At 38.1% G+C, this 60,948-nt stretch overlaps 2 protein-coding genes and 2 long non-coding RNA genes across 6 annotated transcripts in view; 3 read left to right on the top strand and 1 right to left on the bottom strand.

Moving 5' to 3' along the window:
* The first annotated feature begins 2,483 nt into the window (after positions 1–2,483).
* LOC131682562 (uncharacterized) lies at positions 2,484–3,491 on the top strand. The gene is made up of 3 exons (XR_009304106.1): positions 2,484–2,586; positions 2,658–2,905; positions 3,209–3,491. It is a non-coding gene; the product is annotated as an uncharacterized LOC131682562 (long non-coding RNA).
* Positions 3,492–3,495: 4 nt separating this feature from the next.
* LOC131682563 (uncharacterized) lies at positions 3,496–5,179 on the top strand. Its single transcript, XR_009304107.1, has 3 exons — positions 3,496–4,086; positions 4,149–4,259; positions 4,319–5,179. It is a non-coding gene; the product is annotated as an uncharacterized LOC131682563 (long non-coding RNA).
* A 19,435-nt stretch (positions 5,180–24,614) lies between these two features.
* LOC131679969 (uncharacterized) lies at positions 24,615–25,522 on the top strand. Its single transcript, XM_058960712.1, has 2 exons — positions 24,615–24,722; positions 24,784–25,522. The coding sequence occupies exons 1-2, from the start codon at positions 24,664–24,666 to the stop codon at positions 25,520–25,522; spliced, it is 798 nt and encodes a 265-aa protein (XP_058816695.1). The 5' UTR covers positions 24,615–24,663.
* Positions 25,523–54,701: 29,179 nt separating this feature from the next.
* LOC131682556 (E3 ubiquitin-protein ligase TRIM9) overlaps positions 54,702–60,948 on the bottom strand; it is a 280,613-nt gene continuing 274,366 nt past the window's right edge. For all 3 annotated transcript variants that reach the window (XM_058964125.1, XM_058964126.1, XM_058964127.1), the window contains one exon: positions 54,702–60,948. This exon is cut by the window's right edge. The gene's annotated coding sequence lies outside the window, so the exon portion shown is untranslated.

Raw genomic sequence — 60,948 nt, 5'->3', positions numbered from 1 at the left:
CGCTCGATCATTTGTATTTCAAATTTCAAGTTCATTGAGACTAGGAAACTGTAACTAGCCGGGCCTCTGAGACCCCTTGCCTTTTTGAGGGTTAATAAATTTGCGTTAAATGATGTTATTTTTTATCAAACTTTGTATGGACCTATCTACTCGATTAATAATTACTTTCAAAGTACTCATACATTACTTTAAGCTTTAAGAACTAGTGAAATGATTTTATATAAATCGGAACAGTGAAATAGTTATTACTAAAATTTACACGACATCGAACGCAATAACTACTCGAATAGAAATGTACAGTAACAAAACCATGATTTTCACTGTGACAGTACAGTCATTTTACAATAATTTACAGTACGTTTTAGTGTTATTCTACAATACAAAAACAATAAACTTTAACGTTTTTAGAGTAAATTTCAATGTACAATAGACTTTTACAGTGAAAAAGGGGGTGGTTATGTATCTTAACCAGGCATGGGAAAAATCATTTCACGAAACGATAAATTTGAAATCATCCACCAACATGCTCTTACTGTGAAACCCGATCTCGGCAACCCTTCTCGTGTAGAGTTACGCGTTCATCCAAACGCGAGAAGCAAAACACAAAACAAAGAGAATACATATCATATACTCTAGGATGCACCTTACAATCACGATTGAACTAAATTCTGACGAAAACTCAAATTTCTTTTTTGATAGATGTACAATACTTATCTACTCTAACTCAGGCATAAGTAATGTTTATTTACATTGCACGATTGGTCTGCTCAACAAGGTATTTTTGGCTTCACACTATTCGTCTCTTTCCCTATTCTCTTTGACACAAAACTGAAAAAAGTGACAGCGCACGGCAATGTTAGTGTTCACCCAATGATTCATTCTCCATCACATATATCGACACAGATCTTTCAATAGGGCCAAAGTCGCAATGTACTCAAATGGAGAAAAATCAGTTTCAATATACGGCGATGCTTTTCTAAATGTAGTTTTTATTGTAGGTATAAATTACTTTATGACCATGTTTTTCCGGAAGCATCTTTGGTTAAACCTTATGACAATATAACAAAGAATTTAATTCCTATGTGCTTTTAGTGGGTAGAAACTAAAAAAATGCTTACGCCCAATTTGCATCCCAGTCGTGATTTCGCCCTTCAGCAACCACCATTTGCGGAAGGGCTAAACGGTGTACATAATTTTCAGAAGGGCGCGGTAAAAGGGCTAAACTGACTCTGTCTTGCTGGGTAGGGCTGGGTAAATGGGCGAGCTTGACAGTATACTTTTTAATAGGGCTCAGCAAATGGGCGCATAGAAACCCAATGTAAATGATAGGGCGCGTGCATCTTTTCTTCGAATTTCATGAAAATATCGAAATATTCGAATGTTTATGTGCAACAACTATCGAGTAGACATGATCCTAGTAGATATTGCTTATCATTTATATAATAGAACCGCCGTTTAAAGAATAATTTTGTGAATAATAACCGTACGCCCGGTTCTGTCAAAAAATGTAAGTTTAGCCTTTATATTCCATATGAGAAGAAGGGCCTAAGTCGAAATCTCGAAGAAAATGCATGTTTCGCCGTTTTGTTTTCTTTAATTATAAATCGAACTAAAAACCATTTTAACTAATTTTCACCTCAATCTTGTAGTATTTTTGTCGCATAATGTCATAATAGCGAAAACGCAGTTTGTTTACATTTGCGATTTAAGCCCTAATGAAAGATCTATGTCGATATAGTGTTTTGAATGAAAGCAGAAAGGATCGCAAATGAATGTGTTCTCTCATTCACAAAGATTCATTTAAAAACATTCACTGGATCGTTCTAATAAAAAAAACTTGTCGTTCTTGTTTATACCTATGAAATTGTTTTGATCTCTTATTGTTAAAGCTAAGTATGCACCTCTTGCGAAATGAAATTTCCTATACAAAACCTATGCATAAAAAACGTCGCGAAATGCTCGCGAAAAAAATTTTCATTTCCATTTCGTAAGCGGTACGCAGCTCTCGCGAAAACGATACCGAAATTTCCAATTAGCCGAGACACGGTTCGACAAACGATAAATTTCATATTACTTCCGCGAGATTGCGCTGCTTTCTATGCGCTGTCACTACGGCAAGCTTTTTCCTTGCGAAATAATTAGGTTTTACATACACCGACATAACCCCACAAAATGAACCGGATGAACTTCGTTTGACAATTCTCGGTGGTTTGTTTACATTGAAGTTACGTGAGTTCGAATGAAACAGATGAGTACCCGTTGCACTCGCACTCACGAAACTGACAAAGTAAACAAACCACCGAGAATTGTCAAACATGAATTTTATTCATCATGAGTTCATTTGTGTCGTCATCTTGTAGAACTCAATGATCAGTGGTATTATTCCGCTTGGAGGCTTGCGAAATTTTGACAGAATGCGATAAAAAAATACAAAAAAAAAACAAGATTTGTGATTTTTTTGTATTTTTTCATCACAAGCTGTCAACATGTATAGAATTTGCTTTTGCGATGCAATCGGTCGAAACGATGGCAAGTGCTGCTGATAACTGAGTCAAAAAGGCAGAGGATTAGGAAATTTATGCTCTCGTAAGTGCCTAACCTGTTTTTGGAGCGATCATTGTTTCATAGGATTTGTATTTTTCTTTTCAATACAAAAGGTAGCGATCCGAGTATCACCAAGGATAAGAAACCGGAGCCGGCGGTTGGCAGTCCGGAAAAAGAGGATGCGGAAAAACCTAGTCCATCGGCAGTAGAACCAGCGACGGTTACTCCCGTAGAAACGGCTGAACCTGCAGTTTTGAGTTCGTTAATTATGGAAATTCTGACTGGCTGCTCCTGAAGAAAGACAAGCTGCTAGTGGAAATAGAAAAACAGCTTCCTACACGGAAGATGCAGATGCATTCAAGTAAGTCGAAATCGAGAAATTTTTTATTAGGACATAATTAACATTGAGAGATTATCTTTGTTTACTTTCTCTTTCGTTAATTACGACGTCACTATAACATTGTACAAATTTTCCAGTACATATCGAAAGCCGATGCTTTTTACTAGAATATTATGCAAAGAGTTGAGTACTAAATACTAAAACGACCGAGTAATTAACAGAAAAAGACCCCAAAGAAAATCTCATTGTAGCTTACGTCCTATCCTAAATTTTCTCCAGAAATATCTAGTATCAGCTTTAAAATATCCATGATTCATCTTTTAGCCCGGAGGATGCAAAAAAACTTTCGAAGCTTTGCACATGAAGCCGGAACTGCTTCAGGGAGTCTATGCTATGGATTCCAACGCCCCTTCCAAGATTCAGGAAACGGCTCTACCTACTCTGTTGGCCGATCCGCCCAGCACATGATCGCCCAGTCAGTCAGAAACAAGAAAAACCGCTGCTTTCGCGCGGACAATGCTCAGTCGAGTCGATCCGTTAAAAAAACTATCCGCAGGTGATTTGCCTTTCCCTTACGTATGAACTGGCAAATCAGAAGGGGGTAGCAGTTGCCAAAATTACAAAGTTATGTTCGGAAATCAAATTTAGTTACCTCATCCGCGGCGAGGAGATTGTCAAAGGGGCGAAGCTGATTAATCATATCATCATCGAAACACCTAAGCTGATGGACTGGAATATAAAATTCAGGCGTTCGACCTTGAGAAATTGCCGTTTGTGTACTAAACGAAGCGGGCGTTATGATCGCTGTTCTTGGCCACGTACGAGCGGGAGGTAATGGAGTTCGCCGAGTACATCTTACCCGATCCGATCGTGATTCAGCTAGCGCGGGAGCAAGAATCACTAGATAACATCAAACAGCACTACAATAAGTACCGCAACCAGGACGAGAAATATCAAGCAATTTCGATCATCTTTGGCGTGATTACCATCGGATATGCGATCATTTTCTGTCGTGTGAGTATAGGACAGTTGTGATTGGCATTGTTAATCGATGGAAACAGACACGCAAAACGGCCGATAGGATGGTCATTCGGTAGCGGTACTGTCCGGTGATTTAACGGTGGAGCAATGGTTTGCCGGTCTGAATCGATTCCGAGCCGGACTAAAGAAGGTATTGATTACAACGAACGTTTTGTCTTGGGGTAAGTTCCACCACTTGATTCTGTCTGCAGCACCAGGTTACGGAGAGATTTTTTCGCTCTAGGTATCGATGTCGAACAGGTGACCATTGTAAACTTCATCCTGTCGATGGATCAGTAGAGACGAGCCGATTGCGAAACGTATCTGCATCGAATTGGACGCACCGGTAAATTCTGTAAGTGCGACTCATTCTTGTGATTCTATAGATTGTATTTCTTCCCTCTTCTTTAACAGGCATCGCCATCAACCTGGTGGGCAGTGATCGAAGCATGATGATTTGCAGATCATTCGAAAAACACTTCCAGAAAAAGATTTAGCTGCTAGACGCGGAGAATTCGGACGTTATTGAAAAGATCGGATCGTAGTGTTTTCGACCAGCTACTGGTGAAAGGCGCTGGAGCTTTTTTGGTTCATTATTGTTCCGATTGTGAATCTATAACTTTATTTAGCTCTATCAGTTGATTTCCTTAGGATTTAATTCAAGGATCGGTAACGCGAGGATTGTGAAGTGCATGTTTAATTGTTATAACTTGGAGTTAAGTGAACCACAGATAACAGACGTTTAAGCTCGATTTGAATCGTGTATAAAAGCCCGCTACTGAAATTCCGAATAAATTAGACGTCTGAAACACGTTTGGCAAACGTTTGCAGATAACGCAGTGATCAATACAATGCAGTTAGAGTGCAGCTGTTAAACACGTGTAGCAAACAGTTGCGCAGATGGCAATAGTGAAACACGGATTTCCAACGTTTATCAATTTGAAAGTTTACACAGGTTTTTGAAGAAATTTTGTTCTAGCCTAAACGTCTGTTATCTGTGGGTAAACTCTTGAAGAAAACGATTTTGTTTTTTTATTTTGTCGTTGGACGGCCAGTAGAGTAAAGTGGCAAGAATTTTTCCAAAACACCTTGAAGAAGAAGATGAAAAATATTTTGTTCAATACCATGTAAATAAATATTTCAAGAAGATAGAACAGACAGCTATAAAACAGCAAAAAAATCTAAAAGAAATTATATATGCTTCGAAGCGATTTTCATCGTTGGCGCCGTTTCCGTCGTCGTCATCCTCAGTAAGTTGTTCCTTCTTAACATCGAGTTCCACCAATTGCGATAGATCGTCTTGTGTCATCTCCTTTTGATAGCCCAAGAACGAATCACTCTTATCCTGTTCCTGCTCATGCTCCTTTCCACGATCCTCGAGTGTATCGAAACGACCGGCGATGACAACAAACACTTTACACTTGGTGCACTTCCATGCAATTCGCCCTCGCTGATCAACCGATCCGATGGGTACCGGTAGCAACTGTGCACGACAAACAGCTGACCCCGCTTGCCCGGAATCAGTTTGTAAGCAATCTGTTCGGCTTGCTTTTGCGTCCAACATCTAACCTTCAATGATGGTTTTATTTTCGCAGTCGTCCTGCGTGAAAAAATTCAACCCTAATTATTTTTCTCACGTGTAAAGTTAAAACGACTTACCCCTCAGGCGCATGGTTATGTGCCCATTTGCTATTTATTTAGTTATTCATTTACTAATTTGTATATTTTTACATTTGTTCTTTCATTGTTGTGGGTGAATGGAGAACAGTGAGTCTAGTTATGTAAGGAATGCAAACTAGGCTTGATGGAACCTTGCCAGTCCTGGATATCACACACATTTGGAGCAACATCAGATGTTTTTCAAGCCGTTCTCAACTCCTATACGGCAATTTTCACGCCGCCACCCGCGTAACGGCTTGGTAAGGCGAAACTGGTGTCGAAGGGGGTCAATTAAGCTTATCTGACGTATTCTTGATGGTCACATCATTAGCGTTCCTGCCTTAGAATCGACAGATAGCCTTAGTTGATTATAGGATTAGGGTATATTTATAAATTTATGTTTAACGTCTTTTTTTTGCTTCAGATAGTTGATATTCGAGCTTGTAGAACCATTTGGGCGTACCATATATGAGCTCCGACGGAAATTGAGAATGAAATAGATCTCTTCTATGAGACAGTCGTCCGACGGTGTCGAAATGCCGCAAGAGATGAGCAGCGGTAAACTAGTTATTCAAGATGGGAATGAGACACTTAATTACCACCATTGAAATGAAATCTGTTAGTAGCACTAACAAACATCTAATTTCAGGAATTGCACGAGATGCTGGGCCTGTGACCTTCGACTGGTATGGTCCATTCTCATTGGTTGTCGATTCTTTTGACCTTGGGTATGAGGCTTGTTCAGGGAAGGAGTGCATGAATGGCACCTAAGGGATACTTAATTATTCAGGACTTGTTCTTATGATTATTTAACTCGATCAAGCACACCGGCTCTCAGAAATGATAAGCAGCCCTTTCGGGTCGGTGTGGTCTGTTCGAGTCGAACCAGGTGGATATTCGGTTCGAGCATACTTTATTGGGACTAGTGGACAAATATTTCTTGTCCTTTATGGGCAGAGATTCTTTTTGTGAAACCCTAAAATACCTTATCTCGTCTAGCTACTCAGCATAATGATAATAGAAAAAATTGAGGATTTGCCTGGTCCATAATGTAATGAATACGTATACGTATATTGACTAGAACAGGGATAATCGAATTCTGTTATAAGATAGAGATGAAATAGCACAGTTGTAGGAAAAAATATTCGCGAATAAGGACTAATACTGCTAGTATATTTACCGATTCAAATAATAGTCGATTGATCCGCTTCGGACTTAGGAGACAAAAAGGAGATTAGGAAGAGACAGAATCGGATTCAATGTGAAATTTGCCAATATGACGTAGACCCCAAGGCGATGGTGAGATGATTTTCCATAGGATTACAGAGACTAGATGACGCGACGTTAACCGCTTTCAACTTGTGTCTGTATGAATCTAAGTTTGTATGTATGGATGTGTATAGGAGCAATGTATCCCTGAGCAACATGGAAGGACAGCCTCTGAGCCGCCAAAAGGCTCATGGGACACCGGGTGCGCGGTCATAGGTGTAACCATAAAGCACTGCACACACTGTCAAGTGCAACGGTAGGTGTACGCAGTTAATGCACATAGGTTGCAGAAACTGGTTGTTGAGACAGCCTGTGCAATCGCATCCTGATAAATAATAAATAACAATAACAATTTATTTGTTCCTTCATTATTTTTTTTATTTCTGGGAAAAATTTTCATTATGTCGTAACTAACAATGCTATTCATTTTGTTTCCTTGATGCGAATATGTAATATAATATATTCTGGTTGCAGTTGAAAATCGAAATAGTGAACTTGGATGTTCAGCAAAAACAGAATTTGAAACAAATACGCGAAATCAATAATTCGTGTATATTTTATAGTTAATATTTAATATTCAATATTTCACATTCTTTGTACCATGTTGGAACAGTGTATCAATTCATTTCAACATAGGACTATTTTTAACAGCTACGTGAGGTATTACAAATGTTAAACGAGCCGACAAGTTAATTCTAGAGATAAAGTCGATTGAGCAATGCAATTAGTGTTGTAGCACTTGTAGATTGTTGTAGTTAATCAAAAAGCGAGATAAAATTCATAAAGTAGATTCCTGAATACTTAAACGATATTCAAATAGAATTAAATTATTTTATGTTTCATCCAGTCTGCTATGCCGGAATAAAATAAGGGTAATGAGCAAAAAGAAACCTATTTGATATTGGTATTTTGCACCACAGATAAGCGTCTGCTTGTGTCTGAGTGTATATGGAATCTGAATAAAACTGAAGCATTGCAACCGAATTATTTGGGAGCATTCGGTTGCGCATTCTGCATGACAAAAAGATTCATCTTCTGCAGTCATATTTGCAAAGTCCGACAACGCAACATCAGTGAAATATGCAAGAGCTCCGGCAATGCTTCTGTATTTGGTTGACTATCTATCGGATCTTCCTTCTAATGTCACACGTTAATAAAATTCGTAAACACGTCATTACTCTTCTAGTGATCTTCAAAGCTTATAGGTATAGATATTCCTGAGTTTTTACGAGTTACCAACAGTTACACGGGGGTAATTAACTTGGTCATCAGCGACAAATGAAGAAAAAAGATTCATTTTTTTCTTTTACTTTCGTCACTGTAACGTGACAGGCTAAGGCCAGGGATGGCCCATCTCGCCAAAAGATTCATTCAAAACATTCGGAAATGATAGCAAAAACATGGAGAAGAAATAAACAAACAACAGCTGATAGCGCTTTTCAGCTGTCTAAAGCGACATCTAACGGCAAACGCATAGACTAGTTTTCGCGAGCAAATGTCAAAATTCCGCACGGAAGAAGGAAAAATATTTCGCGACCTCATTTCGCAAGAGGTGCATACTAAGCTTAAGTAAGTAATTTGCAATGTGCTGGCGAAAAAAAACATTTTTTTTAGAATGAAACGACTCTGTACTCAAAAAAAGATCCTGTTGCAAGTTATCCAGGAGGAGGATAGAAAATTCCACTTCAAAGCAGATGAGAATTGCAAATATAAGCAAGCACCGCTGATGCTCGAAAATTTCAAAAATAACATTTTTAAGATGCACCTTGCTGTCCACGCAGTAATGAATTTACCTGCACCGCCAAACGAGAAAACCGAACCGCGAAGCCGTAACATGGATTGTTTGAAAAATACGAAATTGTTAATTGAACAATTTTTATGTGTGCCATGTACAAGCATGTATTTTTTCTACTTCCCAATATTGATTATAGTTTACATTTGCACTATAAAGTTGACCTAACCAACCGGAGAATACAATCTCACATTCATTTGTGAACTAAAAGTTGATTCACTTGTGAATGTTTACAGTATAATCTTCCGATTCAATCCGCCAATAAAGAACACCATCTTCTTCATTCAACATAGTACAGTCGTAATTCGCTGGTTGGACATTTTTTAACTAGTCCGCTTTTTGGTTGGGCCTCCGCTAGTTGGACCATTGTCCAACTAAAAAGCATCTGAATGTCAAAATCTTATGTCAAATTTACTTTGGCAATCTATCTGACAATTATTAGAGATGTGAATAGATGCAATTACACTACTAGCGTCTCCTTTGGAGAGTTTTTGACATGTCAGTCGGTCCAACTAACGAATCAAATTCGTTAGATGGACAGAGGTGTGGCCCAACCAGCGAATCACGACTGTACGTGTCATTCTTTTACCTGACACATCTTCAGAAGTTCATCTCTGCCTACGTTCAGTTGTGTTTATTTGGAGAGTTTTAGTCGGATCGTGAATGAACGACTGGCTGCTGTCAAAGCAATGAACGGATTCGCCAAGAATCATGCGAATAAATGATAATTCCCATACCTGATCTTAACATTAAAAAAATCAATTTTTCTCCATACATTTTTTCTTGAAAACAGTAAAATTTAATGTGAATGCACTGTATCAGTTCTTTGCTGAACAGAGAAATTTATTATTACATGAAATTTTATTGTAAATCTACTGTGAGAACTTGGCATCGAACAATGTTGAAACAGTAATAACTATAATATTTATTGTTTTATGATTGTTTGTAAGATAAATGCTATTGTAAAATTCTATCCGGGCAATGTTGAGGAGACTTGTCAAGATGTTGAGGAGACTTGACCAGGTGACAATAAGCTAAAGTAAGATAAATTTTTGTGATATTTACTATGCTGTGGTACCTACTGTTAATGTTAATTACGTCACAAAAAAATCCTACATCAAACATCAGTCTATAGTAAACAAAATTAGCAATAATATGGCTGATTTCGCGAGTGTAAACATGCAATGAAAGCAGTAGGGGAGCCCGGGGCTAGTTGGCGGTTGGGGTAAGTTGGCGGAATCCCTTTTTCTCTGTTTCTATTAGACATATAGCGTTTTCTCTTCTTGTGTACCTCAAGTTATGTGAAACCCGTTATCCAATGTGGTTTTGTTGCAAAACAATTTGTTTGGTGGAAGTTTTGGGTGATATTGTGTTTTCGAGCATACCAAGTAAATTTTCTAAATTTTAAATACCTTGTTATTTAGCGTGATTTTCAAACTATTTCCTGAATGATTATATTTTTCGATAGCGCGTGAAAAGAGCTTTCAGTATCCGTATAGATATTACAACTATTCACAAACGAAAGTTATTTTTTAAATAGTTTTTAATAAAATATGCGGTTGGGGTAAGTTGGTGGTGCTGCACGCGGGGCAAGTTGGCGGTACTATTTACAGAGCAAAAATGTCATCAAAAAAATTTATTTCTGGAATTCACTCCAAAGTAAGAAAATCTTTTTCTTGTGATCCTCGCAAATGTAGGAGACATTTATTCTGGCCAATTGAATGAAGAATTTCGAAAATTTGCTTTTGAATAGGGGGTATGCGTCAAAGTCAAAATGCTGGGGTATTGAAACTGAAATATAATAGCAAATGTCGGTTAATATACAGTTTTCTCGAAAAGACATTCAGCACGTTCCAAAAGGACCCTTGAAGAAATTGAATTTCCATTTGATTGCTTAGTTTTTGGCGTATCATCACATACCGCCATCTTACCCCGGGCCGGGGTAAGTTGGCAGGTTTTCCGCGTCACATATTTTTGTCTCTAAAAATGGAGACAATGCATCAAACACTTCAAAAAAAATCAGAGATGTAGCCAACAGTCTGCTCTTCCATTCCGCGTGTTCAATTTTGCAAGATCTACCTACATCAAAGCAGTAAAAATTCAAAACTGAAAACACCGCCAACTAGCCCCGGTCTCCCCTACAAGTAATACTCAAAAAGGAAATGCATAAAAATAGTCGAACTTTATGAAATGTAACCCTTTTATATTTTTTACTGCTACCTAATAATCTCAACAATATGAAAAAATGGATTACAGTTTGTTTTATGTCATTATCTCTTGTTCTGATTTTTCGAAATTCTTTTGGTTAAGTCTCCCCAGGCCTTGGTCAAGTCTCCCCGCAGTGCGTTTCGATTTTTGTCCGTTTTTTCCACCCTAATAGCATTGCTGCTATCTGTGATATTAAAAAATACGGTGATTGTGGACCGTTAAACGGGAGAACATTGATCACATTTTTAAAAGTGTTTCGAATAACTTTCTAAAGTCAAGTAGATATAATATTTGCATTTTTAAACAAACAGGGGTACCCATAGATTGAATACGTCCAAATCTTTGGATATTTCATTGCGTAACTAATCCGTCCAACTGTCACAAAAATGTCGCTTCCCTGTCCACATGTGCAGATCGCCTACCAAACAAAGTATTGCGTTTTTGCGCATTATAAAAATTGTCGAACGAGGTTTTATGATTTACATGAGATTTCAAATATACTGCACTGCATTTATTTTAATTCTTTAATGATTTGGGGCTGATTTATTTACCCACACATATAGCAAAAAATACTGCTTATGTCCTTTTACAAAAATGGCGCCTTATCAGCTGATCATTAAATCAGCTCCTAATCATTATTACCCAACCTACTACGGTTAACTTTCATTATCTCGATGTTCTCATTGTGATATTTTTCTATATCTTAATTATTTCGTAAATCCGTTCACACCGAGAAATTAAAATATGCAAGGATTGCATATTTTCTATTTCAGTCTCGTTTATTTTGTTGTGATTTTAAACTTCTCAAAACAAGCTATTTGTTAAAAAGCAGTTTATTGCCAGCTGAAAATAATTTTTTTACGTTTTTAATGAAAAAAGAGAACCGCCAAGGTGTCAATATTTGAACATCTTTAATTTTTAATTAAAAGTCAAAATGAAGGGTGAAAATCTACGTTTTTGACATTTAAAATGCACAAACGTTCACCGAAGTATCAAAATAGTAAAATGTTCAACTTTTTAGGAAAGAATCGTTAGTCAAAAGGCTAGTTAAAGGCAGTTGAAAATCAATAGGTAGTTTTAAATGCAAAAAAGTTGTCGGTCAATGTGTCAAAATGGTAAATGAATTTTTCAGAAAAGTGTTTTTAATTAAGTAAAATGCAATTCATCGTCAAATTTTGAAATTTTATATGCATAAGAGGGTTTTGTGTAAATCAAAAGTTGGCTTATCTTTCCAGAAAGTTCTTTTATTGGAAACGCGTGTTAATGGGCAATAGAAAACGAAGCGCCAAGTAAAATCCCCGAAATTGCCACAAATACCGATATGTATTTTTTAAGAATGTCTTGATGAATCCTTTGGGAAAGACAATTCTTTTGTCGTAGAGAATTTTACCATTTTGTTGAACCACGGTTGAAAATAATTATTTATCGTAATTATCCAGCAAAAATTATATATTCTTAAGATTAACATTATTTTAAGAATGAAAACACTATTTGTGTTTCTGAGCAAACACCTTGTTCTGCGTGATGTCATATCGTCGCTGTTGTGCTACCTTATGAAAAGCGCCATTTAGCATATTTCGAGAATTAACGATTTTTAAAGTTTGAAATTGCAAATCTTGAAACTTTTAAATGATTTAAGCAATTCAAAGTAGGCAATTGATGCTTCCATCTATTCTGTATTAATCTCTCAAATATAACAAAGATCGGTTGACTATATTGCGAGTTTTAACTAAAAATGTAAACAAAAGTCGCACTCACACGTGTCATAGGTGTGTATTAATGACAAAATTTGTATGGCGTGTCATAATCGTGCATGGAAAATTTTCCATACAAATAAAGCATCAATTATTAGCTTATATTCATATCTTTGGCTTAATTTAGTTTATAAAAAATCGGTGAGATGCATTTTGAAGGACATTAGTCAGGGAATCTAGAAAATAGTTAGTTTTGGTTACAGTGTTGCCAAATATGCTATATTTCCAGTTTTAAACTTTAACTGCATTTGTCTTACAATTCGTGCATTTTTATTTTGAAAATGATTATTTCATTGTATTTTTATTTTTACACATATCAACATATAATACATCAAGATAACTGGAACCAATCTCCAGACACAGCCATTTGAAGCAAAAAACTCACAATTTCTCAGCACATTTCTCGCTATATCTCAGTAACCAAGCAAAATGTCAAAATTCTAAAAACGCCACTTTGTGGAGATTTTTTAGACAAATAATGCGGCACATCCTACTCAGTTTACACCAAAAGTGGCGTTTGTCATAAGATAGCACAACAGCGACGATATTGCATTGGCTTGCTAAGCCAAACAAAGTTTCGATTATTAACTTTCATAAGCTTAATAAGAATTCCTTTTCTTGAGGGACATTGCCCAGGACTAGGAATTTGCTCAGAAACACAAAAAGTGCGCATAGTCCTGTCACTAAGTTAGTGTTGGATTCTGATGAGACGAAGTCGAAACGAAAATTCCATAACTCATTTAACTAGGGTGATGAGCCTATTTTCACCATACTAAGCAAGGTGCCTCACTAATTCGGTAATTTCTTGCCTTACAATCAATGGAATGCGTAAAAATTGACATGAACCGCTTTGCTTCGTTGTTAAAAACCAATATAATAACACAAATGCGTTGAAAACAGTAAAATTCTCATGTTTGAGCACAATGAAAACTCGAATCGAGTGCCCCTATTGTTGCGCTACCATTTGACTCAATGCGTTGAACAAAGATGGCAGACACTGCTCTAACCAACGGCTTCAAATGGGTAGGGTGATAATAGAAACATGGTGCAAATAGGCTCATCACCCTATTATGAGAAATAGAAAGAATTTGATCAGTTTATCAAATGCCAGTAAATCGTGTCAGTATGAAATGAGCAGAAGTCAATCGTCTAAAGCAAGGAAGTATCACAAACAAAATCTTTGCTATCTACAGTCTCAATGATAAGGTAAGCAGAAGAAGCACATAGTGTTGCCTACGATCCACGATATATTCTGAAATTCATTAGTTGAAACATTTTACCATTTTGACTATTAATTTTCAATTGACAAAAGGAGTTTTTAATTAAAAAGTTTCCATTCTACATTTAGTATATTGACATGCTGTGCATTCAACTGCTACAACTATATGCCTATTAGTATAACATCTACCTTCAGTCTTATACTACGTTCACACTACGAGTTAAAACGTGTTTTAACGCTATCTTGATGACATTTTTCTTGTTGCTAATTATTATAACATGTTTTAACTCTGTAGTGTGAACATAGTATTATACTACGTTCACACTACGAGTTAAAACGTGTTTTAACGCTATCTTGATGTAATTTTTCTTGTTTCTAATTATTATAACATGTTTTAATTCTGTAGTGTGAACATGGTATAACTTACCATTTCAAACTGTTTTGGATACCACCAAAACGTCTTTAAAAATCAGTTTCGCGGTTTCTCAAAATAACCTTAATTTTTTTGTAAGATTTCTTGAGATATTTCTTGGTTTTTCTGGCACGGTTTTTTATCCCCCGGGCAAATATTGAATTTGGTAATTGGTGTACATATTTACTTATTAAATCACGTATACCTTCTTCTCCGATTCTAGTCTGCTCGGGAGCAACATTCACAATTCACAAATGTGGAAGACACATCTCCATTCAAGTGTAGTTTTCAACCTTGCAATACATGATGCAATGTGCAGACGTGGCTATCTGCAAGGACAAAGTGTCACACGTTGTTCAAAACTTATTACCGCTCTAGTTTTGAGTTTAATTTTTGTCCTGTGAAGAGTAATTTCAAGTTGCATTACATATACCGGACGTGTAGTAAAAGTTTTTCTACCCCGAAGAGCGCCTGGCAAGGAGGAAGGGAACACAGTATCATTTACCGATTTCCCATCGAACTCGGTATTATAGAAAACTTTTCTCCAGCTCCAGCATTCTGTATCCGGTGTCTGTCGAGGGAAAGTGAGTATTGATGACAGAGCAATTTTATGTTGGGTTTCTCGTTCGCCTTTGCGTTAAAAATCAACTTGCAGCAACCTAAAACTCAACTTGACAACTGAAATAGATTAATTTTAAACTTTCGCTCGAGCCAATCCCTATGTGAGAATGCGCCCTGTATGTAAATTGCATTCCTTTATCTGGCCCATCCTTGTCACTCTCGCCCAAAACAATTTCGATTATCTACACTGTACAGCTAACGAAGTAAGTTGTCAAAATGACGTAAGGCACCGATGCGTGAAAACTAACATGTTGTTTTCGATATGCAAATCGAAACTGAAACTGGAGCTAGATATCAATGGTTAAAAATGAAATAAATTGTTTGATAATCTGATTTGAACTTTCAAGCGGATTAAATGAGTTTCCAATATTAAACTTTTCCAACACGAGAAATACTTTTTGTTCCGTCAAATGCACATATTTTTCATGCGACGGTGCCGTTGGTTGAGTGGTAAGCGTTAAATGTTTTCCTATTCTTCGTAGAAATAAACCATTGGAACGTCAAATACACTCACGCGGTTTTTATGGGGTAGGCGAATCGCGGAATTTCCAGTTTGAATTTTAAATAGATTTGTATACTGTTTAAATTTATTAAATATCTACTGTAAAAACGCAAAATAGATAAACCTTCCATCTTTGCTAATTGATTTAGTTGAATTAGTTGTTTTGATCTGGTTAATATTTGGGGCTAATTTTGATTTGCGAGTACTTTTTAGAACCATCGGTAGTAAAACTGCAGCAACTGAATATTGAAAAGAGCTTCTTGTCGTGTGCCATGTAATATAAAATTCAAAACGACCTTTTGAATAGCGTGTTTTTGATTTTTTATATACTATTGCTTACCTGCATTTATGTGGGTGAATGCAAAACAGTGAGCCTAGTTATGAAGTAGTTTTAGTTCTTATACATTTGGAGCAACATCAGATCTTGCTTCAAGCTGTTCTCAGCGCCTATTTAACAGTTTTCACAACACCCCCCGCCATACGGCTCGCGTATTCTTGATGGTTTCCAGCTAAAAATCGGGAGACAGTCTCGATTGATTATTAGAATAGAATATTCATATGTGCGACCGAAAACAAAAGTCGCAAGGACGGAACATGCTTCGTAAAACCTGTTTAAAATATATTAGATTATAAAAACCGGATATAAACTTCAAGTATAAAAATCCACTGGACATATCAGGGCAACTAAAATTAAATGCAACCTACATGGCTAACGACTTTAATTTTATTATTCAATGTATTTACCAAATCATGTAGTTATTTTGACGAATCCAAACTGCCAGAGTCAAGTCAATCGAATGATAAAACAATGTTGTCTACTAACAAAATCTGTATGTAGGAATCTAGGGATGTCAGTTACTTGGATATCCCGAGCAATTTAGAGGCACAATTAAAAAACACACCAATTTTTTTCGTCAATTTGTTGATTATTTCAAACTTTTACCAACAGTTCTGGTTCTGGGGGTCGAATGTTTCACTTCAGAAAACAATGAATTCGCTGACAGTTTGTATCTAACGAAATACAATCTTCTCACTGCTAGGTGCATCTTTCTGCGTTTGCAATTTTGAGCATTGTGTTGTGTAAGAATATCCAAAATGTGTTGTTCCCGTAACCTTTAATATTTGCACTACTTATAATTGCCAATACAGTAGAATTTACAAGGACACCGCAAGAAATTACCAAACTAGGATAAAGTTTTTCCTTTTGTAATCATCCCAACAAAAGTTTAATTGAAAGAGCTTGTTAAATATTATAACCTATAACGAACACGTGCATGATAAAAGTAATCCTTTATTCTTGAGTGCTTCATTGATTCCCACCCTGGCTTTTCCGTTCGAGGAGTTCAGTTTAGCCAAAAGCAACCATGTGTTCGAGGCAGCGAACAAAACCACTTGTCAGCCATTTAAAGAGCTGCTCCCTGGTGCAACGAGGGGAATTTATGGAATGAAAAGATTATAATTTACTGTAGAATGAGAAAGAGATTCACATTTCGCCTAGAGAGATTCCAATCCTATTTATGGCATTAGCTATAGCCTTCTAAAAGAATTAAGGCTCGTCTGGGGACGTTCGTTTTGGAGAAACTTTCCGAGTGCTGGTGATCTTGCAAATCTGCGGATAGAATTTAAAATAATTCATCCAAAAGCGGAAACTCTATTTTCATTCAACTTCACACACAATTGCACCCCTTACAGACTTAATTAACGCTTTATCCTTCTGGTAGGACAAATTAATGGAAACGAAAAATTTATCGCTTCAACTCGGCACTGCACAGGGTAAATCTCTGGAGTCAGTACGGTGCGCTAGAGATTTATGTTTCCACTGCAGACTACGAAACGAGTCGAGCAAAGTAATGAATGTGACAAGATAATATCTCGCATAGATCGCACCAAAGAGTGCAACATGGAATGGGCTCATTTATAAGCCGTTCAAAAATGTTCGGCCACAGTATTTGGCGATGTAGGGCATACACATCCATTAGTGATGAAGATACAAAAATATTGCATCAAGGCTCAGTTTGGAAAAAAATGTTAGTAAGAGAGATAGAGAAGGCTGAAATTTCATCGCTAGCTTTGCAGAACATGCAAGCAAAAGTTAGACACGAGATGTGTTCACAAACCTTCAGCTTTCGTTCTTTCGACCGGTAGCCACAAGCATTTCCACCCTTCTACCAATTCTAGGCGCGTAAGCCACGAGAGAAAACCCCTGTTGATAATTGCTAATGATGTGGTTTTACATCAATTACCCTATCCCAAAACACATTTGTAATATTCAAACTGATTTTGCAAATATCTTTCCAATTTGTTTTCACCGCGAAATGAGAAAAAACAAATATGCCCTCAGATTGGTTTCCGCTCGGAGAATGTGCAAGTAAGTTGTTGTTCATTTTCGAATCTACACATTCGAACTCGCTTAACCCTATTCTCACGTGTTTCCCGTGTCACTACAACAAAACGGTATATGTTATGCTTTAATTACTGTATACCTACCTACTGAACCGAACTGAACTGAGCTGGACCTTTACATTTCGACTAAACTTTTCGCCTCGTTTTTATTTCTTTATTATTTTTCTTAACAATGTTTTCCTTCACCTTTCTTTCGCGTGGTTTCAGAACGCGATTCGTATATCGGTAGCTCCAACCTAGGCGAGGTGGTATTGTTGTTTTCCATTGGAATAGGAGACTGCGCAGTTTTCAGCACATTGTTTCGTTAGGTGTTCGCGGCTACGTTCTTACGGCATGTGCATTACCATTCGATAAATTCCACGGTTAGTAATGTAATATATTCGAATTCTTTTGATTCATGCATTATACCTTTTCGTTTCGTCATGGTCGTCATTTGCCATCATGTTTGTTTACATTCTGTATTCCGTGGGCTTGGTGGTGGACTTCAGACTACATTTTTTATACTGAGAGATTTGCCTTTTTTCAAATTTTGGTTAACCATTTTTTTGTTGTTAATGACCTATTGAGTCAATTTGTCAACTGTTGTTACGGCATTTAATTAGCAAGGGACTGGAAGGTGAAGTATATTTTTCAATATTAAAAGCCATAGTACTCAAGGAATAGCAAGGAGTTGAAGCGAGAAAGTTTTAGAAAAGCGTAGAAAGGGTCATATGAGCAAGAGTTCACCGGCGACTTAACCCTTTTTCTGCTACCGTAGGAGTCAGGATCTTTTGGCATTAGAAATGCGAATCACCTAAGTCTACGGCATGTCCGGACAAGCGTAAAGTAACTTTTTACGTCATGCTGTCGGAACTGAAGTTGAAACTCATTGAAAGAGCGAGTTTTTTTTGGTCCCTCACAGATTCACTTAACTGAAAATTAGAGCCATAGTACTCAAGTGAGAGCAAGGATGTGACGTATACAGATCGGAAAACTAGAAGTGGCTGGGTCAATAAAACAGGCTTAATATCTTACAGGCATAACTTTTGTCTTCTGCTGATGAGGGTCGAGCTTAGGCAGCATAACTACGAATCACTCGAGTTCACCAGCATGTCCCTTGGCATAGACAGACTTGTCCATCTTTACCGTTCGTTGATCTGGATCTGCGAATCGAAGTAATTTGGTTACCATTTCAATAGTTTTTAGCCTATGAGATATTGCTATTATAGCGGTTTATATGGGAAATTCCAATGCGACCTTACTAACTACCCTGCACCTCCGGAACCAAAAGTCAGAATCGAATGAAATGCAGTAGTCAATGGGATTGCTGTATCTTTCATTTGAATTCGCTGGGGAACAGGTGTGATATAAGCTTAGGAACTTGGCGAGTTTTTCGGGGGCATCATGAGCCGTCTTAGGTGGCCAATGTGGTCAAAGTTATTTCGATTGACCATTAGTTATCTAGACCCGCAAATCCAAGTAGTGTTGCACCCATTTTAATATGTATTACATGGGTATCATGGTGGCACCAGTTTATGTGGTAATTTGCTGTGTGACCGCACTCCTCAACCCGTAATTCCGGAACCGGAAGTCGGATCAACTAAAAATTCAACAGCAGCTTATGGGAGCGTTATACCTATCATTTGAAGTGTGTGAAAATCGGCTCATCCATCTCTGAGAAAATTGTGTGAGTTTAAATTACACACACATACACACAAGACTGAAGACTGCGATCCTGGTGTTTCCGGACATGTTCAGGATAGTCCTACAGAAATGCCTGGACGATCGCTACTTCCCGGATAGATGGAAGATCCAGAAGCTGGTGTTTCTGCTAAAACCAGGCAAACCACCAGGAGATCCAGCATCGTATCGGCCTATATGCCTGCTAGATACTCTCGGTAAACTCCTGGAAAAAGTCATCCTCAACAGGTTGACGACCTACGCTGAAAATGAGAACGGACTATCGCAGAGACAGTTCGGGTTCCGGAAAGGGATATCGACGGTGGACGTCATCCGCATCGTCATCGCGAACGCGGAGAAAGCATTGAAGCAAAAGAGAAGGGGTAATCGCTACTGCGCCGTGGTAACGATAGACGTGAAGAACGCGTTCAACAGTGCTAGCTGGGGAGCCATCGCCGTAGCGCTGCATAGAGTGCGGGTTCTGGACTATCTGTGCAAGGTTCTGAAAATTACTTTCAGAACCGAGTACTGGTCTACGAAACGAACACGGGGCAGAGGTCGATTGGGGTAACGGTGGGAGTACCTCAGGGCTCCATACTCGGCCCAACGCTCTGGAATATTATGTACAACGGAGTGTTAACACTAGAAATGCCCAGGGGAGTGGAGATCATCGGTTTTGCAGGTGTTGTTATCCTCACGATAACGGGCGAGACCCTTGAGGAGGTGGAGATGCTGACGGCAGAGACAATAGGCATCGTGGAAACCTGGATGGTTATCGTCAAGTTGCAGCTGGCTCACCACAAGACTGAGGTAGTGCTGGTTAGCAACCGTAAGCAAATCCAGCGTCGCGAGATCAGCGTCGGGGGACAATCCATTCCATCGATGCGCGCGCTGAAGCACCTGGGTGTGATGGTTGACGATCGGTTGAATTACAACTGCCATGTCGACTATGTATGTGAGAAGGCTGCGAGGACAACTAGCGCATTGGCAAGGATCATGCCGAATCACGGAGGGGCAAGAGGCAGCACGCGACGTCTCCTGGCGGGTGTCTCATCCTCAATCCTGAGATATGGCGTACCGGCCTGGGCTGCTTCGCTGAACTCAAAGCGGAACCGGACGAAGTTGACAAGCACTTTTCGCCTAATGGCTGTTCGTGTCGCGAGTGCGTACAGAACGATATCGTCGGAGGCGGTATGCGTAATTGCCGGGATGATTCCCATCTGCATCACTCTGGCTGAGGACGTAGAATGCTACCAGCGGAGAAATGAACGTAATGCAAGGAGACTGGTTCGAGCGGACTCGTTGGCTAAGTGGCAGCAAGAGTGGGATTACGCGGAGAAAGGAAGGTGGACCCACCGACTCATCCCAAATGTGTCTACTTGGGTACATAGGAAGCATGGAGAGGTGAACTTCCATCTGACGCAGTTTTTGTCCGGGCATGGATGCTTCCGGAAATACCTACATCGGTTTGGACACGCTTCGTCACCCCTTTGCCCGGAGTGTGTGAACGTGCAAGAGACACCGGTACACGTGGTCTTCGAATACCCCAGATTCGAAGAAGTCCGAAGGGGTATGCCTGATATAACAGTGGATAATATCGTCGTAGAGATGTGCCGCGACGAACATATCAGGGACGCTGTCAACAGAGTTGTTACGAGTATACTCTCCGAGCTGCAAAGGAAGTGGTGAAGGGACCAACAAAGTAACGACATTGGTTAGAACGCCGCAGTGAAACCAAAAATAGGGTTTCGGGAGAAATTCCGCCGCCGGGAAACTTACCGACGGTGTAGACTGGGTCCACCGCCGGGGACCAGTTGAGTAGTACGCGATGTAGCACCGGGCTCGGGTCGTCGGGACGCCAGCTAACCGGATGTCAGGCTTCACCGGAACCGCCGGACCGACCTCGACACTCTACCGGGTAGCTCGTGAGTAGGCTAGATCCACCGTCAGGGATTAGACCGAGTAGACCGCGTCGAGTAGCCAGAAATGGGTCGTTGGGGCGCCAGTGAACCGGAAGCTACGCTCTACCCGGAATCGCTGGATAGACCTCAGCATCTGTTGGCTGGCCGTTGAGTAGGCTAGGTCCACCGCCGGGGACTAGACCGAGTAGACGCGGCGGGGAGCTTAATGGCTCACAGAAACGTACTTCGGTATCGGGAGCGGGGAATTCACGATAGGGCTGATTCGGCGCCGTGGACTACCCGACAGAATCGTGACGAAAAGGTGAGCTAATTGGCTCACGAAACAAACACCGGTAACGAAAGAAATTCCGTTGTCGGGGAACTCACAATCGAAGTAGAATCAGCGGTAAAGCTGGAAGATTTTAGTAGAGCTAAATGGCTCAAGAAAGCGGGTATCGGTGTCGGGGGAAATTCCTCCGTCGGGGAACTATCGGTCGGAGTAGGATGAGTTCACCGTTGAGCACTATCCAAGCGGATCGTGATAAGGCCGGGAGCTGAATGACTCACGGAAACATGAGCTGAATGGCTCAGGGAATGAGCACCTAAACGGCTCACCACAGGGACAAGAAATAAACGGCGACGTAATGGATGGAGACAAGAAGCAGGAGAGGAATCGAGAGTTAAATCAAAGCTCGTAGGTCGTGCCACCCCATGAACCAAGCGAGGCTCCGAGATAGAGAAGAAAGGCGTAAAAAGTAAGGAATATTTTTAGTGGTTAGGCACGAACGTGAGTCGTGAGTCCCACAGAGTGCCGATACACTACAGGCCAGGCTTTTGAAGCTTTTTTAACCTTACTATAAAAAACATACACACATATACACACATACAAACACACAGACATTTTCTGATCTCGACGAACTGCATCGAATGGTATAGACACTCGGCCCTCCGGGCTTCGGTTAAAAAGTCGATTTTTACAGTGACTGCATAGCCTTTCTTTATATGAGAAAGTCAAAACCAAAATTTTTTGAAATAGTTCAAGTAAAAATTTCAAGAACATCTACAGAATTGCATAAATTGAAAATAGTTGCGGATGTACTACGAACCATAAACCACGAATTCATGAAAAATATTTTATGATCTTTTTTATGAACCAGTTCATCAGCACATGAACGATGTTTTATTATTTTGTGAACTATTTCACGGGCACACATTGTCAAGTGTAGCTATTATACTAGGAATCATAAATCAGTTCACGTTTCCATGAATAAGATTTCATGATTTTGTGTACTATTTCACTTGCACGAATAGTCAGTCGCTAGGAATCATGACTCAGTTAATGTATACATGAATAATATTTTTCGATTTTGTGAACTATTGGGCTAGCTCGAATCTAGTTTACAATTCATGAATAATGTTCCGGGTTTCGTGAAATAGTTTACGAGAAAATATTTTAATATAACTACTTCATAACCACGGAAACCAGACCATGTAAAAGATATCACAAATCATGAATCAGTTCACGTCGCATAGTCGGACTCTGAATAATATTCTAAAAAACCTGTTTTAATCCACCTAGCGGTGCAATTGTGCCTTTCTCATTTCTCTAAACTATGGCACGGAGGCTTTTTATGTTCAACATAATTGTGGAAATGTCCATTACATTCTTAGTACACTTTGCACTTATATACAATGGCATGCCAGCCACGAACTTGATGAGCTACGTGTCGACGGTGAAACACTTGAAACAAAAAAATATCATACTCCATTAGCCTAATCAGCATTAGATCAATGTTATCTGCTTGCTAACTCATTTTGTCATGCGGGGGTGGGTATGTGAGGAGGGCGAAAGTCCCATCAACGAACGACTCCCCAGCTTAAATTGGTATGCTTTGTGATACAGTGGTGGCTTAAAGATGATGGGGTTGAAAGGGAGGGGTATGAAGGCTGGATGGTGTGGTGGTCTGAGGGGTGATTTAAAGAGATTTTTAAAGGAGGGGAGTGAACAGTAGAGGGGGGTGTAACCCCTCTCCGTAAACCATCAACTACGCCCCTGTTAAAATCCAGAAACCTTATGCGAGTCGAAAAAAGAAATTTGGCCCTCCGGCAGGGATTAGGTTGAAGTTTTTCAGAGTGATTGCATAACCTTTCTATATGAGAAAGGCAAAAATATGCCAAAATCCAAAAAAGTGAACCGTCGTCAAATTTTTTTTTCCAGTTTGCATCAAATCTCGACGTTTCATGCACCTTGAACACATTTAGCATCAAAAATAAAAATTCTATTATTAATTTTTTCTATAGTTTATATGAGAAATTTCTGTGTGGCCGTACTCTGAAACCCGTAATTCCAGAACCAGAATTCCGATCGATCCAAAATTCAATAGCAGCCGATGGGAAGGTTGCACCTTTCATTTGAGACTAAATTTGGGCAAATCGGTCCAGCCATCTCTGAGAAAAATGAGTGACATTATTTGACACATACGCACATACACACACACATACACACACATACACACACATACATATACACATACACACATACAGACTTTTTCCGATCTCGACGAACTGAGTCGAATGGGATATGACACTCGGCCCTCTGGGCCGGGATTAGGTTGACGTTTTTCAGAGTGATTGCATAACCTTTCTATATGAGAAATGCAAAAAATCACGATTCAACCTTGGGTTTTGGGAATAATGTTCATAAAGTTGTAAACTATTTCACGTACAGAAAATCGATTTGGTAATGGTATGGCGGAAACCGTGACTGAAGTTAACAAAACAAAAACGAATATCTCCACTTATAAACATGTTATATAGGCGTTACTGAATGGAAATGGAATATAATTATAAAACATAAACATTATTCACAATTTTGGGAACAATTTATTTTCGATGGCAGAGTTTAAAAATATACGTTCGTAGCTCGCATTAAATAACAAATGAATTTAGTATCTGATGATCGCGCTCCAGTCGCGCAGAACACATTCGAACACAAACAGCAATATGAGGGCTCGCTGCTTTTAAATGCGAGAACCAACCACCGACTAGCATGTTTTCATACCAATTTTTAGCCATTATTCGGCATTTTCTCGTACGCTTTGCCGCAGATCAAATATTATGTGGTCTGAATGAGCTATAGATAGCTATCGTGAAGCCACACACATTAGTTGGCGGTCCGAGCGGAGCTAAACGATGCGTTATTCAAGTGCCTCTTCTTCATGGGAACGTATAGTTAAAACAGCTTTACCGATTTGTTCACTGCTTCATTCATACGCGAAAGGGCAGTGATCGAGGATGGTCTGCTAGTTCAGGTTTACAGTCATAATTATAGTATATTAGGAGGTGTGTTGCAAGTGTAAAATGTGGAAAAGCTTGTTCCTTCTGGTGATTGGATGTTTTGTCGCTCTACGAGCTAGAAGGTGACGGATATTATCTCATCTAGAGTGCTTTTGAAAGGCTAAAATGTTCAGTTGATTTCAGTGTGCCGGACGGTTCGTCGGAAATTGCGCCAAAGAAACAATTTTGGAAAAACGGTTACGAGTACTCGACAATACCGCTAAACGAAAATAGCAACCACGGAAGGCGAGTTGGCTGTAAATGTCCATCCAAAGAGCGCTATACCAGAAGACCTAGAATAAGAACTGTAATCAGAAGAAATGATGTCGCACTAGAAGATCCTGAGGAGATTATGGAGAGTATGCTGGAGAGATATTTACTGCGGGTTTTGTTAAAGAAAGGACTTTTATCGCCACCGGCATCTAATAGGCAGGGCAACATCGCCAGGAGCTTCTCTCGCACGCAAAAACAGATACAACAGACGTTGCCTGCATTCCAGCATGAAAGAGCTGTATATTCCGATGAGGAAAATTACAGAATGACTCACAATAGTCGATTTTACAGTCAAGAGCCGATTCCGGGTCAGCTGCTATATCCTCCAATCTCCCCGAAGTTTCATCCGACGGCGCGAGTTTATCCGAGTGGACCAGCGGCCAATTTATCCAAACCGCGTTATGTTTCTTCCATGCTAATTCCACATTTCCTGAACAATACAATTGCTAAACCAAACGAAATAGTGCGAAATATTCTTCGGATGAATACGACAGAAAAGGTGAACAGCACGATTCTCCCGAAAAGAGTTAGATACGGTAAGAATGCAGGATATATAAATATAGAAAATATGTTTGAAAACTTCAACTCTTCAAATATAACTGAAGGGTAAACCTAATTAGTTTACTTATTCGCATGGTGGTGATCACAATAATGGAAAGAAAGAAAACTGGAATGTACAACAAAGTTTTTCTCTCCTCGACTCTAGGATCATGATTACCAGGGAAGATACAAATAATTATTATTAGTTTCAGCTAATAATCTTGAGAATGCAGTTTAAAGTAAGTGAACAATTATAATATACAGAGTCGCTACTACAATATTCATTTAGGATCTCTTAGCAGCATAAAGGTCAATGATTTATACGAATTATAAGTGTGTTATGGAGCTTAAATTCCTGAAAGTCACTAATTCTTTTGTAATAATATTTTCTTGAAAAATGCAGTTTAGGTTTATTCAGGAAAAATATCTGCTGATTATTAGTGTGACTGTATTGAATTTTCTCACTCCAAATGAAGAATTTTTCAAGTACAAGATATTTTCGAGTTTTAAATTCTCCTCGTAGAGATCTTTGATTAGTTCACCATTAATCAACTGGTCGATTATTTTGGAAACTAATCAGTCAATTTTTAATCGATTACTTCACATGACGATTATTTGACAACCGATTGATTAGTCGATTTTTTAAATTGACATCCATTTTGTGTTGATATTTGTATCTTTGAACGAGGATCCTACAAAGTTCCGAAACTCCAAAAAGGTTTAAAAAAGTTCTCCAGCCGGATTGTCATCAATACACAAGAATTCACATTGAAAATTCAGAATTCAGGTGCACTCAAAAATTATGAAGCTACGGTTCCTTTATACTCAAGTGTCCGTGTAAATGATTCAATTAACCTATTATCGGATTGGTTACTTCAACAAAATAGCAACAGTCTACGGAAATGAAAGGTTAGATCTTATATTAAACTTTATGCAAAGGCAGGGTAGAAAATCGTTTTACATTCCGGGTTGCCTATGCAATGCCTAATTTCCATTGCTTTGTCAACTATTTATGGCAAACCTAGAGGATTGGCTAACGTAAAAAGGCGAGTTTTCAGAACGTTGGTGGAGATACGTTGATGATATTTTCTGCATTATCAAAGGAAAAGAAAGGTTATTCCAGATGTTGGAAGCCATTAACAACATCTATAAAAATAGGTTTACACACGAGGAAGAGAAATAGCCCTTTTTAGATGGGCGAGTCCTTGATTTTTGAATTAGATAGAAATCCTAGAAATACCTAATGAATTCAATAAAAATATGGCTTATTCATGTAGGAAAATAATTAAAAAGATTGGTATGAATCTGGTTTTCAGTAATAGAAACTACCATCAATCAATTCTAGGTTCCTCAAAAGATTCGATAGACACACTAAGCAAATCTAAGATATGTAAAATATGTTGTCATTGCGATAAAATTTATATCGGACAAACTAAGAGAACTTTGGAAATTCGGTTTCAGGAGCACATTGCGGAAGTGTGCAAAAGTTTCTAGGGAATCTGATAAAGATTTACTAATTCATTTCAAATCCATGGTAGCTTATTCAGAAAAAAAACACGTAACCTAACTACTGAAGATATTAAAATTAAACGTCAAATCTCCAACCCTAGGAAATTGGATGAAGCTGAAAGCTTGGAAATTTTCAAACATTCCTCACCTACCTTACGAAAGCGAGATCAAGGCAACGGATATTCATGGCTCTTCGAAATACAGTTAACTCTCTCTATGTCGATATTGAAGGGACCATCGACATAGGGAGAGATCGACATATAGAACACAATGATTTTCTTTGAGACAACTTTTCCTTCAGGACATCATAATACATACCGGGAAATGAATATAGATGCTCGTATTGGGGGGAGCAGGGTAGTAGACGACGAGGTAAAGTGCACTCGCACTGTAAAATATCAAGTTTGCTGTTTGAGAAGGAATCCCTTATTTGCTGTTTATCATTCTGCGGCACATGTAGGGGAACCCAAGTAACCATAAGCATTTAGCCATTGCACTATATTGGCTATACATTTGCACTAATGTTGCATTGAAACTCTATTACAGCATTAACAACGCAATAAAGCTCTATATTAGCATCAATAATGCATAACTGCACAGCCGACATATAGCATTATAGCTTGCTCTATATGCGTATATAAAGCTGATATAACGCGTACATGCTTCAAGGATCTTTAAAGCATGTAAGCTTTACAAGTGCATTTAATGCCATTATAGAGCAAATAAGAAGCTGATATAATGCTATTGTAATGCTGTGGGTTTATTTGTTATGCAACTCTTCTTGAAGATTATATTCGGCATATTTCATTTCAATCAAACATATGCAATATAGTCCAGGAAGCAAACGCAGCGCACTTACCGTGAAGGACGAGGCAAGGTACCTCAGTTCGAGACTTACTAAAGGTAATTTTCGTAAACATTCATATCATGTGAGAACGAAAACCCATTAAGGATATTCATTACAATGCATTAGAACAGAGTCAATTACGGTTTTAAACAGAATATTTTATTTTAAAATTCTTCCTTTTTGCTCATCATACCGAAAGGAAACATAAGAAATGGTTTTAAAACCATGGCGGACAATGACAACCAACTGAAGCTTTTTAATAGCATTAGTAGTGCCAATATAAGGCTTTCAAATTTGACATTTGTACGCTTTTGCTATATAATAGCATTAGTACTGCAGAAACGAGCTGTCAATCTCTGCTCAGTAATAGCACTATATTTCGCCTTTTCTGGCATAATATCAGCATTATATAAGTATTTAGGGCTTCACGGCTTTATAGGACAGCTTTATATGTGGATTTAAAGCAGATATTAGGCTACGTTATAATGCTTATTGGTTACTTGGGAACATGGGGAGACTTGACCAGGTTTTCAGATAAACCTGCATAAATCTCTAAAAAAGTTTTCAATCCTTCCAAAGTCATTAAGATATAAAGTATGTATGTATAAAGGTATTATTCGTGTTCATAATTTTTTGCGGAATTATTAACTTTTTCAAAAGTTATAAAAGTTTGTCTGAGATAGTGTTTTTTGTAAAATCTCCCCACTGTGGGGAGACTTGACCAAGAGAATTTTGAAAAATCAGAACAAAAAATAATGACATAAATAATACTGTAATCCTTTTTCCATATTGTCGAGGTCATTAGGTAGCAGTAAAAAATATAAAAGGGTTGCATTTCATAAATTTCGACTGTGTTTATTGCTTTTCCTTTTAAGGATTAACTGTACTGCTTACATTGCATATTAACACGTCACGAAATCAGCCATATTACTACCTACTTTGTTTACTAGTACAAAAACATATAGACTGATGTTTGATATGGGATTTTTTTGTGACGTGATTAACTAACAGTAGGTACGACAGCATAGTAAATATCAGAAAATTTTTCTTTCTTCGGCTTATTGCCGCCACTTGGTCATGTCTCCCCAAAAATCTTGGTCAATTCTCCCCAACATTACAACAATTTCGTTCAATCTCGTGCAAATTTTAGTAATAACTATTTCAATATTCCGATTTATGTAAAATCATTTCACTAGTTCATAAAGTATAAAATAATGTATGAGTACTTTAGAAGTAATTATTAGACGAGTAGTCCATGTCCATACAAAGTTTGATACAAAATTACATCATTTAACGCAAATTTATTAAATACGGAATCTTCTATAAGGAAAGCATTTTTCATTCCAAACTTTTAAAATTAGCTTGACGGCCCGAAACTAGTATAAAAATATTTTTGAAAATTTTTCAAGAACCTAATAGAACACGTCATAGCCAATAATAGAATTCTGCGCTTGGTCAAGTCTCTCCATGTTACCCTAATTTAAAAATTGTTTTGACCACGAAAGAATGATTTCCGTGCTACAGATGGCTGCATTTTGAATATTTTTATAGCACGTTAAAGTTAAAATTTTGAACCTAAAAATGCATAATTAAATTATTATTAAATTATAAATTATTATTATTAAATTATAAATTAAAATTATAAATTATAAATTAAATTATTAAATTCTAGAAAACCTCGATAGTTGCAGATTAAGATGAATTCGTTTTACAAAGTCTCGTAGGAAAACATTGAATATCCACTTCATCCCAAATCATGTCTTTACTGTCCCTACATGCAGAATATTGATATAGGACTTAGCGCCCTGATCGCCAATTTTCATTTCATTATGTATATGTTTTGTGATGTCTTGAGAGAAAAAAAAACACATCGACATAGAGAGAGAATAATGCAGGCAAATATAAAGCTAGGTACATCGAGATAGGGAGATATCGAGATAGAGAAAATATCGACATAGAGGAGTTTGTATACGTGCGATCTGAAGGGACCAGGAGGGTGTCACTCCTGTCATTCGCTATGGAGATATACGGACTTTGACAGTAGTCAACATATGATGGGCCTAGCTGCATCTAGGCCCACGTCGCCCGTGCAATAGCATTGGGTTGTTTTGATTTTAACAAAGGCAGATGTTGGCTAGGACAAAATGGCTGTCTAGCAGGGGGCTGGAAGGGACCTACGAAATAATCGAGATAGAGAAAGATATCGACATAGAGAATATCGACATAGAGAGAGTTAACTGTATTATCAACCGGTCAGCTTCACGCGTCTAGGTACCTACAGACCATACCCTACCCGGTTTCTAGATAAAGAATTGCAGCAATCCCGTAATTTCCTATAGCGATTAGGTCGGGCGGTGGCTTAAAGGCAAGCTCTGAACAAAACCAGAGTGTAATGGCGCTGAAAAGTCCGAACGAACCGGATGGCAAGCGATTGTCGACGGCTAGCGGTATTCGGCTCCCCCCGCGAGTATTGCGAGCACAGTGAAAACCTCAACCAATATGAGTAACGTTGGTGATTTCGGAGGATCCAGTATAGCAGAAATATCAACAGTACCAGGTTCCTTTCTTGGGTTATTTATTGACATTAAAGTAAATGTGGGTACCTGGCAATCTTTATCCCGCGACCCGCGAGATAAGATCGACATTACTACAAAAATTATTATTGATTCCCAATATCTGATATATCAATATATCAATATTGTTCAATTTATCAAAAGCGGCAGATTGGTTGGTATAAATCAAATTTATCACGATATTCCATACTCTCTATTATGTAGGATATTGTAGGATGATAGACACAGAAGGTTAGACTATCGAACCTTGCTTTGAAGCCTTGTACATCGTCATAAAGATATTGCTGATAGTTTTAAGAACCAATCAGATCGAAATATGTACTTGGGGACAGCAATCAATGAAGTTATTTCACGATAGTTATTGGTGTCTCGGCTATTTTCCTTTCTATGGACTAGAAACATGTTCGAGGATGAAATATAAATGGAAATTAGTCACTTACAAGAGATGCTCGAGAGACGAGAATAAGCGCAGGCACCAAAACGTCGATGTGACTTTTCAAAACACGTGGATGAAATCCGCTGAGTCTAGGATTGAAAGACGATTTAAACCAAACCGGTAGTTGGTAATTTTCGTTTCATCTAAAGCGTCCAGAATTTGGTCCATGGTCGGAAACGGCTCGAATTGTTTACGCTAGGACCAGAATGAATCAAACAAAGACTCATCACAATTTTGGATACAAACCAGGATGAATCAAGCATTTTTCACGAAGTCCCAGGACACCAGGACAATCAGTTGAAAACCAGGACATGTCCTGGGAAACCAGGACGTCTGGTCACCCTAGGTTAAGAAGTCAGCCTGCTTCCTATCATACCATATCACTCATACTGGAACGAAAGATGCTTTCTATGGTATGATAATTTCAATGTGACATTTGTAATATTTTAATTTGTTATGAACTTTAAGTGGCAAAATGTGAAAATCATCGCAGGGTAGTCCAAAAAAATGGTAGTGGTCCAAAATATTCTTGTTGCCCTGCTTAAAATTGTTTGACCTTGAACGCAATACATAGGATTTTTCCTCAGTCTTGAAACAAAATTCAAATTGAAAGTCCTTAGTTTTAAGGAATTTATATGTAAAACGAGATTATTGACACATTGAAACTGACGCAACGTCCCATTTCAATTGAACATGATTAACAAAAAAAGTTGTTTAATTTTCTTAAAAAGTTACAATTTCTACTAAATTTGCATTTCAGACCACTGCGCTGGATTAATCCACAATCCGATTAATGCACAATCTGATCAGAATATACGCAATAGCTTTTATTCTACGGATTGTATAGCTAACTCACTAGGCGTGTTTCGAAATTCAACATTGCTCAACAATTGGTCATCGATGACCAAATTGTTGAGTTAAACATGGCTGCCGCGATTTTTTTCGGTGAGCAAAAGAGAAAGTTTTGCTCTGTTGTGATACAAAACTTCGGATGCAACATTGCACGTTGGAGAGCTGCGACACCCATTCCCCTCTCGCTGCTGAGCAGCAAAGAGAAACTAAAATAAGCTGGTACCAGTGATGCCACATTTTATATTATTTACCGGGAATAAAAAAATCGCACTACTTTTTCAGAAAATTTGTACCGAAATTTACAGCAATAAGTTAATGCAAACGTTTTGCTAGTTGAATAATATTTGGTTAATTTGGGTGTTTTATACATCAACCTTTCCAATCTCGCTTTATTTTTCCGTCAATAATAAATAAAAAACACTGAGTTCTTAGTGCAAAAATCATTTGTTCTATTGTTAAGGTTTCAATAATAAGTTCATTCGCCAGCAAATCATTTGTTTGGAGTAGTCAAATTACAAAATATATTTGTATTACACACCAAAGAAAAACAGTTTCCGTAAATTTATATATCCTATATAAACATTCTTAATATTACTAGGTATTAGAAATGTCAAATAAAACTATTGCTTTACCATTTTATCTCCAAAAATATGTACCATGCTGTAGTTTCCTTAGACATCATTTTAATCTGTACCTATACAATTCAAAGAATCTGCAGCTTTATAGAAACATCTGTACTTTTGGTAGCACTGCGCAGTACGCATACAGATCTGTCAATCGCGCTTCTCATTCGTTCTTGAAATGATGGTGGGGGCATGCAGTCGGCCGAAATAAATTCCCATTCTCACAACATGTGGTCGGCACCCAGGATGCTATCTCTTTCGCTTCTTTTACCTGTTGTATAAGCTTCTTTCAAGAATGCGTATACCACCGTCAACGAAGTTTTGTCGTCAGTGTGCTCTTGGGCTCGCATCTGGTAGGATGGTTGTTAATTGATGCGCGCAGTTGTATGATAAATAGAGCATTCAAGTTTTCATTGCGCTCAAATACAGTTTTTCACTATTCTCGAGTTATTTTTGCTATTATCAGTTTCTCGGTGATGGTTTGGCCGATTATCACAAATGCCTCAAATTAAAGGCATGTTTTCCTGCTACAAAATTTCGTACGGATCCGTTGTATGGTTCCGGAAATATAAACTGTTAATCGTCCGGTCACATGAAATTCCCATAGAAGAAGGAACTAAAAAATTCTAAGAAATCGAATTTGAATTTGGGATGACAAATATCTTTAAAATGCATGAAACATCGAGATTTTAACCAAACCATTTTTGGTGTTTAGATCATATGGGCATCCTTCCTATACATTATGCGAACATTATCCTGTTTCTCCTACCAGCTGATCAAGACGACCAAACTCAAACCGCTGATTACTGGTTCAAGTTATCGATTTGATCGGTCTTTTCTTTTACAAAATTTTAGAACTCGAATATTGATTTCTTGTATATAGTTGTCATGTCATGTATAACGAAAATGTATTACACTCAGGGTTTTTTTACGCGGGGGTTACGTACCGCGTTAATTCGAAAATCCTCGTAAAAAACCGCGTTAATTCTTAGAATATTAGAATATATTTAGACTTAGAATATTTTTAAAAGTTTTTTTTTTGCACGGATTTCGCAATTATCTCGTTTTTTACAAAAATATGCCTAGTCCTTTTGAATGCAACAGACTTAGAAGATTTTCGGAAAGATGGAAGAGACGGGTCTGGACTCCTTATGTCCCGCACCTCAACAATATGGGTCTTTTCTGAATGGTCTTGACGAGTAGGTGCCAGAAATTGATTTTTGGTGTCATTTTGAAATCCAAGATGGCGACTTCCGGTTTAGCGAAATTCTCTACAACCCATGCAATATGGGTATTGTCGGAATAGTCTTGACGAATAGGTGCCAGAAATGTGTGTTTGACGGCATTTTGAAATCCAAAATGGCGACTTCCGGTTTGGCGAAATTCGTTATAACCCAATAAATATGTGTATTTTCGGAATGGTCTTGAAGAGTAGGTGCCAGAAATTGATATTTGACGCTATTTTGAAATCCAAGATGGCAACTTCCGGTTTAGCGAAATTCGCTGTAACCCAATCAATATAGGTATTTTCGGAATGGTGTTAACGAGTAGGTGCCAGGAATAAATAAATAAATAAATCAGCTTCTTCAGCCCAAGGTTGTCCATGAAAAATTGATTTTGGAAGCCATTTTGAAATCCAAGATGGTGATTTCCGGCTTAGCGAGATTCTCTACAACTTAACCAATATGAATATTTTCGGAATGGTTTTTGACGAGCAGGAGACAAATGTCGAGTTTGACGACATTTTGAAATTCTAGATGGCGACTTCCGGTTAACCGAAATTCCTGAATGGAAAATCTGGGCGATCATCCAAAACATCCTCGAATAAAAGATCTAATCATAAACCAGCGAAATGTAAAATATTTTTATGTGTGCATCCTGAAGAGTGCGGTGAGAATGGAAATGAGAGAAGAAAGAGATGTATGTAATGTGAGTTGGGGGTTTTAATTGATTCAAATTAAACATATTGCTAAAATTCAAGTAAATTCAACTGCCTAATTAAAGCTATTTGTACATCCCATACTGATTATGTTATAGCGAATTTCGCTAAACCGGAAGTCGCTATCTTAGATTTAAAAATGGCGTCAATATCAATTTCTGGTACCTACTTCAAGACCATTCCGAAAATATCCATATTGTTGAGGTGCGGGCCATAAGGAATCTTCCAGACCCGCGTCTTTCAGGTTTCTGAAAATCTTCTAAGTCTTTTGCATTCAAAAGGACTCAGAATATTTTTTTGAAAAAAACCGTGTTAATTTCGAAATCCACGCAAAAAATAAACTGCTAAAAAAGTTCTTTGCATTTCAAAGGACAGATTTTTTTTTCAGAGAAACATTAAAAAAAGGAAATTTATTCATTTCAACTACCATCAAAGGCATTTTCAACATCATTCTTCATTAGATGCACGATATATGTACCTATGTGAAAAACTGGTGCGAGTATTACGTACTACTATTGCACTGGCGGATCGCATTCATTGCAATTGAGTGAGTTTCAGGCAACCTATATTTTAACTAAAGATTAGGACAAATCAGACTTAAGTCCACGCTGGCACGTAGCCAGAAGGAAGGAGGGGGAGTCTAAAGAGTAACTCTGCTCCCCCACCACATTTTCGGGAATAATGATAAATGATCACAAATAAAAAAAATAATAATTCCAAACAAGCGTGTTTTCAAATTGATGTGAAAATGATATAGAATAAATTTAATAGTAGAATGAGCATTGGTAAAATCAAATTCTTTCATTGGCGATCCTGCCGGTTATTGTAAAAAGAATCCAGTTAGAATCCCCCATGCGGTTAAATCAAGTAAGGAAAGAGTGAAAGCGTGTAAACTGAAAGGCTTCCCAAAACAATATGGCGACTCGAAAGAAAAAGAATTGTGAAAGCGTGTAAACCACGTGCCTTTTCATACTAGCAAAATTGCTGCTTGGTCGCCTGTCATGAAAAATGGCTGCTTTGTAGCCTGCAAAGAAAAAACTCAGCAGCCGCATGCATATATTATATTTCGCAAAAATCGCCTTAAGGGCCATCCATATACCACGTGAACCATTTAGGAAAGGGTAGAGGTCACGAGAAAGTCCATGCTTGTCCATTGGGATGGGGGTATGGGTAATGTCCACGTCGTCATATTTTTGTTTTTTATATAAAAATGAAACAAATTTGTATTGTCATTGGTGTGAGCGGTTATATTCAATTTTTTCAAGATTTTTAAATAGTCCAAGTGCTTATAACAGCATAGTATATGCGTGTGCATCACGTGTGAAAATTGAAAACATCTATGAAGACTATGATCGAAAAAATCATAAGAACTCGCACGAAAAAGAATAAGAATTTTTTAACTAGGGCTCCCTAATTCATCTTAACACCTATATTCATCTCACCCATTTGAACACATTAGTTAGAGCAGTATCTGCTATCTCTATTCAACGCATTAGCTCAAATGGTAGGATGAATAAGGGTACGTTGTGCTCGACTTTTCGCTTCGCTCAAACGCGAGTATTTTACAATTCCCAGGAAAATTTTTTAAACTGTGCTGCTTCTTAGGAACGAAGCGAAGATGATGATACCTATTTAAGCGCAATCCACTAACTCTAAGTCGAGTTATCAACGAAAGAGTGTGATATCCTGACTAATGAGATGAATACGGGCTCCTCTACCTGTAACATGGTCTAATCACATCAATTTTGGATTTCATAGCTAGAGGTTGAAATTACGAACCAATTCAAGAATTCAAAAGTTATTTGTGATGAATCTTTGAAATGTAAATATAAAATATCATAAGTCGTTGAGATTTGAACGATTTTCATAAGGTTTGCTTCATATTAGTCTTCCACATGGGAAAATTTTCTAGATCCCATTTTTATGAAACTACCCATTTTTTTGAAAGTCCACATGGACACCGTAGGGAGGGGTAGGGGTTTATGAATCGTCCACACTTGTCCACGAGGGGGTCAGAAAAGAGGGGTTTTTTGTCCACGTGGTAAATAAACGGCCCCTTACAGTACGCCACATCGCAATTGAATAAAAAAGCTCGCGCATAAATATCAGCAAAAATACCTTGCCGCAATGAAAACTAGGCATGACGGTTCGGGACAACCACATTATATTCAAATCACAAAACAAATAGTTTTCCTTTTGTTCTAACATAATAACATCGCATAATTGCATATAATCAATCGTAAGACTAAAACAAAATGGCCGCCCGCATAAAATATTACCGCTACAAAGCTTGGCATGGCAGATCGGGACGATCGCATTGTATTCAGCTAAATGCCTTGAGCACGATTTTTTTGAGCCATTAATGCATTGCTCGTATACGCACACCAGCGTTAGCAACGACGAGCCAAAGGGCTCATTGATCGCAGCGACCTCGACCGGCCATCTTTTTGCTTACGATCGCCTCACAGGTAAGACATGCTCCTGTTGCTTTCATTTAAGTGTAATACCGTGATGGGATATTTTTAAGCAATGCAATCAAATTCTCAAATTTTGGTCTACGTGGTTTATGAATGGCCCCTTGTCTCTCTGGTCGTGACAATTTGGTGTATACAGTGCTACCCAGCGGTGAAAACACGACCCATGGGCTTTTCCCATGTAAATTATCAAAAACGGTTCACCAGAAGTTGCCATCTTGGTTTTCAGAATTGCGTCCAAAATCGATCTCTGGTATCTACTCGTAAAGCCTGTTCCGAAAATACCCATATTGATTAGGTTAGAGAGAATTAAGCATTTGCCACAAAAATGGGGTAAAATAAATAATAACAATTGTGGCGAATTGGCATTCAATTTTTGAACCACAATATAAAATTAATTCACTTCGTAAATATTCTATGTGCATACTTTTTCGATCGATCTGCTTCTTTCTATAACACTCAGCAAATGATCAAAAAAATTTTAAGCAGGTTTTCACTTGTTCAACAAATATTTTGGTTGTAGTACAGAACCTACGAATCAATTGTCGACAACCGACCAGTGACGGCAACCGACCAGTTTCCCCTACCTACTACGAAACTATATGAAGTGAAACAACGAGAAAAATGTTAGCCATTCGTTAGGTGTAACATTTTTGTAACAAATAATTCAAAATTATTTAAAGCCATATTTAAATGTTTTTGAAACCAAATTGTTTGTTAGAAATTCAGAGTTTGGTAAATAATGTCTTTGATGCGGTTGGCCAACACGAATCGGTGCCGAAATGGATCATGTGTGGCCTCAATAATACTGTACAAAGATAATGTGGTCAATCGATAAAACTGATTCAAAACCTTTATAATAATTTTTAAAGCATGTAGAAAATCTCAACTAAAATAAGATTGAAACTTCATGAATTTCTCATTTCAACTCAGAGTTTTTTTTTCGGAAGCATTTTTAGTAGATTTACTGATATTAATATATACTGGTGACTGAATTAAGGTCCATATAAGTTCTAGAATATGAATTGACCAATTTTACACAAACTCGAATTCAAATTCCAATTAGTTCCAATTAAAGTTAAAAAATTCCTTTCGACAAAAACAACACCGCATTTAATGTAAAATTTGTAAATTTTACATTCATCAAGCAGTGACCGCTGGCTTATTCTTTGTTCTGGAACTCTGTGGACTCTCGAAAGTATTTTCAAAATAGCATTGCAACTATTGCGCTTTTTATCTGTTTTGCCTAAACAATTTCAAGGTACCGAAGAGGGGCAGTAAAACAGTTTTTGCATGTCGCCAAATATTGTATTTAAACACTGAAGTGTGTTTTTAACTACGCAAGAGACCTCAATATATTTGACATTCTCGTGTTCGATGATTTTTTTTAAGACGGATCAGAAAACGTAGAAAAACATCTATGGTCCCTTAAGTGATTGGTATACATCAGCAACATTGAACGTATTATTGTTTGAATTATTTTCCAACAGTAAATATACTGTTTGTTTAGGCTTAGGTGCTTTTCTGATCTAACAGGTAGGGTGATAATAGAAACAAGGAGAAAATCTGCTCATTACCTTATATTTTCATAAAAATATACAGGCATTTTCCAACGTCAACGAAATAAGCAGATTGGAAGCTACACCACTAATTTTGTTCTACCGACTCTCACTTTTTCCGCAACTTTTTACCAAGTTTTATGCAGCCGAGCTAACCAAGATCTCAGTACAAGTGACGTTTGTTTTGCTGAAACTCGGAAAATATATTACTGAAAATCAGTAAATTGAAGCCACGTTGCTGAACTATTAATTGAAAAAATTAACTGACCGTTCAGCTGTGCGGAAAACACTGAACTGAAGATGAGATATTCAAATTTTGAATCTTCAAAAGCGCGAACAATTTTGAAGAAACTACTTACCACCGAATCAAACTTAAATTATAAATGCTAATAACAGTTTTGGTTTCATCTCAATTAATGCCTGAAGCATTGAGACGAGTACATATAGACCTTTTTAGTAGACCCAACACGAAAAACACTCAAATAGCTATATAATTAACTGTAGGAAGCTAAAAAAATGCATTTAAAGAATAGTCCATAAAGGAAAAGTATTCTGATTGCAATTGAAAAGCGAGATAGTGAACTTGTTCTTTGTTTATTGTCTTATTTTCAGAGTGCGCAACTAGTGTTTAGGATAAGCAATTTATTAACTAAAATGTACATAAGATGCGCATAAGTTGCCCAGGCCGAAAATAGGAAAAAACGACAGGCGCAAGTTCAATCAGTTTCTAAACTGCTCACTCGACTGACACGCAGAAGTGAAACTTATTCACCAGCAATTCAATACTAGCGCATGCCAAATAACTGGTGTATTGGTATGTGTACTTTAAAAGTCTCTTTCCTCTCGATGCCGTTTGTTGACCAAATCATCGGCCCTCACCGTACGATGGATTGTTGAGCTGTCTGATGTGATGATCTCTCTCTCGCGCAACATAATCAAGGTTTGTTTATGTTGCACACTGGTGTCACAGCGCGTCGCTTTACTCTCCCGCAACAAAAAGTCATCAAAATACCGATGAGTTGCTGGTGGATTTAAGGACGCGGCTACTCTCTCTCTCTCTCTCTCTCTCTCTCTCTCTCTCTCTCTCTCTCTCTCTCTCTCTCTCTCTCTCTCTCTCTCTCTCTCTCTCTCTTTCTCTATTGAAATGAAAGACAATCCGAGCCTTTTTTGTTTCAATTATAGAGGTTTTAACCTTAAGGTCATTCGCCTCTTCGGGTTAGAAAAATCTCTAATGAAAAATTTTAACCCTATGTGCGGCAATCGATTTACCAACTACGCTATGCCCACCCCCTAATTCGAGCATATTAGTCGCTACTCACACAGTCGATAGCAGAGATAGATACCTACTAAGGATGAAAAGCTGTGCGATAAACTGCTTGTCGTGAGAATGAGCGAATATTTCAACCTCTGGTTGATAGAAATCAGTCAAATGTATCAAATGCGATCCAAAACCAATACCTTCGGTAAAACCAACTTGTTATCCCATTCTTAAACGGGACTAAATATTTCTCCTGCAATTAGGGCCATTAGTATTTTTTTTACTTTCAGCTAAGCTTAAAAATACACAGCGAAGCAATTCTCGTCAATCTCACCCTTGACCAGACAGAACTTACCATGGACCCATTTCCAAACCAACAATAAAAAAGGAAAGCTGATGCGACCAAAGTGGGTGTGATGTTTTTCATTCTCCCGTCGTAACCGCAATCAGGGCATCAAAAAAATAGAAAGCTCTTGATGTCCTCCTGGTGGTCGGGGAAACTAATTACGAAGACAACAAAAAACGAAATGAGGCATCAACCCATTTCAACAAAGGCTTCGATTGTACAGTATGCGCCATAAAAATGTAAAAACACAAGTGATAAAAACAATAATGACTTTGTATTGATAATTAAATTATTTGAACAGTGGAGCCAAAATCTGGAACATATATTTGATTAATTTTGAGAACTGGGTTCAGGTAAATACAAATCACAGAACCGCAGCGTCGATTGGAGTCAATGTGGTATATATAGGTGTAGCAATACACACGGTTTGCTAGTATTGGCAGCTAAAAATATTTAAACAATCCAGAAGCACAACGGGTCGACGTTATAGAGTTTACTCGATTCAATGGGAGCGAAGCGAACGGCATGACGAAAGAAAGTCGATTTATTCTGTGATCACTCACATCACTCATGTAAGATTCATCTTACGAATACAGAAGTGCCATCTTAGCCACACTTGTATATATTACATTGGATTGGAGTGAGGGAATTCACATGCCTTAGCCAAAACGTATGAAGGGTTGTCATGTACAAATATACAATTGAGGATGCGCTTCCAATGGAGCAGTAGGGCGAATGTTCGTTGCCTATCAGTATTTGCAACATATGAATATGTTCAACACAAATGTACCTAATACTCTAAGTATCTTTGCAAAAGATATCTGTTGAGAATATTTATTTGTAGTTAAAATAGGCGACAGGCCTCGGCACTTACCGGTCGGCTCATCGTAGAGGCTAGGTCTACCGCCAAGAACTACAACGTGTAGATCACACGATGCGGGGAGCTAAATAGCCCTTCACTGACGGCGAACATGGACTGGAACGCGTGAGAGAAGCATCCCCATAGCGACCATTCCTGGCGATTCCGTATTGGCCAACGGAACCCGGCTACTGCACGGAGAACGACGACTGGCAAGCTAAAGTGGAAGACGAAAGTCTTCAACAAACACCTCTTTCTTGAGGCATTTCGCCCGGACAGTGGGTTCAAGAATGTTGATGCAGCTAATCTAACATGGATGATTGTGACGGCTTGTGACGATAACTGTAGACAGTATCCAGCTTACTGGGTAAATGAGTTCCTCGGCACGCTACACGCTGCTTGTCTCAGAGCCAGAAGGCGCTCAGAGAGCAAGATCGGTGAGTGAGAGAGGAGCACAAGGCGACGTTTAGGGAAGCTAGAGCCGCTTTAAAACGGGAGATCAAGCTTGGCAAGCCAGTTTACCATAAGGATCTATGCTGAGTAGTAGATCCCAATCCCTGGGGGCACGTACCGAGTCGTGAAGGCGAAGATGGGAGCCTGTCGACGCCAGCTGAAACATGCCCTGGAAAACTAAAAATAATCGTTGAGTGTCTCTACTTGAAGCACGATCCAAAAATCTGGTCATCGACACCGTACGGCTCAGAAGAATGAGCAAACACAGACGAGTGGCAAATGACTAACGACGAGCTAAAAGAAGCGTCGATGCGGCTAAAATCAAAGAAAAACCCCAGCCGGATGGAATACCAAATGTGCCGCTGAAAGCTGCGCTCGTGGCATATCGAGACATGTTCAGGGTGGTGCTGCAGAAGTGTCTATCTTAAGGCAGGTTCCCCGAAATGTAGATGGTACAGAAGCCGGTGTACCAAATACAGGAATATACTTGGAAAACTCCTGCAAACAATTATCCTTAACAGGCTGACGAAATCCACGGAGGGTGAGCGCGGACTGCCCAAGATGCAGTTAGGATTCCGCAAAGAAATATTGACATTGGAGGTAATTCGGACAATGATCGTGAGTACTGGGAAGGCATCAAAACAGAAGCTAAGAGGAGATCGATACTGTGCTGTAGTTACGATAATGTGAAAAATCAGTTGAACAGCGCCAGCTGGGAAGCCATCGCCGCAACGCTGAACAGAATAACCGTGCCAAATCCTGAAGAGCTACTTTCAGAGTAGAGTGCTGCTTAACGAGACGAATGAAGGACAGAAGTCAATGCGAGTCACATCGGGCGTTCCTCAGGGCTCCATTCTCGGTCCAACTTTTTGGAACGGGATTTACGATGGGGTCTTGACACTTCGGTTACCCAGGAAATCGCTGGTATCGCGGACAACGTGTCACTAACGGTGATGGGTGAGACACTAGATGGAGTGAAGGTGTCGGTGACGGAGACAATAAACGTGATCGAGAAGTGGCAGAACGGGGTCAAGCTGCAGATAGCTCACCATAAAACGGAGGTGTTGTTGGTCAGCAACTGCAAAGCGGTTCAGAGGATACAGATCGACGTCGGAGGGCACGTTATTGCATCGAAGTGACCACTGAAGCAATTGAGACAACGCCTGTGAATAGCCGGCGATGACAACGAACGCAATAGCGAGGATTATGCATGATGTCAGCGCTCCGAGAAGCAGCAGCACCAGGGTCTCCCATCTACTGTTTCGTCATCGATACTGCGATATGGGGTTTCCGCCTGGGGCGCAGTAGGCGGAACCGCGAAAAACTGAACAGGACGTTCCGGCTGACGCGAGTGCGTACAGAACAATATCGTCATAGGTAGTATGCGTTATCGCCTGGATGATCGCCATTTGCATCACCCGGCGGAGGATATCGAGTACTACAATCGAAGGAACACCAGAAATGTAAGGAAGATGGTGAGAATCGATTCGATGACGACGTGGCAGCAAGAATGGGACAATACGGAGAAAGGAAGGGAGACCTACCGGCTGATTCCAAACCTGTTGACGTGGGTCAATAGAAAGCATGGAGGTGAACTTTCACCTGATACCTCTACTGTCGGGCCACAGCTGCTTCTGGGAGTATCATCATAGGTTCGAGCACGCAACGTCATCATTGTTCCAGGAGTGTGAGAACGTCTAGGAGACACCGGAGCTTGTAGTCTTCAAATGTCCGACGTTCGAAGCGACGTGCAGAGAGCTTCTCGAAACGCGAGGACCGGATATACAGAATGACAAACGGCATAAACACATAGAACGCGGTCAACAGAGTAGTGATACTGATTATGGTCGCAACGGAAATGGCGTGATGAACAGCGAGTAACGGTTTCGGGAGAACAATCACCGTCGGGAAACTCCGCAGGTTTAGGATAGCTTCACCGTCGAGGATTAGTTGAGTAGACTGCGACAGACCACTGAGTAGGGGTCGTCGGGGCACCACGCTCCATCCGGAATCGCCGCTCGGCACCTAGCTGATTGGCTCAGTTTTGGGAGAACTTTCTCGCCGTGGAAGTCGCCATTCGAGTAGGCCAGGTCCATCGTCGAGGACTAGACTGTTGGACAGTTCTGAGCTGTTTTTGTAATTTTTTTTCTTGCTCAGAGTATTCTCGAACATTTTTTCTGATCTTTAAAAAACATTTATACATATATACATACAAACATATACATATATTGGAAATATATATGCAAAAAAAACATATCCCCTCCCTCCCAAAAATTTTCTTACTACGCCCCTGGCTGGATGGTTTCAATTCTTGGCCCAAGTTGCATGCCAGGGGCACCAAATGCCGTTTACGAATTCCAATTGTGTGCGCACCAGTGGACAATATAACACTTTTAAACATAAAATATCCCGGAATTCGTAGGATACTTTGAATATAAAACTTATGGCATTTTCGTTTTTGACAGTTCACTACACCGGTGTTTTCGGTGCTACACTCATTCAAACTTAGGCGTAATCTTTTTTGCACTATACCGGTGTAGCACCAGGAAAAAACAAAAACGCTATTAGTTAACGATTTGCTTTGTCAAGGATCGCTGAGATGTTATGGCTGTAGGTTGGCCTTTCATATGACTCCCAAATCTCTTACGTGGTCAACGCGTTGCAGCTAAGTTCCAGCAATGTTGTAGCTGAAGGTAAACATGTTCCTCGTACGATGAAAGCTGATAACAAAGCATTTAGCAACACTAAGAACCATCATATTTCTTTCACACCAACTGTAAAACGTCTCAACGTGATACTGTAGCTAATGGTAATCGGCTTCTTTTCTTATATCTAGAAATAATTTCAACCGATCGGCGAAGAACATTTTTCCTTCACGCATTAAGACGAAAACCACATCATTTGCGAACAATGAAAATAGTAGCGGGCCAAGCGTACTATCTTGAACTCCGGAATGGTTGGAAAAGGATTCAGATTTATTGTCCCCAATTTGAACTACGACTTCACGGTGAACAAGGTATGATCGAAACCGACGGCAGAATCGGACAGTACATCCCAGTTCATTAAGCTTCGTTAACAGAATCTCAAGATTAACAATGTCATACGCGGCCTTAAGATCTGTGTAAATCGTGACCACCTGCAGTTGTTGGGACATTTGTTCTGTGCTGAAGGAAAGTTCGTCCCCACCGATCGACCGGCAAGCTGAGAACAGTGCTTCGTTGATGAGCCATTTGAAAACCTTCGACTCAACTCGTAATAAAGTTATTCCGCGATAATTTTCGATGTTGCATTTGTCCCCTTTTTTGTACACCGGAAACATTACCGAACACTTCCAATTATCAGGAAATTTTTGGTGCTGAAGTGACATATTGAAAAGGCGTATCAGTGGTATCGCTAAAATATTGAAACATTTTCTCAGAACAGCTCAGGTCATAACACTTAGTCCTGGAGCAAACGACGATTTAGTTTCCCGAATTTCAGAGAGAGCCGGAATTGTGAAGTGAATAGCTCCATGTCCACAGCATCAACGGGAACACCACGAGCCGCATTTTCGAGATCGATAACAGATGGCACATCAGTCGTGGAAACACTCGAGAAATAACTGACAAACAATGAGCATTTTGCCGCTGTCGTAGTCGCTATTTCTTCATAGTAAACCATCTTAGATGAAAAACCAGTTCCATTTCTTTTCGTGTGAATGAAAGTTCAGAAATTTTTAGGATTTCTTTGTAAGTTTTTTCGGATGCGGTTCACAAATCCTTTATACAGCAGTTTATTGTGACTACGGTACTCATTATTGGCTACTGCAAAGAAGTGCTTGAGTAAAAGGACATTGTCGATTTGTGTACGCACATAGAGCTTGAGTACGGATTGAGCGTACGGGTCTATTAAAACCGCCAATTTCATCAACCATCATTCAGGGGCTTGCGGCTGCGCACACGATTGTCACGAACAGAATACATGAAGAAAATACTGTGGAGACATCCGAATTACCCTACCTTGGGAAAACGTAGAATTTCGCAAATCGTCGCCTATTACTAGAAATGAATTTTTATTTCTCCAAAATATATCTGAGGTTGCAAACTAACAATTAGGAACTTTAACCGATAAATTCTCCCATATTTGCTTACCTAAAAAGGTTTGGGTATTTGAGATTCGCAAATTATGATGATCGAATACCAATACTGAGCATTTCGCGGGTACTTCGGTAACGAAATTGTTTTACTGGGTGCTGTTAAAAACTCAAACAAGTCAAGTAGGGACAAAAGTATTGATCGGGTTGCTATTAGATTTCAGTTTCCAACCAATAAGTACTGTCACAACACACCGGTCATGCCTCAAACATTACCTACCCTTCTTTTTCCGACAAACACCATTGTTTTGTGTATAAAAAATTATCTACTGATTTTATGCAAATGTTAGAGTAGTGGAAATTGTTACAAAAAATTTGGCGCATACTGTAGTAATCAGAGATGATTTTCATAGAAAATTGTGCAATTAACTCGGAAGGGAAAACGTGATAATGTATAGTTAGTTGTTTTCCCCGTATGTACGAGGTTGTGTTAATATTTAAAATATCTTTTAAAACGATTTTGACTTATGGCTACGTGAACAACAAGATTTATACAACTTACCTTTTTAATTAGAACTCGTGCTGTACCAGACCGTATCGAACTTAGAGTAACGAAATGGAATGTGACATTGTTCACTACTATAAATAATAAGATTTGTTTTAAACTATTCTTTTCTTATAATTTGATAGAATGATGGGCTACAAACATCTCTCGCAAGTGTAGTATTTTTTTTCTGTAGGTAATAGTAATAGGTTTCGCTTCAATAAATTATTTATGCCGTATCGATAGTTATCATTATACATATCCACTTATACAGCTGTTAGATTAAGTTCAGGGCAGTTTAAATTTAATCGGACTAATAAATGTCGGAAGCTTAGTATGAACATTTCATTACTACACCTTAAATCGCCGCCTACTGTTTGGTTTCTATGGCGCATAGTTGTGAGGACCTGTTTAAAACCTATAGTATTGGAAATAACCTGTATTTTTCTGAACTACAAATTTGTCATACACTGGAATGCCGAACTCGTCGTGTCATCGGGCTTACTTTAGCCCTAGTACTTTATTTACGTGCTTTCTTTTGTTTGTTATCAAACACACCAGTGCACTGGTTGGTATTGCAATCCAATCGACTACTTCTACGTGACGACTCTTTTGTGCTATATATCTACTATCTTTTAAATATTTTGTGTTTGACGTAGTAAAATTAGTATGTACTAGTTGAGTGTTGCAATAAATTACTTTTAATTTACAAATGTACAGAAACATCTTTGAACAACTAGTTTTATTTCGCAAATCGAATAGGAATTATATTAATGATGATGATGATGATGATGTTCAGGTTAATAGCAATAAAAATTATCGCTTGTAGATGGAAATACTCACGAGCTGGGACACCGCTTTAACTAGTTTGCATTTATGTTTTACCGCTGGGTGGTTTCATGTTGTGGAACTAACGTGGAACAGGCTCCTATTTATGATTGAGAGAATTTGTGGTATTACTTGGTCGTAGCATAAGTGTACAACTTAATGAGGATGATGACGGTATCCAACCACCTCGCATTTAAATTGAATCACTCATTGTACCGAGATGTTTAATAATAAATAATAAATTTTGTGATCAATAGATCCAATAAAAGAACAACTCCCCTGTGTCGGAGTGATTATGAATATTATTGATTCCTCGTTATGCCGTAACCACAAGCCAGATTGTTTTGCATGTCAATACGTAGCGTGATTTAATTGGCTGTCTCCGTCCCATAAGCATCAACAATGTTCATTAATTGTCTGAAAATACAACCACTCAAATGGCGATGAGGTGGGGGACACATTGCTCTGTCTTCTTTATACTGCAATTGCGTGTCATCAAAATATAAAATAAAGTTTAGAGCTCGTTGCTTTTGAATAAACCATTTACTTCAACGCAAAAAGCCGATTATCAGTCAATGCTACATTAAAGTTTTAAAGCCAATTAGTTGATTTGCGCTTTTATGAAATTCTAATCGATTTCAATAATTTATCAATTTTCTTGGACAAACTAACAGAAAATTATTTGTAAAACAAAGCTTTTGCAGATCGATGTTTTTATTTGTATTTATTTTACTTTGACGTATGTTCGCTCGAGTGCCTATGGACAGAGATCACCGGCTTCATTTCCCTTCCGAAGAAAGATATGACCCAGAGGTTATTTACCTTAGAAAGCAAATCTATCGCCCATCTTACTAGATCTTAATAGGATACAGTCTCTAGAATATAGCAAATCGTATTTTCCTAGTAAACGTTTCCGTCGCATTGCCGCTTTACCACAAAAAATGCTAGTAAAATTGAATTGAAACAGCAGTGAAGACCAGTTTTTTGCCCAAAGTGCCCAAGTCGGTATCGTTCACTATGCTCAGTTGGTTCAAACAAGAACTCGACCGGTTGAAACAGTTGCGATGATCACTCAAGTCGACCTTTTGTCGTCGTTGTTTACAAAGTAGTCCTTCAAAATCTGCATACATAGTTCAACGTGCCTCAATCGCATTCTACGAAATCTTTTTTTGATCCTACTTCCGGAAGATATTGTTTTCCAAGCCGAATAACTACAACATGTTCAGCTGTCTTCATCCCTCGAACGATTTTTGCGATACATCTATTGTTCGGCATATTTTACGCATAATACTTAATCAATTTCAAATTATTTTGAAACGGTTATGTAACACCGTGGAACAAATGGGTTTACACTCATCATCGGCAATGAAGAAAATGCCCACATCATCGTTTCGAGCTGCTCAGATATTAATTTAGGAGGCTCTGAATTTATAGAATTGAAATGAAGCACGAATCCACAAAAATTCGATGCGGAAAATCTTATTAAATTGGCGCGATGTAGAAAGAATGACGTGTCAGATCTAATTCTCTATTTCTCTTCAGTTGGATGATTAACTCACCCCTTACAAGCTTGATCCATCGCTATCTAATCGCAAATTGATCTTCTTTGATAATTTAAGCGTTCCAGCAACATATCGTAAACTAATCTGACGAATTCGCACTAAATTATACTCAGAGTTGGCAGCACCCTCTCAGATTTTAATGAAACTTTCTGTACATGAGACCTTTGTCATAAAAAGTCGCTTCGCATACTTTGTTTATCCAAAAATGATCTGGACTGTCTTTTGAAAAGGGTCGAACTTTTTAAACCATTTTTTTTCAAATGGCTATAGTCTAAAAATGACAAATTCTTTAAAAAAAATGTTGTAGGAGTGATTTTCACAAAATTGGTAAAAAATTTTAATAAAAATATTTAAAAAATTCTTCATCGACTCCTACACTCAATAAAATGGATTTTAAAAATTTAAAGTAGATTTACAAAAAAACCATCTTTGATTTGGATGAAACTTTGTTCCAAGATAGGTCAAAAATTCAAATTGGGCACATTTGAGGAAAAAAAAGTTATTTGAAAAAAACTTTTCCTTATCCAAACTTTCACTTTTTTCAGTGTATTTGTATCGAAAACTAAACCAATGAAAGTCATAATCTTCTCAGAATCCAATTTCCAAACTGCTAGTTGCCTGATACATGCAAAAAGTATCAATAACGAATTTGGTATATATTCATAACAAACTTGAATGAAGGCAAAGAAAAGCCATTTGACATCATGATATATGCGAGATTTAACCAGATACCACTTGGCCGTGTATGAAGACGTATCTTGTCTATGAACCCGCCCGGGAAGTAGAGATTGATGGTATAGTCTCCAACGGAGGCTTTAATTGCGAAGTATGGGGTTCGCTCCTTCAAGAAGCCTTTGCTTGGGCCAGTGAAAATTCTGGTTCAAAAGCAATTACGTTCAAGGAGTATATGAAAACTACTTATTTTCCATCAGCCTTATTTCGAACCTTTCGCCGAATCGGCTCTTCCAAGCTTTGATCTTTTGGACGGGGCTAGTCCATCTGCTCGCCTTTTTGTGCCGCGAGGTATGAACTACCGTTGTTGCAAACAATTGGGACTATAGCGACTTATTGTAGAAACAAGGCACGCTGTGGAAAATGCGGAGAGAATCATGAAAAGTTTTCCTACTACCGAGAGACTACTCTCTCGACATATCCCGCATATCAATTATGTGGGGACAAAACGAAATATTCTTTTAAGGAACGCTCCGATAATGCAAAAGAGCACATTGCCTTAGTTTGAATTCCTTCGCAGTGCTCCATTCCGGGTAATGAGAAGGTGGACATTTAGGTATTAGAAGATGATATTTATGAAAGATCGCGTAGCTTTAACGAGTTTTTAACCCTTTCATGCCCAACTTTTTCCTAGTGCATGCAGGGTTTTATAAGCTATACAAAAACAATCAAAATATGATTCAACCATAGGATCTGATGATTAAACTATATAGTTATATTTTGGTTGTTTTTGTAAAACTTTCAAATGGTTTACAATTTCGCCTTGATGTCAAAGGGAAAGTTATAGAAAATGTTATGGGCCTTACGAAAAACTAATTGTTGTTGATGGAGAAACGCGAATAACTTCTGAAAAGGTCGTAATAAAATAAAATAATTGTGTTGTTAAAACAAAATTTAAAATATCTCGAGAACTACTACATTTCAGAAATTTTTTGTTATAAGCAGTTTGACGTTTTGGCGTTTAGAAACATATTCAAAAATAAAATTCTACTTTTGACTGCAAATAGAATGCATTATAAAAATTTGTCAAAAGTTGTTGTTAGGAAAACTTTTTTATTAAAAGCTTCTCCATGATCCAAATACACTGAAAAAGCTTCTTTTATGTCTTTAAAACGATAAATATTAGACTTTTTGACAATTTATGATGGGGTAACGCGAATAACTTTTAAAAAGGACACAATTACATGAATTAATTGTTTTTGTTGGAGTAAATTTCCAAATATCTCGAAAACTGTCGCTTTTTGGAAGATATTTGTTAAATTCATTTTGATTTAAAATGATGCTAAATTATATTCTGTAATGAAATTACAGTTTTGTATGTCAATTAGTATGAAATTTAAAAACATGTATAAAGTTATTGTTAGAAAAACTTTTTTACTGATAATTTCTCCATCATGAAACCACATTCAAAATGTTTCCTTTCTCTTTAGATAATATTTATATATATGTATATATATATATATATATATATATATATATATATATATATATATATATATATATATATATATATATATATATATATATATATATATATATATATATATATATATATATATATATATATATATATATATATATATATATATATATATATATATATATATATATATATATATATATATATATATATATATATATATATATATATATATGTATATATATATATATATATATATATATATATATATATATATATATATATATATATATATATATATATATATATATATATATATATATATATATATATATATATATATATATATATATATATATATATATATATATATATATATATATATATATATATATATAAAAGGGTTTATTGTAATTTACATTATTATCATAAATTTTTGTTTTTGTGAAAAATGACCCAACATTTTTTTCGTGCAGAAGTATTCATTACCTGTAACTCGTTCTCAGATAGTTTTACTGTATAAAATAGTGTAATCGAACAAAAAAACTTTGAAATTATTGCACGTAGAAACGTTTAAAAAATTACGCTTAAGTCAAAATAATCTTATTGACTGCGAAAAATGTTTGGTCTTCCGTGCCGGTTGAACCTGTAAAGTTTTATCGGAATCTAAGTCGGTCACGATTTTAGAGATTTTCGGACGGACCTTCGTGGAATTCCTCATAAGCCAAAACGTTTAATGAAATTTGAGAATCGACGAAGAAAATTGGATCCAATTGCCACTGATTGTCGATTCACTTCAGGAATTAAACTGCTTTTATTTTTTTTGGCGAAAAGGTCTTTTAGTGGTTCGAATATTAGACACGTCAAATTTTGTCAATCGATCCATGGACATATTTAAATAACAGGATAGAAGCGACACAGTAGGGTGGCTCCGAGAGTACCATTTTGGTCATAGAATAACTGTGTAAGTTCTTACCTCGATCAGTGAAACTATATTTTTGCACCCACTGATTAAAGTTTACATTGGGTTTCGTATGGGAAAATGATTGGATGTCTAGCATTCGAGCTGAATGTGTAAAAAGATCTTAACATTACACAACAGATCCATTGTTGCCTTGCCTTCGAAATCGTAAAACAAAATGACTATCGTTTTCACCAGATTTCTGCCAGATGGCATATCTATGTTCAATAAAACAATGAATAGGTCATCCAGAAAGTAAAGTCTGACCACAATATCTCGGATTACGTATGCGGATTAAAATTTGAACAAAATTCAAATGGGATTTTTTTGTAGAAAAATAAAATGTTCTCGCTATATGAAAACATTTGTCAGCTTATTAACTTAATGTAGAAAAAAATTGAGCCATTCGAGAAGCTTTACGACAGTTAGCAGGAACTTTTTGCAAAGCAGTCGAAAAAGTTGATGTTGACATTTTCAGGATTTTTAAATTTGACTATCAGACTAGCACATCTAGGTCGAAGACTATTAGACAAATTAGCCCAGAAATCCTCAATTGGACGCAGTTACGGTACATTTTGCTGCCATTTTGTTTACATGGTATCTCCTAGCGGGTCGAAATCAACACTGGAAGTTTGAAATATGTGTGCCTAGAGCACGACGTTTAGTATGGTGCCTTGCGCGGGGTTGAATTTTTGTTTTATTGCTGGAATGGTTGTCCAAATTTCATTCCGCTTACGTTAATAATTTGGCGAAAAAACTGCGAGGAGTCCACAAATATTACCGATCAATTTATCCGAAGCCTCCAACAACAAACAGTCGCCAGAACCCTGACCCGTGAGCTGTACGATCAGATGACCAAGCTCGGTGGATGTGTATTGGTCGACGATTCTAAAGGATTCCTGCTCGCGGCAAGAGCGGCGGCGGTTAGAGTTCGTGACAAAAAAATGTTTTAGCTAGGAATTTGACCATGCGGTAAAAAATTAACGTTTTTGGGAGAGACAAAAGGCTGGTTTTCTTGCCACAGGGTCAGATTCCTTGCCAAAGCATAATTTATTTTCTCGAATTCGAATGTTATCGCGAGCAGGAATCCTGTAGAAGTATACAAAAAGGAGCCCCTCAATAAACGGATGTTGTTCTACATTAAGTCCCATGATGATCCAGTTACGTTTTAACCAGCTGGCTTACAGTAAGGACGTGCTACAATGGCAATGGAGTCCAGCTCATCCCAAAAGAGTTGAATCAACCGAAATATCCCCAGTTTCGTCCAAAAGAGAAGTATTGAGTAATATTTATATATCTGCTAAAATCTCACTGTGGCTTTGCTGGTGCAAAATTTCGCTAAGCATTTAATTACTGCTGATATAACAATATTTTAGATGGGTGAAGAACTTAGCAGAACAGAAGTCGCAGCGGATTATTTTTGGTAAATGCAAACGGAACAATAAACAAGTTACGTGATGCTTGAACATTAGCAATCTCTTTGTTATTTTAGTATCTTTGCCCAATATAAACTGAGTAAAAACCTGTTTTAATCCACCTTGTGGTGCAATTGCGCCTTTCTCATTTATCCAAACTATGATTCATTAGCTGGATTTGTTCAATAGAATTGTGGAAATGTCTATTACATTCTTATTTCACTTTTATTTATTTATTTATTTATAATTAATTAATATCAACAGACACAGTGTGGTCCTAATGATAATTTCTTAATCTATTTAAAAAGTCAACATGTAATCTGCTACGTGGAATGTGAAGATCGAACTCGGATGACACTCTGTTGAAGGTCCGCTGCAAACCAATGATGGCACCGTTTACTCCATAGTTAGTCCGGCGAAGAGGTAATCGGAGGAATAAATTATTGCGAAGGGCGCGAGGGCGAACATTCATATTTATCGCACTGAGAAGCTCGGGGCAGTCAATTCGATCTTGCAAAATATCCGAAATTGTCATAGCACGGAATAGATCCCGTCGCACTTGCAATGTATCGAGTCCAATAAGCAAACCCCGGCTTTCATAACTTGGCAGCTGGTGAGGGTTGCTCCAAGGCAATCGACGAAGGGCAAACCGAACAAATCTGCGCTGTACTGTCTCAATTCGATGGACACCGTTGAGATAATGAGGGTTCCACACAACTGAACAATATTCCAGAGTTGATCGAACGAGTGAGCAGTAGAGAGATTTCAAGCAGTCAATATCTGAAAAGTGCTTAGATATTCTCATTATGAACCCCAAACAGCGTGATGCCTTTGCGACTATATAGCTGATATGCTGTTTAAACGTCAGTTGTTCATCGAGAAAAACTCCGAGATCTTTGACGCAATTCGCTCTGTCAATTGTGGATTCAGCTAGACAGTAATTGAATCGAATTGGCGTTTTTTTCCTCGAGAACGTAATGACCGTACATTTCTTGGGGTTTAGGGTCATTCGGTTGATCTCGCACCATTCCGCAAAGGTTTCCAGTTGGCGTTGAAGGAAAGCTGCATCATCAGTATTCCGTATTCTATGGTATAACTTGAGGTCGTCGGCGAAAGACAACCGTGGCCCTTCTAAACAAAAGTTAACGTCGTTGAAATACAGAAGAAAAATCAATGGACCGAGATGGCTGCCTTGCGGAATACCAGATGAAGCAAAGAACTCTTCGGATACACAATCACCTATCTTGACTGCTAGACGACGATCATTGAGATACGATTGCATCCAACGGAGAATATTAGTACCAAAGCCAAGTCTATCCAATTTTGCCACTGCAATAGCGTGATTTATCTTGTCAAAAGCAGCTGAAAGATCCGTGTAGATAACGTCAGTTTGAAGGCCGTCCGACATAGCATCTGTAACATATGTTGTGAACGACAGAAGATTCGTAGATGTTGAACGTTTCGGCATAAATCCATGCTGAGTCTCGGAGATATACTGTTTGCAGTGGCTGGAGATGGGTTCCAACACAGCCATTTCAAACAGCTTAGGAACTGCGCTTAGCGTTGTAATACCACGGTAATTGTCAACTACCTTTTTATCACCTTTTTTGTGAATTGGAAACATGAAGGAGGATTTCCAGAGTTCGGGAAATACTCCGGTTGATAGCGACAATTGAAACAGATGACAAAGAGGTTCAATTAGACCGGCAGAGCATTTTTTTAGAATAATAGTTGGTATACCATCTGGGCCTGCCGAGGTTGAAGCCTTCATTTTGCTAATCGCCAGTTGTACCATATTATTGTCGATATTGATAGAGTTCAAAGACTGGTATGATTGAGGTACATTGAGAGCCGCGCGTGAAGCCTGGGTCGGTGTCAGTTTCTCGTTGGAGAAAACACTCGCGAACTTTTCAGAGAATAGTTGGCAGATCTCCTGTAAACTAGAGCTCATACGTCCTCCATAGCTCATCGTTGAAGGCAACCCGGATTCCTTTCTTTGCTCGTTTACATGCTTCCAGAATGTTTTAGGTTCGGACTTCAACTTACGTTGCACGTTTCGCAAGTAATCGGCATGGCAACGCTTCGATGTCTTTTTATAGACTTGGTTAACATGAACGTAGTGTTGTCGCAGCACGTAGCCCCCAAACTTGGAGTACTTCTTCAGAGCGGTTCTTTTAGTCGCTTTTAACCGTCTCAGCTCGGCAGTGTACCACGCTGGGTGCTTAGATTGAAGGCCACTTCTTTTGGGTACATAGCGATCGATAGCATAGCTCATAACATTGGAGAAGGTCTGCACTGCAACGTTGACATCATCATTGTCGAGAATTTCTTAGCACGTAACCCACGACTACCACGAAAGTAGACGCAGACTCACTTTTAACAAAAAAGTATAGGGGAGACCGGGGCTAGTTTGCGGTGTTTTCAGTTTCCATTTCGGTATAAAATGGAAACTGAAAACACTGCAAACTAGCCCCGGTAATGTACATAGATCTTGCAAAATAGAACATGCGGCTTTAGCCAACATTAGGGCATTGCAAAAAAAATTTTTTTTTTATTCTCGAAGGCCCCCCCTCTCATATTGTGACAAATGTCAAAGTAAGCTCAGATGCCAAATTTCACATCATTTGGACAATTTTAGACCCCCGCCCACCTCGCTTGAAATTTTTTGAAATTGGTACTATGGGAAAATATGGAGGAAAAATACATTAAATGCAATAACTTTTGAAGTAGCATTCAGAAATTTAAAATTTATACCTCTTTTAAAAAGGAAATAATCTTAGTATTTGAATGGAGATATATTTGTTTCTAGAAAAATACGGGAAAGTGGGATACTGGGTCATTTTGGCCCCAAAATCCCCTATTTTTAATGATTTTTCTGCTCCGTGATGCATGTCATACATATTTTGTAGTTTTTTTTAATGCAAAAAAATCTCAGAAATCGAACGGAACCCTTTTGACCTTAGTCCGAATACGAGAAGTTGGGGTTTAATGGCCTTTTGTCATTCATATTAAACTTCATCATTTTCTCGTGAATATATCTCTTTTATTCTTCACTCAATTTTCATAAACTATACCTTGTTGAACGTGGAAAATCCTTAGGATTATAACAAAAATAGATTCATTACCGGTAAAATTCAAGAACATCAAATTATCTGACATATAGTGTCGATTTCACATTTTTATCATAAAATCGCACATATTGACTCCATTTAACAACAAAATTCTTATTTAATTTACTACTTTTAGTGTGAAATATGCTTAGGGATCACACGAGAAAAGTTTCACTCCTGGAAAAATAGAGGAAGTTGAAGTATTAGGACAAATAATGAAAAAAATGAGATTTGTAGAGTAAATATCAAAAAGTTTGATGTTTCTGAATTTTACCTTTAACGTTTTTATTTTTGTTTTATTCCTCAGAATTTTACACGTTCAATAAGATACATTTTATGAAAATTGATTGAAGAATAATAGAGATATATGCATGAGAAAATGATAAAATTTAATATGATTGACAAAAAGCCCTATAACCCCAACTTCTCGTATTCGGACTAAGGTCAAAAGGATTCCGTTCGATTTCTGAGATTTTTTCACATTAGAAAAACTACAAAATATGTATGATTTGCATCACAGAGCAGAAAAATCATTAAATATAGGGGATTTTGGGGCCAAAATGACCCAGTACCCCACTTTCCCGTATTTTTCTAGAAACAAGTATACCTCCATTCAAATACTAAGATTATTTCCTTCCAAAAAAGGTATAAATTTTAATTTTCTGATTGCTACTTCAAAAGTTATTGCATTTAATGTATTTTTCCTCCATATTTTCCCATAGCACCAATTTCAAAAAAAATTCAAGCGAGGTGGGCGGGGGTCTAAAATTGTCCAAATGATGTGAAATTTGGCATCTGAGCTTACTTTGACATTTGTCACAATATGAGAGGGGGGGCCTTTGAGAATTCAAAAAAAAATTTTTTTTTCAATGCCCTAGCCAACATCCCTGAATTTTATCAAAGTGTTTGTTGTACTGTCTTTGTTTTTATAGACAAAAATGTGTGACGCGGAAATTTTGCCAATTTACCCCGGCCCCGAGGTAAGTTGGCGGTATTTATGAATACGCCAGAAAATGGAGATTCAATTATATCATAGGTTCGTGCTGAATGTTTTTTCAATAAAATTGTATATAAACCGACAATTGACAATATATTTCAGTCTCAATACCCCGGCATTTTACTTTGATGCGTATTCCATATTCAAAAGCATATATTTGAAATTCTTCAGGCGATTGGCCGAAGTAAATATCCCCTGCATTGACGAGGTACACAAAGTTTTACTTTGGAGTAAATTCCAAAAACAAAAATATTTGATGACTATATTTGCACTGTAAATAGTAGCGCCAACTTGCCCCGCGTGCGTCACCGCCAACTTACCCTAACCGCAATTTTACAAAAAAAACTATTAAAAAATAACTTTAATTTATGGATTGGTTTAATCTCTATACGGATACTGAAAGCTCTTTTACACGCTATCGAAAAATAAAATCAATTGAGAAAGTGTTTAAAATTAAAAAAAATAACTTGGTATGCTCGAAAACACAATATCGCCCACAACTTTTTGTTAAGCTGTAGAACCGTGATTTCCACTGCGACCATTTGAAGGAATATTGTGGTATGACTCAGTTTGATGTTATGCGCCTCAGCTTTCCCTTCATAATTGAGATACGAAGGGCCTTGTCTGATTTTGCATATTATCCCAGTTAGGATCAACTCGTTTAATGAATCTGATTACCTTACTAGGATTTGATTGCCAAATCTCAGAGGGCTGTAGGAACCCTTTACCAAGAATTGAATATCTGTAACTAACAAAAGCGCTGCAATCACAAACTAGATGCACAGCTTTTACAAAACAAAATGTTTTTTAACGAAAACACATTGGATAATGGGTTTGTCATAACTTGAGCTACCCAATGAGAGGCAGCGCTATATGTCTAATAGAAACGAAGACAAAGGGATTCCGCCAACTTACCCCAACCACCAACTAGCCCCGGGCTCCCCTAATATTTAATTAACTTAATCAATATGAGTTCAATGCTATCTTCATATGATTATATTTTGAAATGTTGGTGGAATGGGTTTGGAAGTGAAGCGGGTGGGGGTTTAGTAGAGTGGGAGTGGAGGATGCGTCAGAAATCCTTCATCTTATTTCGGTATACAGAGTGGATGAAGGAAATGCGGGCGTGAGGGTGGTCCAAGGGGAGGGGAGTGATGAAGGAGTGAGGTGTAAGGGCAAGGCGGGGGGAGGGGCGGCGACGCAATACTCATCTGCATATTTTGCCTTCCATTTGAGACTTGGTTTGAGTACATCGGTTTGGCAATCAGTGAACTAGATGTGCGAATCGAAGTAATTTGGTGACCATTTCAATAGTTTTTAGCCTCTGCGGTGTTACGATTGTACCGATTTATATGGGAAATTCCAGTGTAAGCTTACTAACCAACCTGTAACTCCGGAACTAAGAGTCAGAACCGAATGAAATTCAGCAGCAGTCAATGGCATTACTGTATCTTTCATTTGAAATCAAGTTTGTAAAAATCGGTAGAGAATAGTAATAATGGGTAATAGGTGTGATATTTGCTTAGGAACTTGGCGAGTTCCCCGGATAAATCATAAACCGTCATAGGTAGCCAATGTGGTCAAAGCTGCTTTGATTTATCATTAGTGATCCAGACCCGCAAACTAGAGTAATTTTGAACCCATTTTAATATCATACTATGTTGCGTTTCGGCTTCGCCTCATCAGAAACCGACACTAACACATTGTCGGAATAGATTAGCGCCGGCTTGACGCAAATCCCTTAAAACTAAAACACACTATATGTTTCAATCAAACGACTGATCAAACGTGATGTCCCGTTCGAGCAGAAGTTCTGTTTATGCCGATGAGACACAAGTGAAGCCGAAACTCGTCTTGGCTTAGCAGGCCTATGCGAAAGCACTATGCTATATTTCACCCCGAAACGCAACATAGTATGAAATAAGGATTTGTGCCCTCCTGTACAAAGACTGGTTTTTACCAACAAATTTTCACCCTAGTGAGAAATTTTGGTTTTACCAAATTTTCCTCCTTAGGGTGAAATATAGCATAGCATTTTAATATGTTTTACGTCATTTGGACATCATGGTTGTACCAGTTTATATGGGAATTTGCTGCGTGACCGCACTATTCAACCCATAACTCCGAAACCGGAAGTCGGATCAACTAAAAATTCAATAGCAGCTTATGGGAGCGTTATACCTTTCAAATGAAACTAAGTTTGTGAAAATCGGTTCAGCCATCTCTGAGAAAATTGTGTGAGTTTTAATGACACACACATACACACATACATACACATAGACATTTGCCGATCTCGACGAATTGAATCGAATGGTATATGACACTTGGCCCTCCAGGCCTCGGTTGAAAAGTTGATTTTTTCAGTGATTGCATGAGAAAGGCAAAAAGATCGACGAACATACGATTAGACCGTGATAGCCAACTGCCAAAATTGACTTTTATAGGACATTCTGGACAAACGCAGACAGTTCACAGCTATCAACGGAAGAGAAATTTTTTTTTCATATGTTTACTACCAGCAGGCAGGCAAGTACTGGTTTATCCGGAATTTTTCTTCAAAGTGAACTTTGAAGGTTGGCTTTTACACCCTAATCATAAGTTTGTCGAGAACGGATTCCGAAAACTCACCCAGACCGCTATCTAGCCCCGGGAACCACTAAATAGTGCTGATAATATAATTCCAATGTTATGTTCAATTTTAAACATTCTATGTATGAAAATGTTTTGGGATCACTAATTCAATAATGTTTGTTAGACTTAAATTTTCACAACTATCTGCTGTGAATGAAGGAACAAATTTGGTGAGTTGTAAATGCTACCGCAGACGTGCCGGGAATGGCCACTTGAGTACAGTTTAATTAGTTGAATTCATCCGTAGCAAATTATAACTACGCTCTGCGATGCTTAACCCGATGATGGTTTGTGCACTGTTCTTTTGTGCTGTGCACAATGGGCACTCTATTTTCAACCAACCGATATTATCGCATTATCTATGCTTTTGTTTTAAATAAATAGAATGAGGTGAAGAAATGATTTAACTAACACTCTGATCATTGTGCCGTTTGGTGTACATATTAGTTATTAAAAATCGCTATCAGCTTGCAGGCAAAAGCAATTGTTAATTTATGATACAATATTTACAGTTGATTTGCTTCGATTATTTATTTACTGTCTGGTGAATGCATTCAAATTTTCCCAACAAAGTTTCAACTTTGTTGACGCTGGTTAGCACCACTCCCCCCGTAGAAGTTGCTCAAATTGGGAAAAGTGAGTTTTCGATCCGAAACAGCAGAGCAGCAATCACAACCCTGAAGGAGAATAATTAAACCTAATGGGGTCACATTCGTCAATGGCAGAAGGGGTAAGCTGCGAATGAGTGGTAATCCATCGGGAGTAGAGGGAACCTCTGCTTTGCCGTTAAAGTTGACGGTGTACGAGAGTTGGAAATGGCAAAATCCATGCTCTTCTACTATCGAATGAACACGATGCCAATGTGAGCATATTTTCTATCGTCATCGATGCGAAGAATCGTGGGTATGACGAAGGAAACGAACGACTCATGTAGTGTGCTTCATGGCTTAGTCAAGCTGATGATTGCCATCGGAAAACATGTCTGTTAGTGTTGAGCTATCCTCGACGGATGCGGATGCTTTCCTACACCATTCCACCCTGGTGATATTAGATTATCGATAAATGAGCTAAACTTCGGAATAGCTATTTCCTGCATAGAGAGGCAACATGACGTCAACGAACATAAAAAAATTAATTTTAAAACAATTATTGTAAATTGCTCATTTCATACACATCATAGCAAATAATAGTTGTGAAAATATTTATATAGGAATTAAAGAAAAAGAAAAATTTGTACGGATCACTCGCATTGAGTAGGTGTTTTTAGCTTCCCCGTTACTCGTTACTAGGGGTTAATTATCAAACTGAAATTTCTTGTTTCGGTAGTAATCCGGTCTCGGTCAGAACAATTCAATTCGACCGAACTTCTTTCTTACCCATCGATGATTGCTGCTATGCTAATCGAAACTTTCCCTTCCAAACAGTATGGTATCTGTTTTTTTCGATACAACTTTAAGCCGTGTTTGTACATTATAAATTGCAAAAGCATGATTATG

The sequence above is a fragment of the Topomyia yanbarensis genome, chromosome 2 (assembly GCF_030247195.1).
Source record: "Topomyia yanbarensis strain Yona2022 chromosome 2, ASM3024719v1, whole genome shotgun sequence".
NCBI classification, from domain to species: domain Eukaryota; kingdom Metazoa; phylum Arthropoda; class Insecta; order Diptera; family Culicidae; genus Topomyia; species Topomyia yanbarensis.
This window is presented reverse-complemented; position numbering and strand designations above follow the sequence as displayed.

Coding starts and splice junctions, on each gene's coding strand:
- LOC131679969 (XM_058960712.1), top strand. CDS start 24,664: ATGTGGAAAAGCTTGTTCCTTCTGGTGATTGGATGTTTTGTCGCTCTA. Junction 24,723..24,783: donor GTCGCTCTACGAGCTAGAAG/GTGACGGATATT, acceptor AGTTGATTTCAG/TGTGCCGGACGGTTCGTCGG.